The sequence below is a fragment of the Schistocerca nitens genome, chromosome 3, assembly GCF_023898315.1.
Source record: "Schistocerca nitens isolate TAMUIC-IGC-003100 chromosome 3, iqSchNite1.1, whole genome shotgun sequence".
NCBI lineage: Eukaryota > Metazoa > Arthropoda > Insecta > Orthoptera > Acrididae > Schistocerca > Schistocerca nitens.
Genome location: NC_064616.1, coordinates 872,224,874 through 872,296,962, shown reverse-complemented (window position 1 = coordinate 872,296,962; position 72,089 = coordinate 872,224,874).

Below are 72,089 nucleotides of genomic sequence, written 5' to 3'. Positions count from 1 at the left end.
AATCAAATTTTTGCAGGTGATAAATGATGGATATATTAATTATTTATTCCTGGTACTTACAAGCAACGTGCGCTTCCGTAGGTGAAGGGTCAGCGCGGCTGACTGCCGTTTTGGGAACCCGGGTTCGATTCCTGGAAACGCCGGAGATTTTTCGTTGGTGGGAGGACTGTTACGGGGTGCACTGAGCCTCGTGAGGCCAACTGAGGAGTTTCTCGACCGGCTAGTAGCGGTTCGCAAGTCAGGGAACCCGACAACTAGTAGGAGAGCGCTGTGCTGACCATATACCCCTCCATTCCGCATCCGATGACGCCATTGGCACAGGATGACACGGTGGTCGGTCGGCCTCGATTGGCCCGTCTAGGAAAATAACGCGGCATTTTACCTTTACCTTACTTATGAGCATTACGGAAAAGAAATTGGTATACAAGAAGTGTGTAGATGAGAGAAGTGGAAGGGGTCGACCACAGCGAACGTGTATTAGTCAAATTGACGACGTTTTTGCCAAGGGCTAGCTTAGGAGCATCCCAGTTAAGTTAATAACAATGAACCTACACATATAGTTTATATTTTAAAAAATTGGCTCTCAAAAGAAATTTCTGTCATTATACTATTAATATTAGGCTCTTTTGTCTGAAGAGTTTACCGACCACTGATCTAACCAACCACTCAAGATAATTTTCGGTAAATGTGTACAGTACAATGTTACAAGAACGTCGTCCGTGTCTCTAGTTCTAAACGCGCACGTGTCCTCGTAAATTAAATCGTTCCTTACTATTTTTCATCCACCTTTGACGCTTATTTACATATACCAAAATATCTCGCATCCTGCCTCTGTACTTATGCCATTAAGGAAATTGCAATACTCAGTGAGACAGTTACGTTTTTCATATCTATCACTATGTTTACATGCGACACCTGTTTCGAAAGAAGAAAACCGAATTTCGGAAACCGTTTTCTGTTGTCGTGTTTACATTTGAATGTCAGAAGCGGATTTGCTAGCCCAGTTAAATATGGCGTCTAGAAAACAGCTGATGCAGTTCCTGATTCATTCAACATAACGGTTATTTCTCTTCAGTTAAATGTCACTGGTAGACATCTTCATGCTCAGTCTAATATTTCTGCTTCTCCTTCACTGCACAAAAGTCCATATTCACCGAATATTCTGAATACAAGACGTAACTTGACAGCCCAAGCACGTTTCAAAACTGGTTGCGTTTACATGGGAGCGAAAATCGATTGCTGATTGGGAAACAGGTAACTAGAAGCGGATTTCCAGAATCGATTTTGAACCGTATACGCGACCACCCATTTTGGGAGCTCCATGTAAACGGGATGTATACTGCGTCTTAATTTTTCAAAGTACGAGGCGGCTTTCAGTATGAGATACTGCGATTATAAAATATGTACTATTTTGGATTGGCTGCTAGTATTCGGCAGCATTGCATGACCACGGAATCCGTGTACCGGAGTTTCGCGCTGAGCGCTGCAGAAACATGTGTAACGCTTGTGATAAGCTGGCCAGCTGCGAGCTGACGTGTGTAAGCTGCGGCTGCTGACGGGGCCGCACTATGTCACGCGGGCTGCAAGCAGGAAGGCAAGCGTCGTGTCACGCGCTTCCAGCCGTGTATCATTCTTCCGCGAGCTGACTTTCTGGAGGGAATGTCTCAACGCTGAGGTGTCTAATAAGCCTCGTACTGACGATGTCAATGTCTCGAAGTGTTGAGTACTTTAGACAAGGGATTTCAAATTGATTCTGTATTTCTGGATTTCCGATAGGCTTTTGACACTACCACACAAGCAGCTTGTAGTGAAATTGCGTGCTTATCGAATATCGTCTCAGTTATATGACTGGATTCGTGATTTCCTGTCAGAGAGGTCACAGTTCGTAGCAACTGACGGAAAGTCATCGAGTAAAACAGAAGCGATTTCTGGCGTTCCCCAAGGTAGTGTTATAGGCCCTTTGCTGTTCCTTATACAGGGTGAGTCACCTAACGTTACCGCTGGGTGTATTTCGTAAACCACATCAAATACTGACGAATCGATTCCACAGACCGAACGTGAGGAGAGGGGCTAGTGTAATTGGTTAATACAAACCATAAAAAAATGCACGGAAGTATGTTTTTTAACACAAACCTACGTTTTTTTAAAGGAACCCCGTTAGTTTTGTTAGCACATCTGAACATATAAACAAATAAGTAATCAGTGCCGTTTGTTGCATTGTAAAATGTTAATTACATCCGGAGATATTGTAACCTAAAGTTGACGCTTGAGTACCACTCCTTCGCTGTTCGATCGTGTGTATCGGAGAGCACCGAATTACGTAGGGATCCAAAGGGAACGGTGATGGACCTTAGGTACAGAAGAGACTGGAACAGCACATTACGTCCACATGCTAACACGTTTTTATTGATCATTTTACTGACGCACATGTACATTACCATGAGGGGTGAGGTACACGTTCGACGGGCGTTTCATAGGACGTGGAGGACGCATAAATTGGCCAGCCCGTTCTCCTGATCTTACACCTCTGGACTTCTTTCTGTGGGGTACGTTAAAGAAGAATGTGTACCGTGATGTGCCTACAACCCCAGAGGATATGAAACAAAGTATTGTGGCAGCCTGCGGCGACATTACACCAGATGTACTGCGGTGTGTACGACATTCATTACGCCAGAGATTACAATTGTGTGCAGCAAATGATGGCGACCACATTGAACATCTATTGGCCTGACATGTCGGGACACACTCTATTCCACTCCGTAATTGAAAACTGAAACCACGTGTGTACGTGTACCTCACCACTCATGGTAATGCACATGTGCGTCAGTAAAAAGACCAATAAAAACGTGTTAGCATGTGGACGTAATGTGCTGTTCCAGTCTCTTCTGTACCTAAGGTCCATCACCGTTCCCTTTGGATCCCTACGTAATTCGGTGCTCTCCGATACACGATCGAACAGCGGAGGAGTGGTACTCAAGCGTCAACTTTAGGTTACAATATCTCCGGATGTAATTAACATTTTACAATGCAACAAACGGCACTGATTACGTATTTGTTTATATGCTCAGATGTGCTAACAAAACTAACGGGGTTCCTTTAAAAAAACGTAGGTTTGTGTTAAAAAACATACTTCCGTGCATTTTTTTATGGTTTGTATTAACCAATTACGCTAGCCCCTCTCCTCACGTTCGGTCTGTGGAATCGATTCGTCAGTATTTGATGTGGTTTACGAAATACATCCAGCGGTAACGTTAGGTGACTCACCCTGTATATGTAAACGTCCGTCCCTTTAGCTGAGTGGTCAGCGCGACGTAATGCCATGCTAAGGGGCTCGGGTTCGATTCCAAGCAGGGTTGGAGATTTTCTCTGCTCGGGGACTGGGTGTTGTGTTGTCTTCATCGCCATCATCTCATTCCCATGGACGCGCAAGTCGCCAAAGTGGTGTCAACGAAAAACACTTGACCAAGCGACCGGTCCACCAGACGGGAGGCCCTAGCTACACGACATTTCATTTCATCTATATAAACGATTTGGAAGACAATCTGAGTAGCCATCTTAGGTTGTTTGCAGATGATGCTGTCGTTTATCAACTAGTGAAATCATCAGAAGATCAAAACAAATTATAAAACGATTTAGAAAAGATATCTGTACGGTGGGAAAACTGGCAATTGTCCCTAAATAACGAAAAGTGTGAGGTCATCCACATGAGTGCTAAAAGGAATCCGTTAAACTTCGGTTACACGATAAATCAGTCTAATCTAAAAGCCGTAAATTCAACTAAATACCTAGGTATTACAATTACGAACAACTTAAATTGGAAGAAACACATAGAAAATGTTGTGGGGGAGGCTAGCCAAAGACTGCGTTTTATTGGCAGGAGACTTAGAAAATGTAACAGACACACTAAGGAGACTGCCTACACTAAGCTTATCCGTCCTCTTTTAGAATACTGCTGCGCTGTGTGGGATCCTTGCCAAATAGGATTGACGGAGTACATCGAAATATTTCAATGAAGGGCAGCACGTTTTGTGTTGCCGCGAAATAGGGGAGAGAGTGTCACTGAAATGATACAGGATTTGGGGTGAACATTGTTAAAAAAAAGGCATTTTTAGTTGTGGCCTAATCTTCTCATGAAATTTGAGTCACCAACTTTCTCCTCCGAACGCGAAATTATTTTGATGACGCCGACCTACATAGAGAGAAACGATCACCTTGATAAAATAAGGGAAATCAGAGCTCGCATGGAAAGATGTTCGTTTTTTCCGCGTGCTGTACGAGACTGGAATAATTGAGAATTGTGAAGGTGGTTCGATGAACCCTCTGCCAGGCACAGAAAAGGGATTAGCAGAGTATCCATACAGGTGTAGATGTAGATGAAACAGGTAGAGGGTAACACATTCACGGCAGTGAATTATGCTCCACTGCATTTTATTTGGCCAAAAAAAATGGTTCAAATGGCTCTGAGCACTATGGGACTTAACAGCTGAGGTCATTAGTCCCCTAGAACCTAACTAACCTAAGGACATCACACGCAGCCATGCCCGAGGCAGGATTCGAACCTGCGACCGTAGCGGTCGCGCGGTTCCAGACTGAAGCGCCTAGAACCGCTCGGCCACTCTGGCCTGCGTCAAAACAAAGGTGCACGTACTAGGACAGTACTAGGTAATATACAAGATAACGATGAAATAACAATCAAGAGTTAATTTTCAGAAGTTAAAATCGGAAAACAAATCATCCCTAATTATATGGGATGAAGTCCGCAGCTCGTGGTCGTGCGGTAGCGTTCTCGCTTCCCACGCCCGGGTTCCCGGGTTCGATTCCCGGCGGGGTCAGGGATTTTCTCTGCCTCGTGATGACTGGGTGTTGTGTGATGTCCTTAGGTTAGTTAGGTTTAAGTAGTTCTAAGTTCTAGGGGACTGATGACCATAGATGTTAAGTCCCATAGTGCTCAGAACCATTATATGGGATGAATATTTATTATGCTTCATCTATCAACAGTATACGCAATGCACACTGACGGAGAAAAAATCGCAGCACCAAAAAATAATTAAGGTAGAGTAATGAAATTTCGGGAATACATTTGTCTAGGTAACATATTTAAGCGTCTAAATTTGCAAGATCATAGGTTAGTGTAAGCACGAGATAAGCCGTTGCAAATGTGAAATTCTGGTACAGTAACAACCGGTGAAACCGCCAGAATGTGTGAAAACCTGTACACATCATGTTGTTCAAGTGCCGGGCGACAGTTTGTGGAATGCAGATCCATGCCCGTTGCACTTACTCGGTCGATACAGGAACGGTTAATGCGATCTGTGGATGACGCAGGAGTTGTTGTCTGTTGATGTCCCATATGTACTCGACTGGAGACAGATCTGGTGATCGAGCAGGCCAATGCAACATGTCGATACTCTGTAGAGCATGTTGGTTTACAACAGCGATATGTAAGTGAGCGTTATCCTGTTGGAAAACACTCTCTGGAATACTGATCATGAATGGCAGCACAACAGGTCGAATAACCAGATTGACGTACAATTTCGCAGTCAGGGTGCATGCGATAACCACGAGAATACTCCCGCTGTCATACGAAACCGCACCCCAGACCATAACTCCAGGTGTAGATCCAGTGCGTGTAGGACGCAGACAGGTTGGTTGCTGGCCCACAACTGGCCTCCTTCTAACCAACACATGTCCATCACTGGCGCCGAGGTGGAACCAGATTTCATCAGAAAACACAACAAACCTCCATCCTACCCTCCAGCGAGCTCTCGCCTGACACCTCTAAAGTCGCAAATGGTGGTGGTTTGCCGTCTGAGGAATGCAAGCTACAGGGCGTCTGGCTCGGAGATGTCCTTGAAGCAACCGATATGTAACAGTTTATTGTGTCACTTTCGTGCCAGATACTGATTAAATTGCTGCTGCAGATTTAGTACGATGCGCCAGAGCCAAATGCCGAACACGATGGTCTCCCCTCTCGATAGTGCCATGTGACCATCAGTAGCGACGGTACATTTTCATGACCACCGCCACCATGAATCATGAACAGTGGGTACATTCCTGCCAACTCTTCATATCCAGCTTTTTGTATCGCTTTTACACGACCTCGTTCAAACTCTGTGAGACGTTGATAATAACATCTTTGTTGCCCTAAAGACATTCTTGACTAACAGCAACTCACCTCGTCGAATCTCAAAGGCAGATACCGCTCACGACCGTTACAGCGTGTATTTAAAGCCAACCTGATTTACATCTTCATAGTGGCGCCACTAGCTCCACTCTTATGCTACTGGCGCGAAATTCGATAGACATCATCTTTCCAACTGACGTTCATGTCCCACAACTCCTTCTTGGTGTTGCGATTTTCTTTTCCGTCAGCGTATATACAAATACTGTAGCCACAGAGGATGCATGAAATGATCATTTAAAAAAGAATGAAACAATAAAAAAAACCGAACACCAAGTAATGTGATGTTCACAGGGATGGTTGGTTTGTGAGGGTTGAAGGGACCAGACTACAAAGGCCATCGGTCCCGTTCGCAGGGGGAATATATGGTCTGCATAAGTAATTTTTCCATCGTTCGTCATGTGTTATACCCGTTTTGCACAATAAGGCTATTTCCAACACACACAAAAATACTGAACTGCGCAGGAGATATGCGTAATCCAGAATTTCATGAAGATGACACAGTGAGATACACAACCAGCCACAAATACTATTAAAACGCTTTGTTTTAATATCATTACCGGTTTCGGGCTATCAAGCCCATACCTCCGTCGTGTGTTAAAAGCCCTCAGACAATGGAGAGAAGTTTGCAATTTAACACACGGAAGTGACTCATAGAGTGCTGACCAGCCTCTTGAGAGATCTAGCGAAGAAGCCTGTCTAAGCTCGAGTGGACCGAAGTGTCCCTGCTGCTTTAAACAGGTAACATATCCCACGCCACACATTTCATCTTCAACATTAAAAGGGGCTTGGTCATCGATTGGCAGGCACGTTTTCGCCAAATTATTTGAATTCAAAGCCTTAAATTTTTTATGCATTTAACTGCACCGACGGAAATGCAAAGTGTTATTTCATGAACACCTTAATCAAAGGCTGCCAAACGGATGTTGCAGAATTTTCATAACAGTGTAATGTGTTGGTTTAAATTTCATCCTTATGTGAGATTATTTTCAGCATTTTCAGTGCAGTAAAAAACCATTACTATATTCTCTTAAGGAAGGCTGATTCTAATAGTTCGAATGGTCGCATCAGAAGGTGGATTGAATCATACACTGATGAGCCAAAACGTTATGACCACCTGCTTAATAGATTGTTGATCCGTCTTTGAAACGAAATACACCACTGATTCCGCGTACCAGGGAACCGACAGTTTATTGGTAGGTTTTTGGAGGTATGTGGCATTAGATATTTACGCACAGGTCGTGTATTCGCGTAAATAACTGGCCGCTGATTTGCGTACGCTCCATAGCGATCGAGATGGATTCCATAGGATATGCTTCAGGCGAGTTTGGTCGCCGAGACACACCGTGAGTTCACTATAACGCTCCTCAAACCACTGTAGCACGGTTCTGGCTCCGAGACACGGACAATTATAGTGCCGAAAGAGACATCGCCGTCGGGGAAGACATTAAGCATGAAGGGAAGCAGGTGGTTGCAGCTGTCGCCGTGTCTTCAATTACTACTACAGGTCCCATGCAAGCGCAGGAGAATGCCTCCCATAGCATAATACTGCTCCCACCAGCCTGCTTCCGCGGTGCGCTGCACGTATTGAGTCGCAGTTCGCTACGATGACGACGTTTGTGCAGACAACCATCGACCTAGTGTAGCAAAAATGAGATTCATCCGAAAAGCCAACACATTTCCATTGATCGACGGTCGAATCCAGATGGTCCTATGCCCACTGCAATTGTAATTGAGGATGTCGCTGTTTAACATGTGAACACGTAGTGGTAGTCTGCTGTGGAGCTCCATGTTCAACAATGTACGATAAACAGTGTGCTCTGAAACACTTGTGCGTGCACCAGAATTGTGCTCCCTTGGCAGAGATGCCACAGATCGCCCGCCATCTATGCTACTTTATAGAGCAGACAAGCCTCCGAACCGCTCCCGCGTCCGGGCATCCTGATTTAGGTTTTCCGTGATTTCCCTAAATCGCTCCAGGCAAATGCCGGGATAGTTCCTTTGAAAGGGCACGACCGTCTTCCTTCCCCGTCCTTCCCTAATCCGATGAGACCGATGACCTCGCTGTCTGGTCTACTCCCCCATAACAACCCAACCTCCGAACCGCACGTTTTCTGAAGAGTCGCGGAAGTCCGAACATTTAGAGCCTTGTGGTAGTTCCAGTGTCCTTCTACCTCTTTCCGTAGATGCTCACGACAGTAGCACGTGAATTCGAACAGCATTCGAACAGCTTCGCCGTTTTCGAAATACTCGTTCACAGGTTCTGCGTAATAACACTCTGCCCTTTGTCGTAGTCGCTTATCTCAATGAATTTCCTCATTTGCAGCCCATATCTTCGCTACGGTGATCCCCCGTCCGAGTCTGCTCTGCTTACACACTTTTGTTACGCGCCACGTGCCCGCAAAGCAACCAGGCGGCATCCATTGTCGCGGTGGGCATAATGTTTTGATTCATCAGTGTACCTGCACAAGAGTAAGCGCAAGGTAATGTTCAATAGTATCCAGGGCATTCCTCGTTCACCTGACTGGGGCACATTATAGTGTGAAGCGCCACAAGGATCCATTGATCCATTTCGGGGCCTTTACTGTTTCTTACTGTCATCAATGATCTCCTATTTTACACAAACACTGGGAGCAGATTTACCATTTTTGCTGATGACACTAATATTCTGCTTGAGATTCGAACTATCAGCAGTTCAAATGGTTCAAATGGCTCTGAGCACTATGGGACTCAACTGCTGAGGTCATTAGTCCCCTAGAACTTAGAACTAGTTAAACCTAACTAACCTAAGGACATCACAAACATCCATGCCCGAGGCAGGATTCGAACCTGCGACCGTAGCGGTCTTGCGGTTCCAGACTGCAGCGCCTTTAACCTACGGCCACTTCGGCCGGCAACTATCAGTGAACTAGAAAATAAATGCAATACTGTACTTGTAGACATCTTACACTGATTTAAGTCTAACGATTAACTCAAAATATTGAAGAATCTCAAAACATGCAATCTTGGATGTCTGAGCAAGAAAATTAAATAGTCCACTTGAACTGTGATAAACCAACTACATTACATCGTGAATTTTCTAAGTTCCTGGGCATTCTAACTGATCATGATCTGGGCGTATTCTAGACTTTCATAAAAGACTTGGAAACAAACGTTCTGTGTGTAGTTCCTCCTGTGGGTGTTATGGATAGAGTGAAAGCCGCTTATTTTGGCTATTTCCTGTCTATCACGTCATATGCTATACTTCGTTGGGATAATTAATATTTGATAATTAAATCGAAACCCTTAGCTGCAGACAGGTTTTGTTGATATACGTCAATGGGGACAGCTGAAAATGTGTGCCCCGACCGGGACTCAAACACGGGATCTCCTGCTTACATGGCAGACGCTCTATCCATATTTTTTTCTGATGTCATTTTGTTCGTAATTGTTCGTTGGATATGATCGGGGCGGACGTCCCGTAACACCCCTCAAAGTTCATCGTTGATCTGGTCACTCAGTTTCTTTTATTATTATTATTACAGAGGGCAGCTAACCCTCTGACCGAACACGCTGAGCTAGCGTGCTGGCTTTTTTTTTTTTTTTTCTTTAAATGTAAATGTCGTGTGACAAGGGCCCCTGTTAGGTCGACCGTTCGCCGGGTACAAATCTTTCGATTTGACCCCACTTCGGCGACTTGCTTGTCGATGGGGATGAAATGATGATGATGATGACAGCATAATACCCAGTCCCTGAACGGAGATAATCTCCGACCCAGTCGGGGATTTTTAAAAATGGTTCAAATGGCTCTGAGCACTATGGGACATTACATCTGAGGTCATCAGTTCCCTAGACTTAGAACTACTTAAACCTAACTAACCTAAGGACATCACACACATCCATGCCAGAGGCAGGATTCGAACCTGCAGCGCGGTTCCGGACTGAAGCGCCTAGAACCACTCGGCAACAACGACCGGCTTCTGAGCCACCGAGGGCACAGAGGATAATGCGACTGCAGGGACTTATCCCTTGCACGCTTCCCGTGAAATCCACATTCCCAACTGTCCACAACCTACATTCGTAGTGTTCCTAATAGACATTTGTCCATTCACTCATTACTCGCGCCAAACTAAGCTGACTAGTCCCGTAAGAGCTTCTCTAGAATGAAATGATAATTAAATCGAAACCCTTAGCTGTCGACAGGTGTTGTTGATATACATTAATGGGGACAGCTGAAGATGTGCGCCCTGACCGGGACTCGAACCCGGGATCTCCTGCTTACATGGCAGACGCTCTATGCATCTGAGCCACCGGGGGCACAGAGGATAGTGCGACTGCAGAGACTTATCCCTTGCACGCTTCCCATGAGACCCACATTCCCAACTGTCCACAACCTACATTCGTGGGCCTCACGGGAAGCGTGCAAGGGATAAGTCCCTGCTGTTGCACTATCCTCTGCGCCCTCAGTGGCTCAGATGGATAGAGCAGCTGCCCTGTAAGGAGGAGATCCCGGGTTCGAGTCCCGGTCGGGGCACACATTTTCAGCTCTTCCCATTGAGTAATATCAACAACACCTGTCGGTAGCTAAGGATTTCGGTTTAATTATCATTCCATTCTAGAGAAGCTGCACTGTCATCAATGGTATATGTTCTTTCGAGAACAGATATCATCTTCATATAATTAATATTTAGCCAAAAAATCTTTATTGCATAAAACAAAGGAGTTAGAACCATGAGTTGCGTTCATCCAAGACATTCTTGCAGGAACCTGTTCTGTAAGTTCCAAATATTAACCATCACATCTCAATTCTTATTTCCTTTGAAGATTTTTGTCTCTAATAAACATTCTCTTTTTACATTTAATAGTAAATGGTGTAACACTTTCCATTTCCATCAATGTAGGTGCGACTCTGTGTAAAAAGTTCAGTTCACGGAAAGGTAGAGAGGACGAGCAACGAATATACACGTCGGTTAGGTAGAAACCTTGAAACACAAGACTTAAATACAGGTTATGCGTCCGAGGGCAGAAGGCAGAACTGGAGTGAGACCTTGAGGACGGTAGTAAGGTATTACAGTATTTGTAAGCTCGCCCTATGTTCTAATATGTGGGATAGAGGGAAATAACAGTTTCAGTCGTAAGTTACCTGTACCGAAAGTACAGATGACGGCATAGCCGAAGCTGACAGGAAAGCAAGAGTATACGGTAATCAAAAATGATATGCAGCTGTAGCAGCAATGGCATTCTCTCAGCGAATGATTGCGGAAAACAAAGCAAAGAAGGAAGAGTTACGGTGGTAGTTAAATAAAGATTAGATTATAGAAGCTGATGGTATCTTGGAAGATGAGCTGTGAAAGTCGTTCGACAGTGTTCCATATTGCCGGCTGATAGCCAAGAAACTGAGATTTCTTCATGAATATGTAACTAGTTAGAAGAATATTTGACTAATAGAAACCAATTCGCTATACTGGATGAATGGATTAATGTTTAACAAAAGTGAAATTATCAGCGGATGTGTCCCAAGAAAGCATATAGGACTAAAGTTCTAGTTACACATAAACGATTTATCAGAGAGTATCAGCAGCGCTATAACACTATTCGCTGGCGATTCTGTTGTCTATTGGAAAATATAGTCGTTGTACGATTGTAAGGAAATACAAAAACGAGTTGGACAAAATTTCCTCTTTGTTTAATGAATGTAACTTCTCATTAAATGTGGACAAATGCAAGAGCATGTACACAAGAAAGAAAAATAACTTTATAGTTTCCGATTACAATATTAGACTTACGGTGTCCACCACATAGTTTAAATATTTAGCGGTATAAATAAGCTGCGATATGAAATGGGACAAACACGTCAAATCAGTTGTAGGAAAGGCAAATACACTACAAAACGTATTAAAGAGCCACTTTTGCGATAGCCCGCACTTGTCTTCCATTGCAACGCAGAAATTTGAAATTTGACTCAAAGGTGCCTACAACCTTGCTCTGTAATATGAAGATGGTATATGTTCGTTCGGACATACCCGAAAGAACAGATACTATCGGTGACCATGCAGCTCTTTTAGAATGAAATAATAATTAAATCAAGACCCTTAGTTGTCGACAGGCGTTGATATACATCAACGGGGACAGTTGAAAATGTGTGCCTCAACCATGACTCGAACCCGGGATCTCCTGCTTACAGTGGCAGACACTCTATCCATCTGAGCCACCGAGCAGGCACCCGGGGGGAGGGGTTTATTAGTTAGGCGGGTTATGGAGCCCCTTAGGGAAATAGCGGAAAGGTCGGGGAAGAAAGCCAGTGTTCACTCTGTCTGCTTGCCGGGGGGTCTCATCCGAGATGTGGAGGAGTCCCTGCCGGCGGCGATAGAGAGCACTGGGTGCACCCGACTGCAAATTGTTGCTCATGTCGGCACCAATGACTCCTGCCGTCTGGGTTCAGAGGTCATCCTCAGTTCGTACAGGCGGTTGGCGGAATTGGTGAAGGCGGAAAGCCTCGCTCGCGGGGTAGAATCAGAGCTATTTGTAGTATCGTTCCCAGAACCGATCGCGGTCCTCTGGTTTGGAGCCGAGTGGAAGGCTTAAACCAGAGGCTCAGACGATTCTGCGGAGATCTGGGGTGCAAATTTCTCGACCTCCGCTATCGGGTGGAGAAATGTATGGTCCCCCTGAATAGGTCAAGCGTGCACTACACGCCGGAAGCGGCTACAAGGGTAGCGGAGTACGTGTGGAGTGCACATGTGGGTTTTTTAGGTTAGAGAATTCCCTCCCTAGGCCCGACAAGACGCCTCCTGAGACGCAGCAAGGTAGGAGTAGGCAAAATGCAACAGGGAATAACAATATTAATATGCTAATAGTAAACTGCAGGAGCGTCTATAGAAAGGTCCGAGAACTGCTCTCATTAATAAACGGTCACAACGCCCATATAGGGACAGAAAGTTGGCTGAAACCAGACGTAAACAGTAATGAAATCCTAAACTCAGATTGGAATGTATACCGCAGAGACACGCTGGACAGTGAAGGGGGAGGCGTGTTTATAGCGATAAGAAGTGCAATAGTATCGAAGGAAATTGACGGAGATCCGATATGTGAAATAATTTGGGTGAAGGTCACGGTTAAAGCAGGCCCAGACATGGTAATTGGATGTCTCTATAGGCCCCCTGGCTCAGCAGCTGTTGTGGCTGAGCACCTGAAGGATGATTTGGATAATATTTCGAGTAGATTTCCCCACCATGTTATAGTTCTGGGTGGAGATTTTAATTTTCCAGATATAGACTGGGAGACTCAAACGTTCATAACGGGTGGCAGGGACAAAGAATCCAGTGAAATTTTTTTAAGTGCTTTATCTGAAAACTACCTTGAGCAGTTAAACAGAGAACCGACTCGATGCGATAACATATTCGACCTTCTGGTGACAAACAGACCCGAACTATTTGAAACTGTTAACGCAGAACAGGGAATCAGCGATCATAAAGCGGTTACTGCATCGATGATTTCAGCCGTAAATAGAAATATTAAAAAAGGTAGGAAGATTTTTCTGTTTAGCAAAAGTGACAAAAGGCAGATTACAGAGTACCTGACGGCTCAACACAAACGTTTTGTCTCAAGTACAGATAGTGTTGAGGATCAGTGGACAAAGTTCAAAACCATCGTACAATATGCGTTAGATGAGTATGTGCCAAGCAAGATCGTAAGAGATGGAAAAGAGCCACCGTGGTACAACAACGGAGTTAGGAAACAGCTGCGGAAGCAAAGGGAACTTCACAGCAAACATAAACATAGCCAAAGCCGTGCAGACAAACAAAAATTACGCGAAGCGAAATGTAGCGTGAGGAGGGCTATGCGAGAGGCGTTCAATGAATTCGAAAGTAAAGTTCTATGTACTGACTTGGCAGAAAATCCTAAGAAATTTTGGTCTTATGTCAAAGCGGTAGGTGGCTCAAAACAAAATGTCCAGACACTCTGTGACCAAAATGGTACTGAAACAGAGGATGACAGACTAAAGGCCGAAATACTAAATGTCTTTTTCCAAAGCTGTTTCACAGAGGAAGACTGCACTGTAGTTCCTTCTCTAGATTGTCGCACAGATGACAAAATGGTAGATATCGAAATAGAGACAGAGGGATAGAGAAACAATTAAAATTGCTCAAAAGAGGAAAGGCCGCTGGACCTGATGGGATACCAGTTCGATTTTACACAGAGTACGCGAAGGAACTTGCCCCTCTTCTTGCATCGGTGTACCGTAGGTCTCTAGAAGAGCGTAGCGTTCCAAAGGATTGGAAAAGGGCACAGGTCATCCCCGTTTTCAAGAAGGTACGTCGAACAGATGTGCAGAACTATAGACCTATATCTCTAACGTCGATCAGTTGTAGAATTTTGGAACACGTATTATGTTCGAGTATAATGACTTTTCTGGAGACTAGAAATCTACTCTGTAGGAATCAGCATGGGTTTCGAAAAAGACGGTCGTGTGAAACCCAGCTCGCGCTATTCGTCCACGAGACTCAGAGAGCCATAGACACGGGTTCACAGGTAGATGCCGTGTTTCTTGACTTCCGCAAGGCGTTCGATACAGTTCCCCACAATCGTTTAATGAACAAAGTGAGAGCATATGGACTATCAGACCAATTGTGTGATTGGATTGAGGAGTTCCTAGATAACAGAACGCAGCATGTCATTCTCAATGGCCCGCATCTCGTGGTCGTGCGGTAGCGTTCTCGCTTCCCACGCCCGGGTTCCCGGGTTCGATTCCCGGCGGGGTCAGGGATTTTCTCTGCCTCGTGATGGCTGGGTGTTGTGTGCTGTCCTTAGGTTAGTTAGGTTTAAGTAGTTCTAAGTTCTAGGGGACTGGTGACCATAGATGTTAAGTCCCATAGTGCTCAGAGCCATTTGAACCATTCTCAATGGAGCGAAGTCTTCCGAAGTAAGAGTGATTTCAGGTGTGCCGCAGGGGAGTGTCATAGGACCGTTGTTATTCACAATATACATAAATGACCTTGTGGATGACATCGGAAGTTCACTGAGGCTTTTTGCAGATGATGCTGTGGTGTATCGAGAGGTTGTAACAATGGAAAATTGTACTGAAATGCAGGAGGATCTGCAGCGAATAGACGCATGGTGCAGGGAGTGGCAATTGAGTCTCAATGTAGACAAGTGTAATGTGCTTCGAATACATAGAAAGATAGTTCCTTTATCATTTAACTACAAAATAGCAGGTTAGCAACTGGAAGCAGTTAATTCCATAAATTATCTGGGAGTATGCATTAGGAGTGATTTAAAATGGAATGATCATATAAAGTTGACCGTCGGTAAAGCGGATGCCAGACTGAGATTCATTGGAAGAATCCTAAGGAAATACAATCCGAAAACAAAGGAAGTAGGTTACATTACGCTTGTTCGCCCACTGCTTGAATACTGCTCAACAGTGTGGGATCCGTACCAGATACGATTGATAGAAGAGATATAGAAGATCCAACGGAGAGCACCGCGCTACGTTACAGGATCATTTAGTAATCGCGAAAGCGTTACGGAGATGATAGATAAACTCCATTATAAGACTCTGCAGGAGAGACGGTCAGTAGCTCGGTACGGGCTTTTGTTAAAGTTTCGAGAACATACCTTCACCGAAGAGTCAAGCAGGATATTGCTCCCTCCTACGTACATCTCGCGAAGGGACCATGAGGATAAAATCAGAGAGATTAGAGCCCACACAGAAGCATACCGACAATCCTTCTTTCCACGAACAATACGAGACTGGAATAGGAGGGAGAACCGATAGAGGTACTCAGGGTACCCTCCGCCACACACCGTCAGGTGGCTTGCGGAGTATGGATGTAGATGTAGAGTAGAAGTAGACAGTGCGACTGCAGGGATTTATCTACATCTACATCTACATTTATACTCCGCAAGCCACCCAACGGTGTGTGGCGGAGGGCACTTTACGTGCCACTGTCATTACCTCCCTTTCCTGTTCCAGTCGCGTATGGTTCGCGGGAAGAACGACTGTCTGAAAGCCTCCGTGCGCGCTCTAATCTCTCTAATTTTACATTCGTGATCTCCTCGGGAGGTATAAGTAGGGGGAAGCAATATATTCGATACCTCATCCAGAAACGCACCCTCTCGAAACCTGGCGAGCAAGCTACACCGCGATGCAGAGCGCCTCTCTTGCAGAGTCTGCCACTTGAGTTTATTAAACATCTCCGTAACGCTATCACGGTTACCAAATAACCCTGTGATGAAACGCGCCGCTCTTCTTTGGATCTTCTCTATCTCCTCCGTCAACCCGATCTGGTACGGATCCCACACTGATGAGCAATACGCAAGTATAGGTCGAACGAGTGTTTTGTAAGCCACCTCCTTTGTTGATGGACTACATTTTCTAAGCACTCTCCCAATGAATCTCAACCTGGTACCCGCCTTACCAACAATTAATTTTATATGATCATTCCACTTCAAATCGTTCCGCAAGCATACTCCCAGATATTTTACAGAAGTAACTGCTACCAGTGTTTGTTCCGCTATCATATAATCATACAATAAAGGCTCCTTCTTTCTATGTATTCGCAATACATTACATTTGTCTATGTTAAGGGACAGTTGCCACTCCCTGCACCAAGTGCCTATCCACTGCAGATCTTCCTGCATTTCGCTACAATTTTGTAATGCTGCAACTTCTCTGTATACTACAGCATCATCCGCGAAAATCCGCATGGAACTTCCGACACTATCTACTAGGTCATTTATATATATTGTGAAAAGCAATGGTCCCATAACACTCCCCTGTGGCACGCCAGAGGTTACTTTAACGTCTGTAGACTTCTCTCCATTGATAACAACATGCTGTGTTCTGTTTGCTAAAAATTCTTCAATCCAGCCACACAGCTGGTCTGATATTCCGTAGGCTCTTACTTTGTTTATCAGGCGACAGTGCGGAACTGTATCGAACGCCTTCCGGAAGTCAAGAAAAATAGCATCTACCTGGGAGCCTGTATCTAATATTTTCTGGGTCTCATGAACAAATAACGCGAGTTGGGTCTCACATGATCGCTGTTTCCGGAATCCATGTTGATTCCTACATAGTAGATTCTGGGTTTTCAAAAACGACATGATACTCGAGCAAAAAACATGTTCTAAAATTCTACAACAGATCGACGTCAGAGATATAGGTCTATAGTTTTGCGCATCTGCTCGACGACCCTTCTTGAAGACTGGGACTACCTGTGCTCTTTTCCAATCATTTGGAACCCTCCGTTCCTCTAGAGACTTGCGGTACACGGCTGTTAGAAGGGGGGCAAGTTCTTTCGCGTACTCTGTGTAGAATCGAATTGGTATCCCGTCAGGTCCAGTTGACTTTCCTCTGTTGAGTGATTCCAGTTGCTTTTCTATTCCTTGGACACTTATTTCGATGTCTGCCATTTTTTCGTTTGTGCGAGGATTTAGAGAAGGAACTGCAGTGCGGTCTTCCTCTGTGAAACAGCTTGGAAAAAGGTGTTTAGTATTTCAGCTTTACGCGTGTCATCCTCTGTTTCAATGCCATCATCATCCCGGAGTGTCTGGATATGCTGTTTCGAGCCACTTACTGATTTAACGTAAGACCATAACTTCCTAGGATTTTCTGTCAAGTCGGTACATAGAATTTTACTTTCGAATTCACTGAACGCTTCTCGCATAGCCCTCCTTACGCTAACTTTGACATCGCTTAGCTTCTGTTTGTCTGAGAGGTTTTGGCTGCGTTTAAGCTTGGAGTGAAGCTCTCTTTGCTTTCGCAGTAGTTTCCTAACTTCGTTGTTGTACCACGGTGGGTTTTTCCCGTCCCTCACAGTTTTACTCGGCACGTACCTGTCTAAAACGCATTTTACGATTGCCTTGAACTTTTTCCATAAACACTCAACATTGTCAGTGTCGGAACAGAAATTTTCGTTTTGATCTGCGTTTTAGACAGGTACGTGCCGAGTAAAACTGTGAGGGACGGGAAAAACCCACCGTGGTAGAACAACGAAGTTAGGAAACTACTGCGAAAGCAAAGAGAGCTTCACTCCAAATTTAAACGCAGCCAAAACCTCTCAGACAAACAGAAGCTAAGCGATGTCAAAGTTAGCGTAAGGAGGGCTATGCGAGAAGCGTTCAGTGAATTCGAAAGTAAAATTCTATGTACCGACTTGACAGAAAATCCTAGGAAGTTCTGGTCTTACGTTAAATCAGTAAGTGGCTCGAAACAGCATATCCAGACACTCCGGGATTTATCCCTTGCACGCTCCCCGTGAGACCCACATTCCCAACTTAATGTCCACACACTACATTCGTAGTGCCGCTGCCCATTACACTCATTACTCGCGGCAGACAATCTTATCGAGTCCCGTAAGAGTTCAGGAAATGCAGCCGGCCGAAGTGGCCGTGCGGTTAAAGGCGCTGCAGTCTGGAACCGCAAGACCGCTACGGTCGCAGGTTCGAATCCTGCCTCGGGCATGGTTGTTTGTGATGTCCTTAGGTTAGTTAGGTTTAACTAGTTCTAAGTTCTAGGGGACTAATGACCTCAGCAGTTGAGTCCCATAGTGCTCAGAGCCATTTGAACTTTTTCAGGAAATGCGTGTGCATCAAGCACAGAAGACGACAAGTCCGAACGAACAGATACCCTCTTCATATAGTTAAGGCTAACCGGCCATTGACCTTCTTCTTCTGTGCTGGATGTACACGCATTGCCCGAACTCTTACGGGACTCGGTACGATTTTCTGCCGCGAGTAATGAGTGTAATGGGCAGGGGCACTACGAATGTAGAGTGTGGACATTAAGTTGGGAATGTGGATCTCACGGGGAGCGTGCAAGGGATAAATCCCTGCAGTCGCACTGTCCTCTGTGCCCTCGGTGGCTCAGATGGATAGAGTGTCTGCAATTGTAAACAGGAGATCCCGGGTATCAACGCCTATTGGCAGCTTAGGATCTTGATTTAATTATCATTTCATTGCTCTGTAATGGTGCAAAAGCGTGGCACCCTGTGACGTCACTCTCGAGCTTGAGTACGCTTCTAACAGCAAGGAGTCGACACATGCGAAGAAAAGGCCAGAGCTCAGAAGTTCACGTGTCGTGTAAGATGGGTTAGTGATACCACACTGGCACCAAATTTCACCGCAATTCTGTCAAAGGCCACCGTCGACGTGCTGCACGACAGGAAGGCCATCCACACCCTTTTATCCACATTTCTCCCCTTGTCTTAACGCATTTGCTATGGAGGTCAGAACCGTGACGCGTAGCGTTGAAATCACACGGTTTTCTTACGCATGTCTGAGGAAAACATTTCAGACATATTGCCTCGCAGAATCGCCACGAAAAGGGCCTCAGGGGGTGACATGAAGGACGTCAATTAAACCGATCCTTCCCTCGGACCGTTGATTCCCACACATTTCGCGGTCGAAAACGACAGACCGCAGTGCGCTGAGCGACAGTACGACGTTCTTGATAAACTTTGACACTGATTATACCCCGAGGAATATTCAGCCCTTCTCTAAGAAAATCGTGGGCCTCAAACCCCACGGAATGTGATCGCAGCCCTTTTGAGTGTAGCGCGACCAAAATTTTTGCTCTGGTATAAAGGGCGGTATCACTACAGGCCGTTCAAAACCATTCGAAGACATCTGATGGGGATCCAAAGCAGCAAAGAATGTTTATACTAATTTCAGTCCTCCTGTTCCGTGCCCTCCTGTGGCATGAACACGTCAGGCGGGCACTGAAACAAGTGTGAATAAAATGACAGTGGATCACCCTAAGACCCTCCAGTTCTGCAGCATCCTCAGTGCCACCCGCACACGTTTGTTGCACACTTTAAAACTGTCGCTGTACAGAGACAGCTATTCATTGATTCCTAGATGCCATTGTGACGGGCAACTACAGGGTGTTTCAAAAATGACCGGTATATTTGAAACGGCAATAAAAACTAAACGAGCAGCGATAGAAATACACCGTTTGTTGCAATATGCTTGGGACAACAGTACATTTTCAGGCAGACAAACTTTCGAAATTACAGTAGTTACAATTTTCAACAACAGATGGCGCTGCAAGTGATGTGAAAGATATAGAAGACAACGCAGTCTGTGGGTGCGCCATTCTGTACGTCGTCGTATTTCTGCTGTAAGCGTGTGCTGTTCACAACGTGCAAGTGTGCTGTAGACAACATGGTTTATTCCTTAGAACAGAGGATTTTTCTGGTGTTGGAATTCCACCGCCTAGAACACAGTGTTGTTGCAACAAGACGAAGTTTTCAACGGAGGTTTAATGTAACCAAAGGACCGAAAAGCGATACAATAAAGGATCTGTTTGAAAAATTTCAACGGACTGGGAACGTGACGGATGAACGTGCTGGAAAGGTAGGGCGACCGCGTACGGCAACCACAGAGGGCAACGCGCAGCTAGTGCAGCAGGTGATCCAACAGCGGCCTCGGGTTTCCGTTCGCCATGTTGCAGCTGCGGTCCAAATGACGCCAACGTCCACGTATCGTCTCATGCGCCAGAGTTTACACCTCTATCCGTACAAAATTCAAACGCGGCAACCCCTCAGCGCCGCTACCATTGCTGCACGAGAGACATTCGCTAACGATATAGTGCACAGGATTGATGACGGCGATATGCATGTGGGCAGCATTTGGTTTACTGACGAAGCTTATTTTTACCTGGACGGCTTCGTCAACAAACAGAACTGGCCATATGGGGAACCGAAAAGCCCCATGTTGCAGTCCCATCGTCCCTGCATCCTCAAAAAGTACTGGTCTGGGCCGCCATTTCTTCCAAAGGAATCATTGGCCCATTTTTCAGATCCGAAACGATTACTGCATCACGCTATCTGGACATACTTCGTGAATTTGTGGCGGTACAAACTGCCTTAGACGACACTGCGAACACCTCGTGGTTTATGCAAGATGGTGCCCGGCCACATCGCACGGCCGACGTCTTTAATTTCCTGAATGAATATTTCGATGATCGTGTGATTGCTTTGGGCTATCCGAAACATACAGGAGGCGGCGTGGATTGGCCTCCCTATTCGCCAGACATGAACCCCTGTGACTTCTTTCTGTGGGGACACTTGAAAGACCAGGTGTACCGCCAGAATCCAGAAACAATTGAACAGCTGAAGCAGTACATCTCATCTGCATGTGAAGCCATTCCGCCAGACACGTTGTCAAAGGTTTCGGGTAATTTCATTCAGAGACTACGCCATATTATTGCTACACATGGTGGATATGTGGAAAATATCGTACTATAGAGTTTCCCAGACCGCAGCGCCATCTGTTGTTGAAAATTGTAACTACTGTAATTTCGAAAGTTTGTCTGCCTGAAAATGTACTGTTGTCCCAAGCATATTGCAACAAACGGTGTATTTCTATCGCTGCTCGTTTAGTTTTTATTGCCGTTTCAAATATGACGGTCATTTTTGAAACACCCTGTATTTCGCCACACCTCAGCTGAGTGGCGCTACGAGGTCTGTTCAAAAAATTCCGGAACATTCGTAGTTTCGCGCCACTGTTATGTTGGAGCGAAATGCGGCGACCACCCCTGCGCACACTGTCTTTGATGTGTGACTGTTGAAAGCTTCATTCATGTATGTCTATTAGCTATTGTTCGGCGCATTGTTGTGTCTCACAATTTGCAAGTTTCGAGATGGCAGAGTTAAAGGACAAGCGTGTCTGCTAAATTTTGCGTGAAACTGAAGAAAACCTCTACAGAGACACACCGAATGATGCTTAAGCCGTACTCGGTGTTACGAATGGTTCACACGGTTTAAAAAGATGATCCCCGTTTAGGACGTCTACCGACGGCGCTCAGGTCAGGAACGTAAACGAAACTGTGCATGCCAGTCGAAACCTGACTGTCCCGGAGATTGCAGGAGAATGTAACATTTCAGCTGGATCACGTCACGAAATCCTGACACAGCATCTTGGCACGCATCGTGTTGCCGCCAGGTTGGTCCCGCGGTTCATGAGCCAAGACCAGAACGACCTTCACCTCATAACCTGTGAAACTTTTGGATTGCGCAAGTGAGAAAGAGATTTTCATTAAGAGAATCGAAACTGGCGATGAGACGTATATCTACACTTATGATATTGAGGCATTAAAAGAACGAAGATTTGCAACGATAAACGGCGTAAAAGAAAATTCACTGACGGCGCTTCGCGCGATCTAGCATAAGGCGTACCGAGACTGCTTCCGGAAGTGGAAACGGCGGAGGGAGCGGTGTATCAATTGTGGAGGACACTACTTCGAAGCAGACTATGCACAATAAGTAAAAGGTAAGCGTAGAAAAATTTTGTGGACAAAGTTCCAGAATTTTTTGAACAGACGTCGTACATGCTCGACAAGGTCAAGGCCGAGCTGCAGCGTTGGCAGAACCTTGGCGTCTTTTCTCCTCTATTTCACTGAGTCAGTGGCGGTGATTCAGAAACCAGACGGCGCCGTGCGCCTTTGCCGGTGATTTTAAAGAGACAGTCAATGCGCAATGGGTCGAATTTTCATATCTGCTTTGTCCCACAGCCAGTGCTGCAAAAGGAAGAATTGAAATGAACACGACGCAATAAGAACTGCTTGTTTATTTACCATGAACTAAACTCAGCACAGCTTCTGAGGACGAATATCCATACAACTATATTACAACTAAAATGTCGATCCTTGAAGATGCCTAACAGGTGCTCGCTATGGTAAAGTCCATGAATGTCAGTATGGAGACGAGCAGAGACGTGCCGTGATAGAGTAGCGACCTGGTTCTATGAGGCTATGAGGTCATTGACAGTTGATCGACGAGCAGCCAGGTGCCGCAGCGACACGGTCCCACGAGGCGGTAGCTCGAGTGCGGTTCAGACGTCGTTGAAAAAACGACAGCGTCATCCAGATAGCAAAGATATGTCATCCATTTAAGGCGTCAAAGCAGGTTGGACATCATACGATTGAAGATGGGAGGAGCAATACATAGTCAAAAATGGCATAACTTTGAAGTCATAGGGGCCATCAGGAGATATTAAGGCAGTCTTCCTTCCCGACCAGCCTCGTCAAATCCAGTTTGCCTGGAATCTGTCTGTGTGCCCATAGTTTAGAAATTCTTTGCTGTTTACAAGCAGTCCAGGGTGTCATCAGTGTGCGGCAACGGGTAGACATCTTTTTTCGTGATTTTGTTCAGTCATTGGTAGTCGATACAAAAACGGCCTGTGCCATCATTCTTCGCCACAACAGTCGCTGGAGAGGACCAAGGACACTCTGAATGTTCATCGATGTCAGCTTGCAACGTTTCTCCACTTCCTCCTCAGTTATTCGTCGTTCAGATGGCTACACTTTGTATGAGTACTGTTTAATTGGTGGATGATCCCCAGTGTTGATAGAGTATTTCATCATGGGCCACTTGGACTGTCTTTTATCCACTCCAGATGTGAAAGCATCCGAAAATTGACTCTGAATGGTGTGAGAACCTGCGAGCTTCTCTTTCGTTAACTATCGTCTGTTAGGGTTATGTATCAGATCCTTCATCAGGAACCAGTGCTGAGTGATGAAGTTGCACAACAGAGTTTAAGGAACACGAAAGGTTATGTGATGCCCTACGCACTCTATCCTGAGTAGGTTTCATCTAACTTTCTGTTCATTATGCCTAAGGATGGGGGGTTGGTTCACTAACTGTGAAGGGGAACTCAAGTAGTATAATAGACTCATGATTTACTTTATAAACAGTGTAGCAAAAATTAAAGCAATGTAGCATTCACTACAAAGAGTTCACTGAAATCAAGTACTGCATAGGGGATTAAAATTGTTAATTATACCTAATAGTTAACAAAGTTATGCGGGGGATGAGAGTTGCAAACTGGCCATACAGGTTTTCGATCATCGTTATCCTATCCCTGAGTTAAACAGTGAGTACTCAGTCACTGCATGGCGAAAGGATGACAGCCAATGACGTTAACTGTTCAAGGGTTCCATAATTCCACAAATTTGCCGAGATACGACGCCTCTCTTTCCCTACGATGCTACTGTTGCAATGTGTTTTTTCCATAGTCAGAAGGCACCCTCCGGCTCACCTCAGAGTCTGGATCCCAGGTGTAGTAACCTCTCTAGAGTATGCAGCTCAAGACTTCAACTCCGTCTGGTGCACGAAGCCAATGTGCGAGGTGCCGGGGCTAGCAGTGTATTTAACACTAAATTCATCTAGAATCTTCATATATAAAGTATGCCCTAAGCCCTCCCTATTCAAACTCCGACTTTTGCTGTTGCACATGTATTAAAAAAGAAACGCGAACTGACTATAATCGACTCTGCAAGTGGAGTAGAAAAGAGTTTGGCACCTGCAATAATTTAATTTGATAAATAAGTTAAATAAACGAAAGTTTCATTAACGTAGTGAGAAATGAAAGGGTTGCTCTACCGATTAACAGAATGAAAGTTCTGTCCAAAATAACAACATGATTTATTATGACTAAAATCAAAATAATAAACAAAACACATGAAACATTTTACAATACATCAAATTGGCTCAAATTGGATACTCAAATAAATGCTGTGAAGGTGAAGTTGTCCCTAAACTAGATTGTGACATTTATGACGAAGTGGTATGTGGAGCCAATTCCTTGCAACTCAAATCTTAAGAGAAACACACAGCCAACCCAACATTAATTGCTGCTACAGTAGTGAGAATTCAGACAATGAACACCCAAGACAGAACAAAGTTAGAAAAAGACGAACAGGCGCGCTCTGCTTAGCTCTGATTATCACCTAGGAAAATCCCTATCTGCCAGTGCTGCGGACATACATTACCAAACTGTCTTCTTAACTGCAAGAACACGATCTGGCGTACCGGAGGCGATGGCTGGTTGCTTCGACGTCCCGTCGTGGTGAAGATAATGTCGCGAGTATAGCCCGAAACTAATTATCTTGGTCTGGTTGTTCCAGACTACAGAATTCCTAGCAATAGAAATGCGCCTCTGAGGGAGACGAAGAAGGCTCGCCACACAATCACTGACGATACAGTGATTGATTTTAACAAGTGAAGTCTCACTGTAACTCTGATACAGTCAACTTTAGCCAAAACTGCTCAAGACAGACAACATAGGCCGCTTGTACGCAGAACGCTCAATTGCCAACTGTACTCGGAAAGTTACGTTGAAGTCGAAACTTCAGCAACTTCGTCAAACAGTTACAATTAAATAAAAGTATATTAGACAGTCAACGGAAGGCAGGCTGTCCAGAGCAGCGAGAGCTCAGTCTTGTAACCTACCCCGACCGAAAGGCGAGAGCCGACTCGTCTAGAGCACCCGTACAGGCCGAACGCAGAACATTCCCGCCCCCACGACAGTGGCTGTGGTTAAACGTTCCAATCAGCAACTCGAAAACCGACGGAAAATTCCACTCTATTGCTGGAGCACTACCATTCCACCAATGGAGATTCTTGGCGCCAATTTCTGCGCTGATTTTGCTACGTCACGGAGCTATGCCCTGAGCAAGCCAATCACAGTTACTATTTTGCAGAAAGCGCGGGAATTTTCCCGCCACAACTGCCTGGGTACACAAGTCATTCCCACGCCTCGCTGGTAGCCCGCCAGAAAGTGTTTTCGCTAAGTTTCTGTGAAGTAACGGAACCTCTAGCCCAGCCGCTACTTCAGGCCCCTGCGGGCGTGTCTTTTGACAATGTCGGCATCTGGAAAGCATTCACTCGACTCCCTCACACCCGTCGGCTTAACCCTTTCAAGATCAGCAGAGCCCGCCTGTCACTGGACCACCCGGGTGACGAGAGACGCTGCGTGGGAAGTCCGCGTGTGAAGGAATAGCGACTTTTCACTGCATGCAATTAGAGAGGAAAATCGTAAGATCGAAATATGAGAGGGGGCTCATGCCACCTCTCAAATGGGTTTCTCTTACTCCAGAATACCCAGCCTAACTGTCCGAAAACACAACTCTTCTGGTGGCTGTTTTCCATATGTCTCAATTTTTTGACCAATCACACTGATCAATGGTATATTTTTGTAATGGTTTAAATCCTCCCTCCAGATGGTCCATAATATTATTCCTCCAATCGATTGACTTATCACCCTTTCAATCTAAAAAGTGGGACTCAGAACCTATGTCATAGAACATCCAATAATAAGTGCTCGTGTCTTGTCTGCTGGTCTGTTTTCGCCATTGCGGAAAATCAAAAAGAAATAAATCATTCTCCTTCTCTTGGCTTTCGCGTGGCGAGCCACCAGCCATGTGATAATACTTCAAGCTAGGTGGTTCTTTTGATACACTTTCTAAAAGTGTTATCTGCGACCAGAGCCTATGCTTGCGCAAACTCAAAGACACCGACAGCATGTCTACAAAGTCGCTCAACCCACTGGGAAAGTCGTTTATCGTCACCCTGTGGGCGACCGCGAATAAGTTAAGGCGAGGGAACAGTGGGGAAGGGGGCTGCATTTTAAGTCAGTGGCGGAGTCTAGGCATGTTCTCCCGTGGCCCTGGAGATCGTGTCATCTGGTGCCTTGCTGGTGGCAGCACGGCTGTTCACAACTCGGTGTACAGTAGCTCCTACTGCTCCCTACTGGACACAAGTGCACTGTTCGGTCTGAAAAGGAGCCGCCTCCCACACCCAAAGGACCACTCCGCGTTGCGGTCGGCGTTCTCCCTCGAGTGCTCGCTCCCTCCCAACAGCCTCTGGTCCATCTCAATACACAGTTTCTACTGACGGTAGGAAATCGCTCAGAATCTAAAAAGCATAGAGAGTTAGTAGTGCTATTGAAATCACTGTCATATCCTAAATTTGAATGCCAATTGCGATTCTGAACTCTGATTGTCAACATCACGCTAATTTGTCCCATAATCTCATACACGAATGAGATGTGACTAGCCGGAATGACTAGCCAGTTCTCAAAGGCTCTTACTCGCCGACGTTGTTGCTTGGTCAGGCCAGAACCTACTGGCAGTTTGATAGAACACTGGTGTCCAAAATTAAAGCAACAAACCGTTATTTCCCTGTTCTATGCCTAGTTCACGATATAATCATACAGACTCTCAACAGATGTCCGTACGATCGTCTTCTGCCCGGAAGACGGCATTCTGGTCAACAGACAACCACGTAAACGAAGACGTCAGGGCACATATCTAATGGGTTAGTGTTTGCAGGTAGTCCCACATACACAACCACTTTGTACAAAGCCACAAACGGTGCAGTATGCGCAGTGAAGACGCCTACCAGACTCTGTGGTGAAGGGCCATAGGAAGAACGGAAGCAGGCCAGTCGCAAACTGATGTGGCCAGATGGATTAATGTCAATCGTTCTGTTGTTTCTCGGATGTAGCGATAGTTCATAGAGAAGGAAACCTTATCCCAAAGACCAGCACATGGCCGACCACGTGTGGCATCAGAAAGATGATGATGATGTTTGGTTTGTGGGGCGCTCAACTGCACGGTTATCAGCGCCCGCACAAAAATGGTTCAAATGGCTCTAAGCACTATGGGGCTTAACATCTGAGGTCATCAGTCCCCTAGAACTTAGAACTACTTAAACCTAACTAACCTAAGGACATCACACACATCCATGCCCGAGGCAGGATTCGAACTGCGGCGGTAGCGGTCGCGCGGTTCCAGACTGAAGCGCCTAGAACCGCTCGGCCACAGCGCCCGTACAAATTCCCAATCTTTGGTCAGTACAATCTCGCCACTTTCATGACTGATGATGAAATGATGAGGACAACACAAACACCCAGTCATCTCGAGGCAGGTAAAAATCCCTGACCCCGCCAAGAATCGAAACCGGGACATCAGAAAGGACCGTTATTTGGCTGTAAAGGCTCAGCAGGTACCTCCTTAGTACATCACGGCAGCTGGCATCTGACCTCGCAGCATTCACCGGACGTGTTGTATCGAGGCAAACGGTAAACAGGAGGCTTCGGCAGAGTGTTCTTTATTGTCAGAGACCTGCTGTATGTGTACCTCTGAAGCGTCTTCACAGAAGGGAACGTCTAGAGCGGAGTCGTCAACATGCCACCTGAATGGTCGAAGAGTGGGCAAATGTTCTTTTCACAGGTTAGTCCCTATTTGGACTGAAGAGTCATTTTTGGGGGATTCGCATCTGGACTGAAGGTGGAACAGATTTTGGGATCCAAAGATTGTGGAAAGAGAGGAGGATCCCTAATGGTGTGTGCAGGGTTATGTTGATCACCCAGACACCTCTTCATGAAATTGTACAGGAGAATCGACAAGGTTTAACTACTGTCAGATATCGTTACAAGATCTTGGAACCTCATGTGCGATTGTTGCGAGGCGCTGAGGGCCCAGTCTTAATATTGATGGACGATAACGCTCGATCCCATAGACCACAGGCGGTTGATGTTTTCTTGGAAACGGAAGATATTGCACGCATGGCATGAGCTGCTCGCATTTCCGATATGAAAATGGAAATGAGTATTAGCGGTAGCCCAAACTCTTTTAAGTCTAAACTGAAGAGTTTCCTCATGGCTCACTCCTTCTATTCTGTCGAGGAGCTCCTGGAAGAGCTAAAAAATTAAGCAAATTCCAGTGTTACAGTGTTGATTTTCTTTATTTAAACTTACGACTTGTCACCTGAATATTTTTTTTTATATTTCATTTTATCTGTTTCTAATATCGTGTTATAATTTCATGTATTGACTCGTTCCATGACCATGGAGACTTCTCCTTAATTTGGTCCCACGGAACAATAATAAAATAAAAAAATAATAAAATATGAGCGTTTGGCGTCATTGGCCGGGAGGCCCCTTGCGGTGCAGGTCCGGCCGCCTTGGTGCAGGTCTTATTTCATTCGACGCCACATTGGGCGCCCTGCGCGCCAGATGGGGATGAAATGATGATGAAGACAGCACAACACCCAGTCCCTGAGCGGAGAAAATCCCCGACCCAGCCGGGAATCGAACCCGGAACAGTAGGACGACAATCGGTCACGCTGACCACTCAAATATCGGGGCGAACACTTCCGATATGAAACCAGTTGAACATGTCTAGGATGCACTAGAGACGGGGCGAACACTTCCGATTTGAAACCAGTTGAACATGTCTAGGATGCACTAGAGAGACGGGTTACGTGACGTTAGCATCAGCCAGCCACTCTCCAAGACTGCTAGCAGCTCCTCAGGAAGAATGGGCGTTATTGCCTCAACCTGAGATTGATGACAACATTCACAGAATTTTCTGTCGTTTTCAGTCCTGCTTTGCTGCCAGAGGCGGTCACACCTCATACTGAGCACAGTAACCAGTTGTCGGAATTTGTGAGCTAATCCGTTAAGTTGGAAGAAACGAAGAACATTTTTGTCTACCAAATGTAAAAATGTATGTGAATTTCTGATGGACCAAACTGCTGAGGTAATTGGTCCCTAAACTTACAGCCGGCCGTTGTGGCCGAGCGGTTCTAGGTGCTTCAGTCTGGAACTGCGCGACCGCTACGGTCGCAGGTTCGAATCCCCCCTCGGGCATGGATGTGTGTGATGTCCTTAAGTTAGTTAGGTTTAAGTAGTTCTAAGTTCTAGGGGACTGATGACCTCAGATGTTAAGGCCCATAGTGCTCAGAGCCATTTGAACCATTTTGAACCTAAACTTACACACTAGGCCTGCTTAAACTAACTTAAACTGACTTATGCTAAGAACAATACACACACACCCGTGCCCGAGGGAGGACTCGAACCCCCGACGAAAGGGGCTGCGCAATCTGTGACATGGCGCCTCAAACCGCGGGCCACTCCGCGCGGCTTTCGTCTACCGTTATGCGTGTCGCAGTTGTTTACGTTATGTGTTCTTTACATTGTTTCTACTTTACTGTTACCCGTTTATATTGTTTTGTGGCAAAATAAACGCAACCTTGCAAAATTTCCTTCTGTTGCTTTAGTTTTGGACACCAATGTAGCTTCCTTCCCTGTCTTATCTGTAGTCATAGTGAAGCACTATTCTTCGTCGAGGACACTGATCTGCCCTTCCCTGACTGGTTTAGCTGTCCCTACGCTTACACCTTTAGCGATAAACTGTGGCTGCTCATGACAGTTAATAATCCAACGTTCTCCTTGACTGCCCACAATGTTTATGATCATCACTGGCCCATAGATTTCATTCGCGACCATGAGTAGCTTTTTGCAAATGGACAAAAGCTTCACAGTTTAACTGTTCACCTTGACCTACAATGAGAACTCGATTTGATGATGACGGTAGAATAACAACCCCTTTAATGGCAAACAACTGCCCAGAGCAATCTTTGTTATGTGTGCTTATTGTAATAGCTTCGTCAGTCTGAAGCTCTGATATTTCACAGTCTACAATTGCTTGTGATGCCTACAAGAAGTCCGATCTGAGAATAACATCATGACTACATTCTGATAGAACGACAAATGGAATAGGTGGTCTTCTGTTATTGATAGTTATTCTTGCAATACATGTTCCTGTTTGCTGGACGTATTTCTCATTTGCGACCTTCAGCACAATGTCTGTTATATCGTTCATCATAGTCTTCATGAGCTTGTGACTATAAGCATTTGACATTAGAGAAAGGGAAGCCCCTGAGTCGACTAGCGTAACGACTGATTGGCTGTCGATTTGACGTCTATGAGATTTCCTGTCATCTTAGTAACTGCTGTCTGTGAAGGAATGTCATCTGTAGCGCCCTCAGCTCAGTGGATGGCCGCCTTCCTTAGTCTTCCTGAATTCGGTGGCTCGGCGAGCGGCTGGAATCTCTGCACGGCGATGGGAGTGGCTACAGCTTGTTGTATAACAACCTCCTCCAGAGTATGGTGATGAGCTTCGGCCAAACGTCGACTATAGTCGTCTGAAGTTAACTGGGGCGAATACATGTGTTATGATGGTTGCCATCTTGCGGCGTAATAGTCGTTGAAAACTCGCCTTCTTTCTCTGCAGTAGCGCCCAACGTGTTCAGGGCGTCCAGATTGGAAACAGACTGGCATGTTATTTTCCATCCTCCAAATACCTGTTCTTCTGTGAGACGTTTTATTTGGCAGAGGAGTTGCTTGTACCTGTGTTGGTCCGATGTTGGGATGACTTCTCTTACAGCCTGGTGTATGAGACAAGCGAATTCATGGTGGTTTTCGACAACTGCCATAGGCGTCACATTCGGGAGATGATCATACCTCTTTCGTCCGACTCTTTTTTTTCTGTTCGATTCGTTGATTGTTAAATGTTCAAATGTGTGTGAAATCTTATGGGACTTAACTGCTAAGGTCATCTGTCCCTAAGCTTACACATTACTTAACCTAAATTATCCCAAGGACAAACACACACACCCATGCCCGAGGGAGGACTCGAACCTCCGCCGGGACCATCTGCACAGTCCATGACTACAGCGCCTTAAACCGCTCGGCTAATCCCGCGCGGCTGTTTCGTTGGTACCATCTGATTAATTCTTCAGTTGTTGTAACATCCTCTACTAGAAGAGCTTAGTATATTTCTTCTGCGACTCCTTTCATCAAATGTGAGAGTTTGTCGTCTTCTGTCACACTCGGCTTCACTATGCGCAAAGGGCCAGAACGTTCTGTATGTGTGACTCTGTCGTTATGCCACGACATTGGGTCCTGTTCTTCAGTTGTACTTCTGCTATGCGGACCTCCTGTTGATTGTCACTTGGTTTGGCCTGGAATTCTTCCCAGTTATTGAGCTTCTCTTCATTGTTCTCAAAACATTGCTGGCCTGTGCTGTCCAAGTCAAATTACACATTTGTCAATTGACAAATTGGTCGAATCCTTTGAACTGTTTCCGTGGGTCCTGTCCAGCGGCTCCAGGAGCCACAGAAGAATGCCTAAGGTGCAGCTGACTTACTACTGTTTTGGTATCCGTAAGTCTCTTGAATGTATGGGTCTTAGAAAGGATGCGGCGGGGTCAGGGATTTTCCCCTGCCTCGATATGACTGGGTGTTTGTGTTGTCCTCATCATTTCATCATCATTCATGAAAGTGGCGAAATTGGGCTGAGCAATGGTTGGGAATTTGTACGGGAGCTGATGACCGCGCAGTTGAGCGCCCCACATGCCAAACATCATCATCATCTTAGGAAGGATGTACTGCTCTGTTACAGTTCCTGTCCATGTAGGTGACGGCTTTTGTGTTGTCTAATAGGAGCCACAGTGATGTATATGTATTAAACTATTCGGTGTCTCCACGAAATAATGTCACGTCTAGACCACAATGAAGTCCAGATTCGAAGGGAAGGTCATCGGTGAAACGTAATACTTAGTTCTGGACGCACGTTTATTACTGACACTAATGTTCAGCCAGAACATAACTGATCTCCTTTACAGAGTGTGCAGCTACTTACACAAACATCCAGTATTCTGGAATGCTGGTATTTATACAAATATCGAGCAGTTCAGAATATACAAACATTAGATATTTCAACATTTTAGAAATTACGAATACTAGATAACAAATAGATACTGGTGATAAGGTTTGAACTGGTGACCCGTAGCACACCAGGTAGCAAAGATAACCATTGCACTACACTGCATGTAATACAACTCTCGTCAGTATCCATAAAATATTGTTAGGCAGAAATTTATGCGATACTGTGTAGAATACAACGGAATACATACACTAACTATGCGAAAACTTCGTAGTTTATATCACATAGAACTGAACTTTGAGGTAAGCCAAGAAACTCTTGGAAGATTGTTATATCTAAGGGATCTGATAGGAAAGCTTACCAAATTTCACGAATGGCGATATGTGGACGGCAAATCTTGTGAAGAAGACGTATTACAGGAAAGAATGTATTATTACAATTTAAACGCCCAGCGGTTTAATCAGACTAGACGTTGATTCACACATATTACACTATGAATAAATGTTAGCAAAGAGACAGTGTGTGAGTGGTGTTGTCGATCGAGGGTGCAAACTGAGTTTAAATTGCTGCTAGGCATTTAATGCATGGTAGCGCTCCTCTTGTAAGAAATCCGAAGTGCACGCTGTTGCTTGCACTCTTCCTTAAAGCGCTGAAAATCGATGACAGAGCTCGACTTGTAAGAAATCCAAAGCGTACGCTGTTGCTTGCACTCTTCTTTATAAATGACAGTGCTGCCAACGCATGACAGAGCTCCACTTGTACGAAAAAAAAAATGGTAATGATCTATGGCATTGTTGGCCCGGAGGCCCCATTCGGGGAAGTTCGGCCGTCGTATGCAAGTCCTTTTTAGTTGACGCCACTTCGGCGGCTTGCGAGTCAATTATGGTGAAAATGATGATGAAGGACACACAACACCGGGAGTTAAAACTGGGAGAACGCAATACTAACCCCACTCTTCCCTCATTCTTCGCTGCTTACGTGACACATACGAGCTACTGCATGGGTATGTCGCCACACTTTTGCACAGCAGCCTACTAAAAATATAGATAATTAAAAAATCATTTCATTTTGTTAGTAAGCTGATTCAGAAACATGTAAACGTAATTAACCTTGAGTTAGGGCCTCCTCAGTTCAATAGTTTCCACACAAAAAATAATGTTTTCAACAACTTTCACGTCCTCTGGAATCTGAAGTTACAGAGTTGAAATTGTAACAGCATTTCTATCTCTGTATAAGACCACTGACTAGAAGTTTCTGTACAGTTATGTTAAAAGTTTCAGGTTATCGATAGTTTACCAAAATTTCGCATCCGCTGATATTAGAAGGCTACAGAGATGAAACTGTAATTGTAAAATGTCTTGGTTAAAAAAAGCATCGTATGGATGCTTCTATAGCATTATTTCCAATATTTCCAAAGCTATTCCAAAAAAAATGTGGAGTTTGGATGAGAGTGTCGTAAAGTATAAGATGGTTGGCTCTGAGCACTATGGGACTTAACATCTATGGTCATCAGTCCCCTAGAACTTAGAACTACTTAAACCTAACTAACCTAAGGACATCACACAACACCCAGCCATCACGAGGCAGAGAAAATCCCTGACCCCGCCGGGAATCGAACCCGGGAACCCGGGCGTGGGAAGCGAGAACGCTACCGCACGACCACGAGATGCGGGCAAAGTATAAGATATTATCTCCTCTTTAGAATTAAGTTTTCAAATGGATCCAATGGCTCTGAGCACTATGGACTTAACATCTGAGGTCATCAGTCCCCTAGAACTTAGAACTACTTAAACCTAACTAACCTAAGTACATCACACACATCCATGCCCGAGGCAGGATTCGAACCTGCGACCGTAGCAGTCACGTGGTTCCAAACTGAAACGCCTAGAACCGCTCGGCACCGCGGCCGCAAGTTTTCATTCAGATGTTTCAGCACCAGAGTGTTTCATCTGATGTCCGCGCTGGGTGCATATATAAGCAGCTACAGCAGAGCATTTAGGAAGCAGTGTGTTCGGGAACAGCGGCGATGGAGCATCGTGAGTACCTCGGAATAGTGCTGCTCGATGTCTCCAAAGCCTTCCACAGCACGTTGACGGCCTCCTGAACAAGCTGTTTATGCGTTGGGTACCTGTTCAAATGGCTCTGAGCACTATGGGACGCAACTGCTGAGGTCATTAGTCCCCTAGAACTTAGAACTAGTTAAACCTAACTAACCTAAGGACATCACAAACAACCATGCCCGAGGCAGGATTCGAACCTGCGACCGTAGTGGTCTTGCGGTTCCAGACTGCAGCGCCTTTAACCGCACGGCCACTTCGGCCGGCGTTGGGTACCTGTGTCTCACGTCCGCCTGCTGCAATCTTGCTTGAGCGGACACACCTTCCATGTTTGTACCGATGGCAGCACACCAACAACAGGTCACATCAGAAAAGGAGTGCCACAGGATCTGCGCTCGGTCTCCTCCTGTACTCCCTGTTCACCATCAGTCTGCAAGAAGATTCTATGCAGTAGCTCTGGAAACTGTCAACTAACTCTTCAGTGTTCTAGGGAGTCAGGATCTGCTGCGTGCTTTACCCCACTCAGCGAGAGATGAAGAAATCACCAGTTGACAAGGAGAGGGGAAAACCACATAGAGAAGCTACACAGTTGATCCGCAGGAAGAAGGTGGAATGGTAGCAACTGCTTAACCTGTGACTAAACGGGGCACGAAGCATCGTGGAACTCATAAGTGAGTGAGCATTCGGAAATGTTGTGTCGCAGTCGATCAGGGAGTGAATGTCAGCCCAACCCGCATTGTATTCATTTGAGACGGTGAAAGGTCTCTGTTGGATTTCTTTCATGTTAATTTCTTAAATCTGTTGTCATTTACAGCATACATTCCACTTTTAAATTTACTGTGGTGTTTCTGACTATCTGGGAGGAGACTGAGCAGTGAAACGTGTTACTTTTACACATAAACGAGAGCGATCTGTCACACTACTACACTTTAAAACACAGTTTATATGTAATTCATGTCACACAGCCTCATACGGAACCTACATCCAGTTTCTTTTATATACTGTATATGATAAGATACTGTCATCCCCCTTCCCTTCTGTGTGAAAGAATGAATGAGCAAATGTATTTCTAGTTGCATGATTGATGGCAGCAGACAAGCCTGTCTGCTAGAGAACAGTAGGACCAACGTCGGAACAGGTAGCTACGCTTTCTAGAAGCAAAGAGGTTTCTATTCTTAGTATGGTCCTGTCCGTCCCTTGTCATGTTGATAGAGGAAGCTGCCAGTGAGGCACCCCTCAGGAGGGACCCACGGCAGTCTGTCCGCGGCGAGCGTCTGAAGTGGTAAGATCTCCTGCTAAGCGCGTGTCTGCTAAGTCTGTGGGACAATGGATTTCTTAAGTTCAGCCTAACTGAAAATTTAATCACCTTTATTTCAGGTTTAGCTCTAAAATATCTAATGTTATCTTAAATTGCAACGCAGTGTAATTCGAGTGTGAAATTCAGAGTATCTTCCGGTAGTTGCTTTGTCACTACTTTGTGAGTAAAGTGGAACCACGTGTTGATCAGTAACTCTAACTAAGATCATCAATCTTAAATGCGAATGTGCGTGAGATTATAAGTCTCGTCTTGACAATATTTTTCAATATAGAAACTTTTCTCTATGTTCAACCCACGTGGGGTGTACTTTGTGAGACCAGTACCACGTGCTTATACAATTGTTTGACCCATCAGGTTAATAGTAAGACGATAGTAACCAGTTCGAGGTTTTTGTTTTGTAAATTGCGTTTCGATGTAATTTATTTTAATTATCAAAATTATTGTGGAGTTACACTCTTTGTGTAAACCAAGTTGACCACGTGAAGCATGTGGTGTAAGCATCAAAGTAGCCCTCAGCTATTCTTTTCGGGAAGATTTCACAGAGAGTTAGTATGAATTTAGTATACCAGTGTGTGGTAATTTCATGACGGACAAGATTGCGTTACGAACGTAACTTCTTTGGGTGAAAATTGGTTGTGGTTAATTTCCTCTTGGATATGTTTCAACGTTCTTCATGTGTTATTTTATGAATGCAGTGTTGTATGTAGATTCCCAATCTTGGCTCCCTATTTGATGCGTTCCGTAAAATTACAAACTCACATTTTCACAATCCTAAATAAGGCACCAGTTTAGCCATGAATCAAGTTTAATATGCTGAAATTTCAATGATCAATGTTAAAATAAATTTACAAATATAAACTGATTTACTTCTTTTTATTTAAATTCTCTTATATATATATATATATATATATATATATATATATATATATATATATATACGAGGCCTGTTCAGAAAGTAAGCTCCAATTGATTGCCAAATTGAAACCACAGTGAACATCAGAAATGTTTTACTTGTAACAATTAGCTACACCTTTCAGCTACTTCTCTACGTAGTCGCCGTTCTGACTTAGACTTTTGTCATAGCATTGTACCAACTTTTCAATAGCCTCATCATAGAAGGCAGCCGCCAGTGCTTTCCGCCAATTCTCCACGCTGGCCTACACCTCGTTGTCTGTGTCAAAATGTTGTCTTCAAAGACAGCGGTTCATGTGACCAGAGATGAAACTCAGGGGGAGACAATTGCGGACTGTATTGTGGGTAATCTCACATTTCCATTTGAAAACGATGCAGGAGCATCTTCATTGCCCCTGCAGAATGAGGCTGAGAATTGTCTTGAAGAAGAAACAGCACGACAGTTATGTAATGTTAGCTGCATAGCTTCAGGCGAAATTTCTCACCAGGCCCTCGTACTTGGCGGCAGACACTATTTTCTAGACATCTTTACGCACTCACTGCGAGCTCAGAAATGAGAAGAGCGACGTGATGCTAACTGGGGTTATACTAGAGACACTACCCAACACATCTGTGCAAAGCTTTATCGGATTTTCATAGTCGTTTCCATTTCGCGACCGATCGGAGCTTACTTTCTGAACGCCCCTCCCATCACAATATATGACAACTAGATCAAAGGGGTGTCAAAGTTATAGGGTAAAAAGATGATGTTTTTCTAGTTAAATGCTTCAGGAAATAATTATCGTTCAATGAGAAATTGAGATAGAGACAGCTGATGACTGAGGCAACTCATAATGTAGATTCCACAAGACAATGAGGACACCAATTCAACAATGTTTAACAGTTGCTCACAACTCCACTGAGATCATTCAGTTTCTATGGTGTGCACATCCCTCAGTGCTAAACCCAGAAGTGCTAGGCAGGACTAAGGTGAAGGACATGGCGGGCTCTCAAGTCCATGATCATCTAGTTTTCATTGAACCCCTCTAAGACTATGGGATATGAATTGTCTAGTTGGACGTATATTCTCATAGCAGGGTGCAGATGATCCTCCAGTGCCAGTGCGATGTTCACCTCTGACAGACACATCAAGGGTCCCATTTCATGACACATAGACATTACTTTCACGATACATAGGCATTATCATTTAGAGGACAGGAATATTGCTCTGTCACTGCCCATTTTGCTAGAGATCTGCTTTCCGGCGCACTCGCACCGCGATATTGTTCCTGCAACCACACTAACCATTGTTGTTTGTAACATGCAGAGAACGGAGGTGGCCACGCGACTTCTGCTCAAAGAATGAGGTGTGGATACAGATGGTATCAGTGCTCATACCTTTTTGTCCTCCTGCTTTGAAATAGTGACTGAAATGCTGTGCTGTGGACCAGCTACCCACTACTTAGAGTCCCAAGTACCCGACACGAGCCTGGTTAGATTGCTGACTGTGGTGCTTGGCGCTGGTGGTGGCGGTTTTGGCCAAACTGAGATACTCGTCGGAGAAGTTTGTCGCTGTCGTTGAGACTTGTGCTACAGGACATAAAAGGGCTGTAAATAAAGTGGTGGCACGAGATCGGGCATGCACAAATAGAATATAGGAGCGGTCAGGTGGAGCTGTTAGTGATGTGGAGTGTGCACCTGTGGGGCATCCAGTTGGGAAGGTTGTTGCAGCAAGGAGTTGAAGTGAAGAGTGTCGATTTCACCACACTAAAACATTTTTTCAAAAGGTGATCAACGCTCGTCGTTTAAAATCGAGCTTTTCCCTGCCACAAATGCATTAGAATGTTATCGAAGACAACGTGAAGCCTGTGGCGAGAACGCATTAGCGTACAGGGCGTTGCACTATGGATCAAGGCATTTTATGCAGGTTGGAATGAGACTATGGATTAGCACCGTACAGGTTGGCCGTCCATTCCTCAAGATCACATTGAAATTGTGAGTGATCTCGTTTCTTTATACCATTGATATACTGCCCAGGATTTATCTGTAGAGGTTGGTCTCAGTCATCAACCAGTGTGACACATACTGACGAAATGTCTTGACACGAGGAAAAATGCGTCCTGTTGGGTTCCACGTCGACTCACCGACGTACAGAAATGGCGCTGGTATACACTAGCTGGACTCCACCTTGACAGATACCGCAACGAAAGGGACGCATTTCTGCAGCGTGTTGTCGTCACTGATGGGACGTGGCCACGAGCCTATGAGCCTGAACTAAAGCGCCAATCGATTCAATAAAACGAACGGCGTCTCCAAGGTTCGCCACGTCCACAGCAATTGCGACAGGAACTCACTTGGGTGAAGCTTATGCTGGTTGTGACGTATGACTGCGAGGATGTTCTCCTTACCGATGCTCTGTCCGAGGGACAACCCGTTGACAGTGACTACTATTGCTGACTTCTGGAGCGGCACAGACGTTCACGTGTATTGGGAGATGGCCGCCGCTTCGTGTTGCATGACAATGCACGTACTCATGTCTCAAACAGTATGAAGCTCTTATTGCAACGGTGGCATTGGAAGATCTTGAAACACCCTCTGTACTCACCAGACGTGAGTCCTTTTGACATCGACCTTTTCCCGAAGGTGAAGGGACCCCTCCGAGATCCCCGATTTTCTGACATGGCGTGTGTATTCCGTACAATAGGGCGTTCCGTCGCTGTCAACACAGAACGTTCTTGCCAATGGCCCCTCGACGGTATCCTCGACATTTCTCAAGATTTTGCGGGTGACTACATCGAAGGCATGCAATGCAACTGCACTTGTCGGTCCATTAAATATTGCGTTCTGTCAATGTAGCCACTACTTTTTGTAGGAAACGTGGCAACGATCAGACGCGTTCATATCTCATGTTCTGGCTGTGCAAATGTCCTTCAAACACTCAGTATGTTATGGCAGCATCACGGCAACGTGTTCCGCCTGTCGCGCCGACAGAGATGATGTCTCTTCAACATGACAGCTATACCTATTTCAGTGTTACAGTGGGTGGCAGAAATTAATAGAAAAACGTTTGGTCACAAAAAACATACTCCCAATACCTACAAAAATTCGAGATTATTATATGATGACGGATTCCAATAGTTGTAGCCAGATGGTTATGTGGTGTCACAGCCAGACACCACACGTGCTGGGTGGTGGCTTGAATCGGCCGCGGTCCCGTGGTGCATGTCGGACCCGCGTGTCGCCGCTGTGTGATCGCAGGCCTAGCGCCGCCACGGGGCGGGTCTCGAGAGACTGACTCGAGCTCGGCCCAGTTGTACGGACGACAGAGCTAGCGACTAGACGTACGAAGCCTTTCTCTCTCATTAGCCGAGGGACAGAATAGCCTTCAGCTAAGTTAATGGCCACGAACTAGCAAGGCGCCATTAGCCTTACAGTGATTGTAATTAGAGTCTCACTTGTGTTCACCATAGAGATGTACAAGAAGACATTAAAGATAAGTATATGAGAAGCTCCGTTCTTTTCTTCATAGCATTAATTACGTATCCTGTTCCAGTACTTCACGCCCGTCTGCGTTAGTATCGCGTGCCCTTTAAGCCACCTCTATCTACAAGGTGTTGGCCCAGCTGCCGACACATCAGGTTATTTCAAGGAAGCGTTTTTAGAAGTGTTCTGTTAACAGTGCTTTGATATAGACTAACAGTTCAGAAAACTGAATTTTTAAAGTAGTTTCAGTGTTTGCAGCATCAGTAATCTTCTACAGAGGAACTGTACTGTCTGATTTGCTCGAACGTATGACTTACGTAAATACTGTGTAATGGTTTCTTATAAAACGCCATACACTCGTTAACTCTCATTCACTGAAATTATTCCTCATAGCCAGAGCCATTTCGAAAAGAAAATAAATTTTCGTGTCTTTGAGAACTTAAAATTAAGAGTCGCATATCATCTGATTTAAACAGTATTTAACCTACGTCTTGCTTAGTAGCTTCTAACATTAAAACATTTTGTTCGACGATAGGTGTGTTTTACTTTCGCAGCTAAACTTTACACTCGCTAGGAAAAGCTAATTTGAAGGTATTGCTGTTGTACCAGTATTATTCAATTTCATACGCCTACTATCATCGACAGCATTGTTCGTAAAGTGCGTAATACCTGAAGAGCCAAGTCATCCGAGTATATGATGTAAAGTGAAATATTTGCAGACAGTAAGAGAGAAAGTGGGACGAGGTTATGTAATACATATACGAGGGGGGTTTGAAAAGTGTGATGGCACCACCGGCGCGTATCGAGGTCATGTTTAGTTAGTAGCATCTTTGGAAAGAACGCACACCACGTTTCAGCCGTATTGGTCTATTTCTTTGTGTTTGGCATTTGTGTGAATCAAGGAAGTCGAGTGATTGTTAAAAAATGGACGAAAAAGAATTTCGTCTAGTGATTAAACATTACTTTATGAAAGGAAATACGCCGCAGAAGACTAAAAAGAAGCTCGATAAACGTTATGGTGACTCTGCACCTTCGATTAGAACAGTTTATAAGTGGTTTCAAAATTTTCGGAGTGGCCATATGGCCACAAGTGATGCTGAACGTTCTGGACGCCCTGTGGAGGTTACGACTCCAGAAATCATCGATAAAATCCATGATATGGTGATGGATGACAGAAGAGTTAAGGTGCGTGAGATTGCTAGTGCTGTGGGCATCTCGAATGAACGGGTACATAATATTTTGCATAAACATTTAGACATGAGAAAGCTATCCGCAAGATGGGTTCCGCGATTGCTCACGCTTGACCAAAAACGGAATCGTGTGAAGTGTTGCAAGGATAGTTTGCAGCTGTCCAGGAAGAATCCACAGAATTCTAAGCATCGTTTCGTCACTGTGGATGAAACATGGATACATTTCTATTCTTCTGAGACCAAAGAACAATCTAAACAATGGGTTACCAAGGGAGAATCTGCACCAAAAAAGGCGAAGACCATTTCTTCGGCCAGAGAGGTTACAGCGACTGTCTTTCGGGATTCGCAAGAAATAATCCAAATGGTTCAAATGGCTCTGAGCACTATGGGACTTAACATCTATGGTCATCAGTCCCCTAGAACTTAGAACTACTTAAACCTAATTAACCTAAGGACGTCACACAACACCCAGTCATCACGAGGCAGAGAAAATCCCTGACCCCGCCGGGACTCGAACGCGGGAACCCGGGCGTGGGAAGCGAGAACGCTACCGCACGACCACGAGCTGCGGACAGATAATCCTCATTGACTATCTGGAAAAGGGTAAAACTATTACAGGTGCATATTGTTCATCGTTATTAGACCGTTTGAAAACCGAGCTACAAAAATAACGCCGGTGATTGGACAGCAAAAAAGTCCTTTTCCATCACGACAATGCACCAGCACACACCTCAGCAGTTGTAGTCGCAAAAGTAATTGAAGTAGGATTCCAGCTCGTTTCACATCCCCCCTATTCTCCACGCTTGGCTCCCTCGGACTACTATTTGTTCCCAAATTTGAAGAACTGGCTGGCGGGACAAAGATTTTATTCAAATGAGGAGGTGATTGCAGCAAATAATAGCTATTTTGCAGACTTGGACAATTCCTATTATTCGGAGGGGATCAACCAATTAGAACAGCGTTCGACGAAGTGTGTAAGTCTAAAAGGAGATTCTGTCGAAAAATAAAAAAGGTTTACCCCAAAGACGTAAGTAGTTTTTATTTTTTCTCGGACTTTTCAAACGCCCCTCGTACGTTTGAAACTGTAAGACTGTGGAAATCAGATATCCTCTGCAGGTTCTGTTCTTAACGCATGTTCTTGGATTATTCTAATAGCGTTATCAAAGAGTTCCATCACTGCTGATAAACATGTTATTCAAACCGTCCGTTATCTTAATGTTGTCATCCGCAGTAAAGAAGGCTGCGTTACAGCAACATGAAATATCGTAAATTAACTACTCTGTGGGCACAAAACATATACCCATCACAATGGTGTAACGAACACTGATATACTGGCGCTACATGGTGCTGCGCAGCCACAGAGCGAAGTACAACACTAGTGAGAGGTCAGTATGCTGGGGTAAACCGTTCAGTTCCTGACCCGTAGAGAAGTACGAGCTTACATATTTTACTTCTGAGTAGCATCACACTTATAATGGTCTCTGCAGGCGGAGATCATTGATAAGACGCATGATGGGCGTCCTCTTCAACAAAGATCTTTCAGGGATTCTCACTCGATTCCTCCACGTCACAGTTCATGTCGACGGTTATCAACAGAGACGAGAATTGGACCTTATTTATAGATTTGATCTTATGTCCAAACGAAATTCTCCACATTGTAAGAGTCGAAAAAAAGGGAACCATCTCCTCGACATCTAAGAAATTAGTCCAAAACAGTATGTCAATTGGACAATGATGGCTGACGAAATGGACTCGTTGAAGAAACAGCACTGGCATTCGCTTCAGGCTACAGAATTAGTATGGGTGAGGTGAGCTGAACCCCTTTCCTCTCGAATTCGAGTTGTGAATCAGCCAGTGTGCAACAGACGTCGGCAAGGTAAGGTACAGCATGACGAGATTCTGCGAAGTATTCACTTTCATTTACGTCACACAAATCACATTCTATAGTTCTCACGGAGAGGGATCACTGAGCTGTGGAAGGAAGTCTGGTATCTGCATTTTCTTTGGGTTTATTACAATGTAACTGCGTTACTTTATTAACTACTATAGTTTATAATGCTACTGTTAATTCTTCCATAATCTAATAAATTAATTTCGACTGTTTCCATGAAGATGATCTTCTGTGGAACAGGAACTACACAACAGGAAGTTCTTTGATTCAATCTTAAACTTCCCTGCATTAACCAACGAAGTGATGGAGTGTTCGTGACGTGCTTCAGGAGGTGAAAGCAATTCAGTATGTGAGAGCAGAACAGAAATATTTTTGACAGCAATGATTCAGTCAACCTAACCATTTGCGGCGCCTGAAACTGGGTAAAAGGCTAGTTCTCAAACGAAGAACAAAAATAATAGGCTAGTTTTCAAACGAAGTACAAACTGTGTCATGAGATCACGGCAGATGTGTAGAGCAGGCTGGTTTGCCGTGTGGATGGATTTCATTCAATGCCAGCATCGCTTCTGTCGTGGTTGCTCAAGGTTGAAACGAATCCAGAACGTATTGTGACAAGTGTTGCTGATGTTCCTGTGTGGTTGACATATCACGTAAGCCCCCTCCTGGCTCCCTTACACCCCCCCCCCCCAACAAACACACACAAAATATGATCTGACAAGTTTATAGATTTGTTCTGAGTGGCTCTGACAGTGAAGGAAAGTAAATTACATGAATGCATATTTACAGAGAGATGCTTGATAGTTTTAGCTACATAAAAAAAATAAGCTTCCACAAAAAAACGTATCTTGCAGCCTACCACTATTTTATGCTGAGGTAGGATATTGAGGACGAGACACAGATAATATCGTGCTCAACAACCTTCTCTATTCACAACCCTCCAAAAGAAGCACCGGCAGACGTTATAGCGCAGTATAATCTGGTTTTACGCGGTCGGTTTCCAAGCAGTTCAGAAATAGGTCGTGCGGTGTGATCATAGCGGATTAAAATGTGAATTGCTAATATCGGTAACTCAAACGATAAAAAAGAATATCCACCACTCTGTAACTGCTCCATTACCAATATAGTTCTGGGGCTGACGTTTCTGGTGTACTAAGCTGTGTCATACTTGGAGCTGAATGTGGATCACTACGTTTTCTACGAGGTGCGTTCGCTGAGTAATGCAACACATTATTTTCTCAGCCAGTTTCGGTTAAAAATGCGGAATTTGTTGTGGGACATTTTGGAATATTCCCGCTTCATCCCATGGGAAAATGAAAATGAGCGTTTGGCGTCATTGGCCGGGAGGCCCCTTGCGGGGCAGGTCCGGCCGCCTTGGTGCAGGTCTTATTACATTCGACGCCCCTCTGGGCGACCTGCGCGCCGGATGGGGATGAAATGGTGATGAAGACAACACAACACCCAGTCCCTCAGCGAAGAAAATTCCGCAACCCAGCCGGGAATCGAACCCGGGACCGTAGGACGCCAATTAGTCACGCTGACCACTCAGCTATTTTTTTTGTTTTTGTTTTAAGGAAGACACAGAAACTTCCAGAAAACAAAAATGAAAAAAGGAAAAAAGATTTTGTAAGGGTTGATTTTAATTTTTTATTTTTTAATTATTTTATTTTTTTGATACAAATGGATAAAGGAAAGCCGTTCCTCTTCGGCTACATAACCAGAATAATAGAAAGTCGTCCGTTACGACATAAGGATGCTCCATACTATAGCCCACTGCGAATTTTTCGATGACTGTCGTCTCGTTGCTGTGTTATATCCGTTGTTTGTTCAATTTCATAAAAAAAGAAACTGGAAAGAGGTGATATGGTTATCTTTTCATGTCATCGATAATCCAGCTGCGAGGCGGATTATGGAATGCGCTCCAAAGAAAATTAGAAAAATATTGCCTGCATTTAGGGTTCTTGACGATCGCACAATGTCTTTCGTTGAGGTAATACCAAAAATCGGGTACTGTCTTTTCGCCATTAGCGAATAGGTAGTGAGCAGCGTGGCCGCTAATCCACGTCGCAGAGTTAGGTTTTGCTCTTGGGAAATACATCTCATTGGGGAAAAGAAGTGCTCGGTTAATTATCCTGTCGGGAGTCTTGCGTGTGAGAAAAGCCAATATCTGACGCACCATATACCAAACGTCCTTTGCCGACCCGCATTCGAAACGATGTTCATCCGTGTCAATCACTTGGCATGTGGCACACAAGGGTGAGTCGGCGAGGCGGATGTGATATAGGCGGGATTGGCACAACTGTTTTCCATTAACAGTGACGTACCATGCAGATTGCACGTCAGTATCAAGGGTGGTGGAATTCACTGCCTGCCACACAGCACGCCACATTGTATTGGGGTGTTTGATTTCAATCACATTCGGCTTCCTGTTCAGTTGCATGGCAGCATATATCGCCCTCATCATCATCAAGCGTGTGGGTAGTAGTGCGGTGTGGATGTAGCTTAATTCAAGGAAGAATTGGCTAAGGTGCTGGGATGTCCGATATCCCCACGGGGGGTGCGAGTGAGGTTGGTCGTATGGCCTCCAGTATAGACTTGTGAGGCACGTCGGGCTTCGTCGCCACAGTTGCAGGTGACAGCTGACGAACAGGGCCTTCGCTCTGTTCTGAACATGACAAAGGCCTGGATCCCCTTTGCTCCTCGGGAGGGTTAGGGACTCGTAACGAATCTTAAATAACATGCCCGTACTAACAAAGGATCCCAAAACCGCCAACATGCGGTGAGCCAGAGTAGGTGGTATCGGGAGTATCTGTGCAAAATGGGAGATGCCTGACGCCAAATAGACGTTAGCATATCGCGTGCGTTGCAGGAGGTCTAGGTGTCTAAGACGGTGATCACTTATTCCTGTTCTCATCTGATTCAATAAACGCCTGTAGTTAAGGGCTGTTGAACGCTTCATGTCAGATGTGAAATCAGTGCCAAGAGAGGGGATTGTGTCACTGATTCGTAGCGGTGCGACGCTCTCGTCGGATAGACCTCTGCCTGTAGACAGGGCGTGCGATTTGTGGAGATTCAGATTGCTCCCCGATGCCACGCCGTAGGTCGCCACCCACGCCAGTGCTGCACGAACATCGTCATTACTGCGAAGAAGGAGTACCAGGTCATCAGCATAAGCAGTGCAGCAAAATGTGTGTCCACCAAGGGACATCCGAGTCAGGCGTTGTCGGAGGCCGCAGAGGAGTGGTTCCAGGACGAGGGCGTACAATATCGCCGAAAGAGGGCAACTTGTCGCACCGATCGCTGGATCTGTATCGGCGGCGTGAGACGGCCGTTGTATAACACCTTAGACGTTGCGACACGTAGGAGACGCATCAGTACCTCAACTATGATGTCCGGATATCCCATGTGTCACAGTACCTCCATCAAAAATGTGTGGTCGACTCTGTCAAAGGCCTGGCTAAAGTCGAGTTAGGCCAAAACTTCTGGCAGTTGATGAGTTTTGGCTAGCGCGATCATATCTCGATAGCGGCACAGTGTAGTGCGAATATTAAGGTTACCACCTAACGATGCCTGGTCCTGCGACACAACACATTGTATCGATCGCCTTAGGCGTGCCGCCAGAAACCGGGTGAAAATCTTCAAGTCACTGTTGAGTAAGGTCAAGGGGCGATAATCACTGATCCTGGATCCGCCTCGTGGTTTGTGTATGGGCACAATCAGTCCTTCTAGGAACGCCCCAGGGAGCTGCATCGTAGGAGACATAAGATAGCGGCAAATATCAGTCCCCGCTGGTGCCAGCAATTGTTGATATGTCCGATAAAATTCCAGAGGAAGGCCATCACTTCCCGGGGACTTATGAGCAGCCCCTGCCTGTATTTCTTCAATGATTTCCTCTTCCGTTACATCTGCAGTCAAATCCGCTACCGCTGTCGGAGAGATCGTGCCATAAGTGAGTTGAGAGACTTCGGCGATCACCTCTGGGGGATGTCGGTGTTCCGAGTACAGCCTAGTGTAGTGAACATGAAGGGCGTTTCCTATATCGCGCTGGGTATCAAGGCGTTGCCCGGCTTTCTTCGTGATAGCTTGGATCAGTATCCTGCGTCGGCGCCGTCGTTCTGCAATGACGTGGTACATGGACGGTTCCTCCTGGGGCACTCTGTCTTGAGTGCGCGCTCTGGTGGCAACGTGTAAATCTGATGATCTGTGCCTTGGCATGGTTCACCGTCACCTGCCTTGCAGGTGAGTACGGCAATGTTGTACATTTCCTTAAGATGCTGTAGTAAAAGTCCAGAGTATGTCTCTTCCATGTTTCTGTATCTTGTCCATAGCCTTTCAAGGTCTTCCGGAGGGCTGGTTTGGCGCAGAATAACCACCACGACGGAGTAGACCGGTAGGTGCCACGCCGGCGGCTGCAGGAATCCCACGTGTTATGTATAAAGCGTCGACATTCCTGAGGGGCTAGCTGGGCGACGTTCAACTTCCAAGGACCACGGCTGTGTCATATCTTCTGCCGGCCGAGGGTAATGGCGCAAATGTAGGACTCGTGGTCAGAAAACGCTGTGAGCCAAACTTCGGCAGCTCTCGTCCCCACAGCTATGGAGCGCGAGATACAAATCCGGTCGACGCGGATGGAGGAATGGCTGGTGCAGTGCGTAAATCCGGGCCCATCGCCACAAACATGTTCCCACGAGTCCACCAATTGAAGATTATTTATAATTGTCGCAAGCTCTGTGCAGGGAGTATGATGTGGTAACTGATCCTTAGATTCTTGGCTACAGTTGAAGTCCCCTCCGAATATTAAGGCGTCCTGACGGCCCACAAAGAGTGGCGTGATTTTATGAGCGAAAAAGGTGGATCGTTCGCGACGCCGACTAGATCCTGACGGCGCATAGATGTTAATAAGTTTGACTCCCTGGATAGCCTCTGGCGTCAGGGAGATACTCGACGTCCTCTGCGGGTATACCTTCGCGGAGGAGGATCGCCACACCACTGCCATTGGCCGACGTATGTGAGACCCAAGTCTGGTAGCCACAGGGTTCCTTGAAGTCTGCGACATACACCTCTTGAAGGAGCGCAATGTCGATGTCTGCTGCATTGAGGAGATCCTGTAGCATCGCTAGGCTATGTCGGGCACGTATGTTGTTGATGTTAATCGTTGCTAGACGGTATGTTTGGTCAGCCAGGTCGGCAATTGGGTTGTTTAGGAGGCCAGGTGTGGGTGGCAGGGGCGGCCCCACAGAGGGTGACGATACAGCCGTAGCCACTGTGGTTGGTTGGTGCTGGGTACAGCCGAGGGGCATCTCTGCCCTCGACATCCTCCGGGCGCTGTGGCTCATCCTCGACATCATCCGCCCAAGAATCAGATGCAGCAATTGTTAACTTTTGATTAGTGCTGTCAGTAGAGCGCTCGCGCGCATGTTCAGTAGCAGGAGTGGTGTAGTCAGTCCGAGGCTCATAAACTGTATGCGCCGTAGCATCGTGAAGGGACGGGTGGGTTGTGGTGGTAGAGTCCTCAGTGTCGTCTGACGCCGGATCTTCGTCCGGGTCACACATCCGAAGCAGGCAATCATCGGATGGCGTATGGCGCCGTTTCGTGCGTTTTCGGGGGACCGTTGTTTTTGGTCATTTTGTTCTGTGTCAGAGTGCGGGCGGCAATCGCCAGATGCGGTCTCCATTGGTAGGAAGGCAGAAGTCGGGAAAATTTCTGGTTCGACGTCTATCTTTTCTTTAGGCTCGTCTCGATGGCATAATTGACCACCGTCTTGAGGTAATTCTGCCGATGACGTCGTGGTGGGGGATATGTTGTTCGCCGCACTGTCGTTGACCATTGACTGCAATATGGTGTTTCTATCATGGGCAGGAACAGCTGTGCGGCTGCAGCTGTTGCATAAGTGATGGGGAATAAAGTAGGTGTCGCCGGAGATGGAACTTCACCAACCGGTGTCTGAGTCTGTCGGCGTTGAATACAGGCAGATCGGACATGTCCTTCCTGGGCACAGCCGGGGCAAGTACGCCGTTGTCCGTCGTACATGACAATGGTTCTGCAGCCACCAATTACTAAATAGGATGGCACATGTTTCGTCAGTGCAATCTTAATTTGTCGCACTCCGTTTAAGACGGGGTATGTCTCAAATGTTTGCCATTTTTCAGCCAGGTGGCTTATCACGTTGCCGTACGGTTTGAAAGCTGTCATCACAACATCTGGCGGGACTTCGAATGGCAGCTCGAAGACCCTCAGAGTGCGAAGGCCAAATCCAGCGTGGTCGATCGTTACAGTTCCTATGTGGCCATCAGGTTGCTTAAATTAGTCCATGAGTGTGTCGGCACACAACATCAGTGCACCCCTCTTCATTGATTAGTTTTATGTATACGACACTGTTTGTTATAGAAAATTGGATCCCAGTGATGTCTTGAGGTGCAATATGAAGTTCTTTCCGGATGAAACGTTCAATGTCAAGTGCTCGAGGTCTTGCGTAGTCCGCTTGAAATGTGATCTTAATTGTGGACTTGCGGTACGAGTGCGCCATGACACTACCGAGACACGGAGGCGTGACACTCGCCGCAGCGGAAAGTAAACAGGAAAACACTCGCGCGCATGGTATGGAAACAGGCGGGACACAGGCAAGACGTCGTTGCCCCACCGCTGCTAACAGCGGAGTGCTTTCTGGGCGAACGCTTCATCCCCTGAAGTTTCATGAAGTTTCGATAAGTGACGGCGCTAAACGTAACCTCCAAAATGACGTTTATAACAGAGGTGCGTTCCAAGAAGAGAGCTGTCATTGAGTTTCTTTTGGTGAAAAACCAGAGCATCGTACACGTTCATAGGCCGTTGCAGAATGTGTACGGAGACCTGACGGTGGCCGGCCGGAGTGGCCGAGCGGTTCTAGGCGCTACAGTCTGGAACCGCGAGACCGCTACGGTCGCAGGTTCGAATCCTGCCTCGGGCATGGATGTGTGTGATGTCCTTAGGTTAGTTAGGTTTAACTAGTTCTAAGTTATAGGGGACTGATGACCTCAGAAGTTAAGTCCCATAGTGCTCTGAGCCATTTGAACCATCTGAACCTGACGGAGAACAAAAGCACAGTGAGTCACTGGGACAGACGTCTGTCATCATCGCAAGTTCGCGCCAACGTGTCCGATCTCCCGCGTGTCGGCCGACTGCACACAGCTGTGATTCCTGCAGTGTTGGAGAGTGCGGATACTTTTATTGGAGGTGATCGATGGATCACAATCAAACACCTCACTGCTCAGCTGGACGTCCCTGTTGGTAGTGCTGACACACTCGTCCACCAGTTGGAGTACCCAAAAGTACAGGGTGTTTCAAAAATGACCGGTATATTTGAAACGGCAATAAAAACTAAACGAGCAGCGATAGAAATACACCGTTTGTTGCAATATGCTTGGGACAACAGTACATTTTCAGGCGGACAAACTTTCGAAATTACAGTAGTTACAATTTTCAACAACAGATGGCGCTGCAAGTGATGTGAAAGATATAGAAGACAACGCAGTCTGTGGGTGCGACATTCTGTACGTCGTCTTTCTGCTGTAAGCGTGTGCTGTTCACAACGTGCAAGTGTGCTGTAGACAACATGGTTTATTCCTTAGAACAGAGGATTTTTCTGGTGTTGGAATTACACCGCCTAGAACACAGTGTTGTTGCAACAAGACGAAGTTTTCAACGGAGGTTTAATGTTACCAAAGGACCGAAAAGCGATACAATAAAGGATCTGTTTGAAAAATTTCAACGGACTGGGAACGTGACGGATGAACGTGCTGGAAAGGTAGGGTGACCGCGTACGGCAACCACAGAGGGCAACGCGCAGCTAGTGCAGCAGGTGATCCAACAGCGGCCTCGGGTTTCCGTTCGCCGTGTTGCAGCTGCGGTCCAAATGACGCCAACGTCCACGTATCGTCTCATGCGCCAGAGTTTACACCTCTATCCATACAAAATTCAAACGCGGCAACCCCTCAGCGCCGCTACCATTGCTGCACGAGAGACATTCGCTAACGATATAGTGCACAGGATTGATGACGGCGATATGCATGTGGGCAGCATTTGGTTTACTGACGAAGCTTATTTTTACCTGGACGGCTTCGTCAATAAACAGAACTGGCGCATATGGGGAACCGAAAAGCCCCATGTTGCAGTCCCATCGTCCCTGCATCCTCAAAAAGTATTGGTCTGGGCCGCCATGTCTTCCAAAGGAATCATTGGCCCATTTTTCAGATCCGAAACGATTACTGCATCACGCTATCTGGACATTCTTCGTGAATTTGTGGCGGTACAAACTGCCTTAGACGACACTGCGAACACCTCGTGGTTTATGCAAGATGGTGCCCGGCCACATCGCACGGCCGACGTCTTTAATTTCCTGAATGAATATTTCGATGATCGTGTGATTGCTTTGGGCTATCCGAAACATACAGGAGGCGGCGTGGATTGGCTTCCCTATTCGCCAGACATGAACCCCTGTGACTTCTTTCTGTGGGGACACTTGAAAGACCAGGTGTACCGCCAGAACCCAGAAACAATTGAACAGCTGAAGCAGTACATCTCATCTGCATGTGAAGCCATTCCGCCAGACACGTTGTCAAAGGTTTCGGGTAATTTCATTCAGAGACTACGCCATATTATTGCTATGCATGGTGGATATGTGGAAAATATCGTACTATAGAGTTTCCCAGACCGCAGCGCCATCTGTTGTTGAAAATTGTAACTACTGTAATTTCGAAAGTTTGTCTGCCTGAAAATGTACTGTTGTCCCAAGCATATTGCAACAAACGGTGTATTTCTATCGCTGCTCGTTTAGTTTTTATTGCCGTTTCAAATATACCGGTCATTTTTGAAACACCCTGTATGTGCCCGTTGGGTTGCTCGCCGCCTAACAGAACACCATACGCAACGAAGGACCATCTGTGCGTTATTGCTTGTGCGTTATGTAGTGTTGGCAGAAGGGCCAACGCCATGTTACTAGAGGAGGCCGAAATGCACACCTTTTAGCTCACGCAGGCTGACGTGAGGAGGGAAGGACTATACTGACGTGAGGTCTGGAAGATGACAAGGAATTAGAATTCAAAAAGCGGACGTGATTAGCGTGATACTTAACTTTAATCCATTAATGATGAACGTCGCTCTTGACGGTACATGATTCACAGTATTATCTGTTCAGAATACATTCATAGTAACCGAATACGGCGCCTTGCTAGGACGTAGCAAATGACGTAGCTGAAGGCTATGCTAAACTGTCGTCTCTGCAAATGAGAGCGTATGTAGACAGTGAACCATCGCTAGCAAAGTCGGCTGTACAACTGGGGCGAGTCCTAGGGAGTCTCTAGACTAGACCTGCCATGTGGCGGCGCTCGGTCTGCAATCACTGATAGTGGCGACACGCGGGTCTGACGTATACTAATGGACCGCGGCCGATTTAAAGGCTACCACCCAGCAAGTGTGGTGTCTGGCGGTGACACCACACGTTATAAGGCTGATTGTGACAATTATTTGTAGAACACCGTCACAGGTGATGAAACATGGGTTCATCACTACGAACCGGAAACAAAACTGCAATCTATGTAGTGGCGCCACACCACCTCTCCTCCGAAGAAAAAGTTCAAAGCCACACCCTCAGCCGGTAAAGTCATGAAGACGGTCTTCTGGGACTCTGAAGAGGTTATTCTGTTTGGTATCTTTCCTCATTGTGCAACGATCAAAACTAAAGTGTTTTGTGTTACCCTCAAGAAATAAGCCGGCCGGTGTGGCCGTGCGGTCTAGACGCTTCAGTCTGGAACCGCGTGACCGCTCCGGTCGCAGGTTCGAATCCTGCCTCGGGCATGGATGTGTGTGATGTCCTTCGGTTAGTTAGATTTAAGTAGTTCTAAGTTCTAGGGGACTGATGACCACAGATGTTAAGTCCCATAGTGCTCAGAGCCAGAGCCTCAAGAAATTGAAGAAACGACTTCAGTGTATTCATCAGTACAAAAATACAAACGAACTTCTCCTTCTCCGTAACATCACGCTGTTTCAAGTGCTTGCAGTAGGTAAAAAAGACCGAGAAAAGGTATATAGTATGCTCGATGTGTAAGATTAACACAGTACAGTGTGGACTTCAATGTAATTTGCGTAGCTGAATTATCATTATGAAATCGTTTGAAGTCCATATTTTACTGATTAATCATCAACATCGAGCGTACTATGTACCATTCTTCAGTCTTTCTCCGCCCTTACTGTTGCTAATTATTTTGAAGCCGACAGGGAACTGTACCGTTGAAAAATAATTACGATGAAGTTTGTTATACACTGTAGAATATTTTGTATCCCGTCTGGAAGGCGGCGCGTGGGTCTGCTCCTGAAAACTGAAGGGTAGGCCGAATGTAGGAAGCTAGGAGGAGCGGGTGAAGGTGGGGGTTGGGTTGTTTGGAGAAGGAGACCAGACAGCGAGGTCATCGGTCTCATCGGATTATGGAAGGACGGGGAAGGAAGTCGGCCGTGCTCTTTCAGAGGAACCATCCCGGCATTTACCTGGAACGGCAGGTGAAGGTGAAGTACCATACTTCGGCACTGCGTGTAAATTTAAATCACCTTTACTATAGGAAGAACAGGAATACATGACTTTGCACTGACGAGCACATAGGTGCGAAGCCGGACGTATCAAAGCTCACAGAAGTTACACAGGCAAAAATCTGTAGTGGCTCGCCCACTATTAAGTAGAAACAATGTTGCTCGGTCGTCTACTCGGGTTCAAATGGGTAGAATCTGGAGCGTTAAGTGTACCTTGTTCTATGATTTGAAGGTCACTGACCTTCAAATCTTAGAACAAGGTACACTTACCGGTCAACATTATTATGACATTGCACAACTTCCCATGCGCACCTTTTGAGGGGTGCATTCGGCCCAGTCATTTTGTTGGTGACATTGCGCGACCATATCGAACTGTGCGGGTGGAGAAGCTCTTGGAACGAGAGGATATTCGGCAAACAGACTGGCCTACCCATTTCTCCTACTTAAATCCCATCAAAAACCTGTGGAATGCGTTGAGGCGAAGTATTTCAGCATGTTTACAAGCACGCATGACTATCCAGCATTTGTCAACGGCGCATGTGGTGCAATGGCACGCCATACCATAAGAACTCCTTACCAAACTTGTCGCCAGCTTGGCAGCATTTTGCAGATCAAGCATTGCTGCCCGTGGTGATTACACATCCTATTAAGAATCACGTCCCGCCTTTTTTAATGTCCAGGAAACCATCGTAACTCGTGAGTTTGTTCAATGTAATTATTTCCTTTGAATAAAAGTCATTTCCTGTCATCTCATTGCTTATTTCTTTCAGTTATCTTTTGTACTATGCCGCAGCAGTTCTCCTTTATACACGGTCCAAGTTTCATTGAGCTTTGTTACTTGGCACTGACGAATCATGCGAAAATTACTTTCGTTCACATACAGGGTGTTCGGAAATTCCCGTTGCAAACTTCTAGTACTCATAGAGGCGGGTGAGTACATAATATTTTGAATAGGAACCCATTTCCAGAAACGTAGCGTTTCCGTTCTATGTCGGTTTCAGTACAGATGCTTAACTCATCCATTTCTGCTTGAGGAATCGAATCCCGCGTTGCATAGTGCAATTATCAGCTGACAATTCAAAGGGAACATAACGAAACATCAATTTGTCGCTTAAGCAATTTTGTTTGTATTATCACTTAAACATTACGTGTTTACATTATTCCAAAACAAAAAAGAACCCAGCATACTGTATGCACAGTACATGCATTACAACAGCGCCTCGATATGGCGACTACCAGCGTTGTTACAGTTATTGTACCTAAGAAGCATATTCTGGTACACACTCTCCATCCCACCTGGTGTCTCTTCAATTTCTAGTGCAGCGGCCAGAACTCGTGGTTGCAGATCTTCCTCTATTTCTACAGGAGTTTCGTAAATCAAACCTAGCACACTACCGCACAAGAAGTAATCCATAGGAGTTAAATCCGAATCCGTCGATCACGGCGGCCACGCAACTGGACCACCTCGGCCTATCCATGTTTCCCCAACTTGTCTGCTGAGATGTCTCCGAACCACCCGTGAGAAGTTAGGTGTGCAGCATCATGCTGAAACCACATTTTCTGACTGACATTCAGTGGCACAGCTTCCAAGAACGGATCCAATACGTTTTGTACGAAGATCAAGTATGCAGGACCAGTTAGCTTGAGTGGAAGGAGGCTTGGCCCAATCATATGATCGTAAAAAAAAAGAAAAAAAAAAAGGTTAACGAAAAGTTGATCAACAGATGGCGCTGTAAGTGTCAGAATATGCACACCGACAGATCTGCGGCACACGACTGTTCTTCAATTTGTGTCCGAGATGCGCAACATGACTGCCTCCACGAAGGACTGCGCGCTGCTGGTCAAGCTCTTTTACAAGAACGGTGAGTGTGCACCAGTAGCCCTGCCGAAGTTCGGGACACTCAAGGATACGAAGAAAGGCACTGGTCCGATATCCGCTAAGGATCTGTAGGAAATGATAAAAAATTCGAAAAGACACATTCTTTTTGATTGCAGTGTGGCAGAGGGAGGAAAGCAGTTGATTCAACACCTGTCGAAGACGTGGCCACAGCTTTGCAGCAGGGGTTGAGCAGTTGTGTGCAAATATGCAGTCCACGGAGAATTGCTTAAAACGTTGGACATTCCTGCTAGCATGATGTTTAAAATTCTACGAAACGTCCTGCATTGCTATCCCCACAAAATCACTCATGTTCAGGAGGTGCTTCCCACTTATCTGCTAGTACGGCAAACGTTCACCTGGAATTTCTCGCTCGCGCGGAAGTGGACAATGAATGTCCATGGAACATTATGTGGACAGTCGAAGCTCATTTCCATCTCCAAGGACACGTCAGTACGTAGAATTGCAGAATATGGGCAAAGGAAAATCCGCATCCACATAAAACGGTACCACTTCATTCTGCAAAGCTGACTGTGTGGTGCGATTTGACGGCATCGTTTATCATAGGACCTATTTTTTCGAGGAGATGAGTCCTGTGGGTCTTGTTACCTGTACAGACACTGGTAATCAGTGTGGGAGGTTTTTGCGCACCAACGTCATTACAACCCTACCCACGCGTGGATGCATGGGTAGGGTTATTTTTCTGCAAGGTGGCGCTCTTCCGTACATTACAGAAGAATATCGGAAATGCTAGACTTATCAATCGTCATTGCCCTACAGACTGGCCATCCAGATCACCTGATCTTAATCCGCGTAACTTCTGGCTGTGGCGTTGTTTGAAAGATGTTGTGTTCAGTGCTCCAATTACAAACGTAGCTGAACTGAAGGCACGCAAGGTGCAATGCATTCTAGCATTCTAAACGTAGTCCCGATGCACAGCGATTTGTTGTGGAACATGCTGTCTCTCGATTTCAGCTTTTGGCAGGAAACGGTGGACAGCATATTGAACGTATCTTACACCAGTCTCACGACAATTAGAAACCGATGTCTTTTTGCTGACCCCAGGGCAATTAATAACCGATATCATTTTGTTTTTCTACGGTTTTTGGCCTCAGAACAATTAATAACCGATTTTCTCATACGATGTCGTACGACCTTGCCGTGACGGATGGGCTTACTTATCTAACAGTGCCACAACTGCTGATTGCCGTACTTGTGCAGTCAAGCACATTGAATAGTACGGATGGTGTGATGTGTAGCTCAAGCCATAGCCGTAGTATAGTGATTCATTTGTCATTTGTACCCGACCCAAATTACGTTAAGACGTTTACAGCGCAATCTATTGATAATTTTTTTTATGACGTTCCCCCCTGCCTCGGTAGTATGCTACTCAAAAAATGGTTCAAATGGCTCTGAGCACTATGGGACTCAACTTCTGAGGTCATTAGTCCCCTAGAACTTAGAACTAGTTAAACCTAACTAACCTAAGGACATCACAAACATCCATGCCCGAGGCAGGATTCGAACCTGCGACCGTAGCGGTCTTGCGGTTCCAGACTGCAGCGCCTTTAACCGCACGGCCACTTCGGCCGGCTATGCTACTCAAATTTAACGTCATTCTGAGCAGTGGTTCTCTTTCTATAACGTTTCTAAACTCTAATTATGGACACCCTATACTCGGTGAATATTCACAAAACCTACAAACTGCAGGGGCGGATTCCTGACTAGAAATGGAGGAATAATAGACCTATGTACATGTGTCCGGAAATGCATCGTTACCACGGTAGATGGCGCTGACGAATGACAGTTTCTCTGACCACGTGCCGTGTGTTCCTTGTATGTTGCAGGCTGTGCGATTGACGTAGTGTACTGTAAACAGCAGAATGGTCCGTTATTTATGTCGGGAACATGCCGACATGTTATTTTTGCTCGGCCAAGCGGATGGAAAATGCCGAGAGACAACACGGCTATACAAAACAAGTACCGTCACAGACACCAACCACATCACACAACATTTCAAGCTTTCCTTTGGGCGTTTGTGTGATTGTGGGTCCTTTTAGACAGACTAACATGCAGGAAGGACGTGGACTGTATGTACACAAGATTTTGAGGACCGAGTTTCAGAGGATCTTGAAACGAACCCTAGAACAAGCACCAAGTAAGTGGTCCGCCAACATGATGTAACCAAAAGTACGATTATATGTGAAACTTCCTGGCAGATTAAAGCTGTGTGCCGGACCGAGACTGGAACTCGGGACCTTTGCCTTTCGCGGGCAAGTGCTCTACCAACTGAGCTACCCAAGCACGACTCACGCCCCGTCCTCACAGCTTTACTTCCGCCAGTACCTCGCCTACTACCTTCCAAACTTTACAGAAGCTCTCCTGCGAACCTTGCAGAACTAGCACTCCTGAAAGAAAGGATATTGCGGAGACATGGCTTAGCCACAGCCTGAGGAATGTTTCCAGAGTGAGATTTTCACTCTGCAGCGGAGTGTGCGCTGATATGAAACTTCCTGGCAGATTAAAACTGTGTGCCGGATGGGGCGTGAGTCATACTTGGGTAGCTCAGTTGGTAGAGCACTTGCCCGCGAAAGGCAAAGGTCCCGAGTTCGAGTCTCGGTCCGGCACACAGTTTTAATCTGCCAGGATGTTTCATATCAGCGCACACTCCGCTGCAGAGTGAAAATCTCATTCTGGAGACGATTATATGTATCCTTCACGACAACCGCTACTATCGCTATCGTCTGCAACACACAAGCCACGCACATGGTACATGGTTAGAGGAAATGTCATTAGTCAGCGCCATCTACCGTGACAACGATGCATTTCCGGCGCATGTTCATAAGACCTTTCTTCCACCATTTCGTCAGGAATCCGTCCCTGCAGTTCGTCGGTTATATTGATGTCCACCCTGTATAACCGGCGTATCTCGTGAGAGTCTTTAGGCGCACTTTCTCTGGTGTTTCGACAGATATTTGCAATTCCGTTTATGCATTTTGTAACTGGAGTTAGCCTCTGGAGTACTGGTTATTCTTCGAGTATTACAGTCCCTGTTAATACATATCGATAAAACAAATATCGCACTAGACTGATCTGGCAGCTCTCTATCGAACGGGCACGTAAAATACCGCTTTAAAAATAATTTTGTTTGAAACGGGATATAAGCCGACGCTTTCTATCGACATTGGGCGTCGCGTGAAAGACGTGATGAGCACTATTTGTTTGGGCTCAATCCAGCTATTCAACGAAAAAATGAAATTTCAAATATCTGCTGCAACACCAGAGAAAATGCGTCTGACAGCTCTTAAGAGAGACACCATATATATCCCTATTACATGCTTCCAGCGGTTGTAGAGGGTACTTACTAGATAAAGTGTTGATAAGGAACACATGTCGAGAAATACCCCGTTTGGATACGAAATAAGTTTGGATATTAGTTCACTTTGAAGTCTCCCGTTTCATAGTACGCACACAAATAAGAAGAGGGTGCTGTCGTCAGTGCGTATTATAAAGATACATACTCTACATAAAGAGGTCGGGACACAAGTGTTCGCCGGCCGAACTGGCCGAGCGGTTCTAGGCGCTACAAGCTGGAACCGCGCTACCGCTACGGTCGCAGGTTTGAATCCTGCCTCGGGCATGGATGTGTGTGATGTCCTTAGGTTAGTTAGATTTAAGTAGTTCTAAGTTCTAGGGAACTGATGACCTCAGCAGTTAAATCCCATAGTTCAAAATGGTTCAAATGGCTCTGAGCACTATGGGACTCAACTGCTGTGGTCATCAGTCCCCTAGAACTTAGAACTACTTAAACCTAACTAACCTAAGGACATCACACACATCCATGCCCGAGGCAGGATTCGAACCTGCGACCGTAGCAGTCGCACGGTTCCGGACTGCGCGCCTAGAACCGCGAGACCCCCGCGGCCGGCTAAATCCCATAGTGCTCAGAGCCATTTGAACCAACACAAGTGTTCACTACAGAGCCGTACATATTGGCGCTGAATCAGATGGTTCAAATGGCTCTGAGCACTATGCGACTTAACTTCTGAGGTCATCAGTCGCCTAGAACTTAGAACTAATTAAACCTAACTAACCTAAGGACATCACACACATCCATGCCCGAGGCAGGATTCGAACCTGCGACCGTAGCGGTCGCTCGGCTCCAGACTGTACCGCCTAGAACCGCACGGCAACTCCGGCCGGCCGCTGAATCAGACGACGCAGTGCAGGGCCTTACATCGTTGACAGAGAATATACTTACTTTCGGCAGTACGCATTGCTTTGTTCACGGTGTGAAATGAATTATGGACATTAAAGTAAGCCAGTTGGTTGGTTTTTGGGGAAGGAGACCAGACAGCGTGGTCATCGGTCTCATCGGATTAGGGAAGGAAGTCGGCTGTGCCCTTTCAGAGGAACCATCCCGGCATTTGCCTGGAGTGATTTAGGGAAATCACGGAAAACCTAAATCAGGATGGCCGGACGCGGGATTGAACCGTCGTCCTCCCGAATGCGAGTCCAGTGTCTTACCACTGCGCCACCTCGCTCGGTAAAGTAAGCCAGTATTGGTTATTTAGTTGGAGAAAAGAAAACCTACACTTAAAATTTCGTCAGCAATATCTACACCATCGAGCTGTGGCTGTCACATTTGCTAGTACAGCACTGGGATAAACAGCTGTAAATGTGGTACGCATTATTAGTGCAACTTTAAAGTCGAAAAATTTGTGTTTGTGTTTATAAAAGGGGAACGCTTGCACGAGATTAGTTCCCGAGATATTAATAAATAAGTAACTTCGAATGTAACGTAGAAGTTTTATGTTATTAATATCTTTACAATCCTCTTAGTGAACAAAAGTACATTTCACAGACGTAAGAGATCTGTATCGCGTAAAAATTTAGAAAATAATTTATAATGCAGCATTTCATTTGTACCGATCCCTTTTTACAAGCATGTGCGCATTTAATGCAAAGAATGGAAACATACTCGCTAGAATAGCTCCATTACTACTGCAGCTGAATTACTGGAAGACAAGGAAGGATAACAGAAAAATTAAAGCCCAACATACAGACTTACAGCGAAAATACAGGAAACATTATTGTCAGTGCAATGATCAAAGCACTGCCTTCTGCCTGAGGGACAGAATTCACAGTTTATGGCTCTAGCCAATATCTGGCAACAGTCTCCTCTGCCCTGTAATTAGTATACTCCATTCAGTTCTGATTTTGCTTTAAACTATTTTAGTTCAAACAAGAGTTTTCAGTGATGTGGGATAAGAAAAAGTTCATACTGGAATTTTCCAAAACTGGTACAAATTTTCATTTGAATGCCTATTGGTTATTGCAAACTGTACGTTACAGCTTTTCAGATCTAATTTACAAAAGTAATGTAAACACTGTTTACAAAACTATTTAATAGACTACCCATTCATGAATGGCGCTAAACTGCATGTTTAACAGAATACAAGCCACCAATTCCTCGCCTAGTAATGATGACTTAATATTAAAACCTGCAGGCAGATGGCCCTTAACAACAATATTTTGTGACATTTCCATAAGAACTGCAGAAATATACACTCATGCTCATAAATTAAGGATAACGCTGAAAGATGATGAAACGACGCTCTGGTGGGCGGTTTGCGGGTTTAAATCACCTCGGGGTATGATCATGCGGTGCATCTGACCTGCAGTCATCGCACGGTGGCGCTGGCAGCAGTCCACATACGCAGAGGTGTGTTGGTGCATGTCAGAGTACGGTGCAGCGAGTAAGTGTGCAGACGTTTTCAGACGTGCTAATGGTGACTGTGTGTTGAAAATGGCTCAAAAAACACATATTGATGACGTTAGGAGGGGTAGAATACTAGGGCGACTGGAGGCTAGTTAAACACAGCAGGTCGTAGCACGGGCCGTCCGTGTGCCACAAAGTGTGATCTCAAGATTATGCCAACGATTCCAGCAGCCAGGAAACGTGTCCAGGCGCCACAGTACGGAACGTTCACAGTGTACAACAGCACAAGAAGACTGATATCTCACCATCAGTGCACGCAGACGGCCACGGAGTACTGCAGGTAGCCTTGCTCGCGACCTTACCGCAGCCACTGGAACAGTTGTCTCCCGACACCTAGTCTACAGACGATTGAACAGACATGGTTTATTCGCCTGGAGACCTGCAAGGTGCATTCCGCTGACCCCTGGTCAGGAGAGCCCGTAAAGCCTGGTGTCATGAACACAGTACATGGTCATTGGAACAGTGGTCCCAGGTTATGTTCGCGGACGAGTCCAGACTTGAACAGTGATTCTCGCCAGGTTTTGATCTGGCGTGAACCAGGAACCAGATACCAACCCCTTAATGTTCTTGAAAGGGGCCTGTATGGAGGTCGTGGTTTGACGGTGTGGGGTGGGATTATGAGTGGTGCACGTACACCCCTGCATGGCTTTGACAGAGGAACTGTAACAGGTCAGGTGTATCGGGACGTCATTTTGCACCAGTATGTCCGCCTTTTCAGGGGTGCAGTGGGTCCCACCTTCCTCCTGATGGATGATAACGCACGGCACCAGCGAGCTACCATCGTGGAGGAGTACCTTGAAACAGAAGATATCAGGCGAATGGAGCGGCCTGCCTGTTCTCCAGACCTAAACCCCACCGAGCACGTCTAGGATGCTCTCGGTCGACGTATCGCTGCACGTCTTCAAACCCCTAGGACACTTCAGGAGCTCCGACAGGCACTTGTGCAAGAATGGGAGGCTATACCCCAGCAGCTGCTCGATCACCTGATCCAGAGTATGCCAACCCGTTGTGCGGGCTGTGTACGTGTGCATGGTGTTCATATCCCATATTGATGTCGGGTTACATGCACAGGTAACAGTGGCGTTTGGTAGCATGTTTTTCGGGACGGTTTTCTCAACTTATCACCAATACTGTGGACTTACAGATGTGTGTCGTGTGTGTTGCCTATGTGCCTATGCTATTAGCGCCACGTTTGTGTAGTGCCACGTTGCGTGGCACCACATTCTGCAATTATCCTTAATTTATGAGCATGAGTGTATTATCATCGCAATAACTAGTACCAACAACAAGAAAGATACACAGGGCATCATGCAACGTCCTAAAGTAAAGTATCACAGATGAAGAAAATATGTAGTTACAAAATACAAAAATGTGAGCATATGTTGAAAAATTACACTGTGACAACAGGAAACAAAAAGAAAAACGCAAACAGCAAATGAATCAAGTTAACTCTGAATGAAATGTTACAAACATAGAAAATCTTATATACAGAACATGATTTGCGGTACAGATAAAAAATGGTTCAAATGGCTCTGAGCACAATGGGACTTAACTTCTGAAGTCATCAGTCCCCTTGAACTTAGAACTACTTAAACCTAACTAACCTAAGGACATCACACACATCCATGCCCGGTCAGGATTCGAACCTGCGACGGTAGCGGTCGCGCGGTTCCAGACTGTAGCGCCTAGAACCGCTCGGCCATCCCGGCCGGCTTTCACGCCCAACCACTTGATAATCTCATATTGAATGCCTGGTGCACACTTACAGGTTTCAGTCCTCCTCCTCAGTGTTCTTGCAGATGGCAGCGGGTAATTTGTACGTCACAAGACTTCTTAGCTCTTAGTACCAACAGCACATTTCACTTTTAAGGCAAACCTTACAGTTTCATTTTACCATCTGTGGGGATCTGATGCAGAGATTTTTTCTGAATATTGTTTTTGTTCTGTATGGAGAAACATTTTCATCTTACTCTCAATAGCAGTTTTCTCGTCTGTCTTCCTTTTTAACTATGAAGAGGAAAGAGTGCTTTAGGCTATACACCATTCAATAGCATGTAAATCGTGATATTTTTACTGGAACACAGATCTGACTTGTGAATTTTCTAAATAACAAAACTGCCATTCATTCAAACCTTCACCTCTGCTTTCAGCTTCTTGTTTTGCAACTGCAAATAGTAATCACTCCAGTGACTGAAACTATTTAGTTAAGGAACCATATTATATAATAAATCAGAATGATCAAATGGAAGTTAAATCTGAAGTAGCTTTTCAGTATCCATTTTAATAACATTATCTAGCCAGTATCACATTTGTGTATCAGTTAATCTCACAATTTTAAGTAATATGACAATTTAGCCACTGACTTGGACGTAGTTGGCATCATTCCACAACACAACATTACGCTTACAGCTTGAATAATTACATCACAGTAATATCCATAGTAGCTGAAGTGATTGTGCCTAATGTCTTTTCAGTATAAAACATACTGTATATAAAGTACTGCTGTCAACATTACACCGTAACAAGCTCCACTATCCATACTGCTGACAGAACGCACGCAACGACAGCAATCATAATCAGGGTATTGAGACTGAAACAACCTTTCAGCACGAGGAATGTATACAAATTACTGAATGCCTAAAATTTTAATCAGTGCTCTCTTCGCTACTCGTTAATTTGTTACAACCACAAACTAACGATGCCTTATGCTACTGAACTGACTAACAATAGATTGCAGTTGTTAGTAGTTGACACATATCACAATACAACTGAATAAGCATATCTTCCCTATTGCAAACATAGATGTATAAAACTCTAAAATGAAGATGAATAGCTCACCTCATTAATGTCTGCTTTGGTCACTGTCCTTGCTTTTGGATATTTCCGATTAGAAGAGCACGGTTTGTTGGAGTTGGAACGTTTAATTCTGGAGGAATTTTATCCCAGTCTAGCAGCTTCCTTCCGTTAGCATTAGTCACCTAGTGAGTCCTCAAAATCGAGCATAAACAAACTAGAAAAATACGATATCATAGCTGTAATTGCTTTACTAGATTAATTACTTAGATCACACAACTTAGAATGTACATTTGGTTTCCATTTCTCTCCACTTCAGTTTTGTACCATTTTGCTCTCCGACTCTTTTCTGTAGGAAACCTAAATAGCCTTATCCCTTTTGCAGTTCAGTGCAGCACAGCGTCCCATTTCGAAGATTTCGAAACCAGAAATTTACTCTCACTGACGAAAACTATAAACAAACACTGCCTGCTATAGTCATATAAAGTTCTAACATGGTTATCAGTGCAAAGCATCATGGGAGCATGACCTGAACTTTCCTATATAGATCTTGCCTGTTGTAACTGAGGCGCTGAGAATCAAAGTGATCTGAGTCAAAAAGTTTTAGTTGTTGAGTTATCCCCTCCCGCCGGAGGTTCCAGTCCTCCCTCGAACATGGGTGTGTGTGTTGTTCTTAGCATAAGTTAGTTTAAGTAGTGTTTAAGTCTAGGGACCGATGACCTCAGCAGTGTGGTCCCTTAGGAATTCACACATTTTTTTGAGTTATACCTCTCAGTTTACTCACAATGCACGGAAATTTGTTGTGGAGAAGTGCTATAATGATAATTCCCCACTGAAGCTATTTGAGAGCTCCAAATGCATTCTTCCTCTCACACCAGAGTGAGGTGCATTCGCGGGAGCAGTATAAGTCAAGCGGCAAGGCTACGTTGTCTTGCTGTTCTGTGTTGTTTTGTGTGTTTATTAGCGCTCTAAAATTGTAACAGTGCTAGTAAGTGTTAGCATTATTTTCTTTCTTCACACTTGTAATATCTAGATGTTATTAGAGTAGAAATTGTCTTTATAAGGAAAGTTTGCACTCCGTGTAGAAGTCTAGGTTAAAGCCTACACGAATCAAGCAGTGATGCTAACATTAAATACATACACCATAAAACTCATTCCTCTTTACAATGCTGGGAGACCTGTCACCGAGGCAAAACAAAAAGGAAAGATATGATGACACTTCTCCCACACACCCCTCTGGTGCACCACGGTTCGCTACGGTCGCAGGTTCGAATCCTGCCTCGGGCATGGATGTGTGTGATGTCCTTAGGTTAGTTAGGTTTAAGTAGTTCTTAGTTCTAGAGGACTGATGACCTCAGAAGTTAAGTCCCATAGAACTCAGAGCCACTTGAACTTTTTTTTTTTTTTCACCACGGTTTCTTCAATCAAATAACGACTGGAAGTTCGGCTCAGGAATCTGGACCTAGACATGTTGACCTTTTGACAGAGGAAGATTATGTGGGCGGTGAAATGCAGTAAATAGAAATGCTCGATTTTAAGACCTCTTGAAATATCAGCGTGACAAGAACTTTCGACATTTAGAAACAACAATTTATTTATAATCCGCAGATGAACGCACTGATGAACTATTACACAGACAATAACGCAATTATTTTAACTCAGTGTTTGAGAGAAAAGTGCATAATGGGAACAGTAAGTGCAGACTGACATTTACTGTACCACATTTTGTTTATGTTTCATAAATAAATTGCAATTATAGAGATTAAAAGACTGCGTATTCCTTCTCAGGTATTGAACTTCACCAAAACGCGTATAAGAAGAGTGGTACAACTCTTGATTTATACCACTATACCTTTCACTATGAGTAAGTTTCTGAGAGGAAAGTTCGTACTCCAACCTTTAGTGACTACAAAAAGGAATTTCAGGAACAAATAACAAAAATGTCTGTAGTAAACGTAAGTATAATATTTCATTTGTACATTTCATCAAATGGATCACGAATTATTGTAACACATGAATTTACATGAAAGGAAACGCAAAACCTTTCATTCCTCAGAAGTAGGAAAAAAATGAGTTACACCACTTTGGCTGTCAGTGACTCAACTACAGCACCACATACCATTTTCATCCGACTACAACAACGGCTGCGAGAGACTGGTACGTTCGGAAGTAGGGGGGTTGACTGTGATGCTCCGCGGCATGCCGTACTCAGAACGTCCTTCGTCACGTAGAAGAGAAGCCGACGCCGATTTCTCGAAACGTTGCCCTTGCCACAAGAACACACAGGCCAGAGCTCATTGTTTGCCTATGCGCATAACGTGATGCGGGAGATTTGAAAGTGATCCTACCTTCAAACTCATTTTTCACCCAAACAGTGCATTTCCGGACACGCGTTCCTTGTTAAGACTTTATCCAATAAGTCCGCTCTGCAATCTCTAGAAGCTTTTGATAGGAATTATGAAACAACATGCATATATTCTATATCGTATAACAAATTTCATCGTGATTATTTTTCAACGGTACAGTTCCTTGTGGGCTTCAAAATAATTGGCAACAGTAAGGGCGGAGAAAGACTGAAGAATGGTAAATAGTACGGTCGATGTTGATGATTAATCAATGAAGTATGGACTTCAACGATTTCATAATGATAGTTCAGTTACGCAAATTACATTGAAGTTCACACTGTACTGTGTTAATCTTACACATCTAGCATACTACATACCTTTCCCCAGTCTTTCTTACCTACTGCATGCACTCGAAACAGCGTGTAAACTCATTCATCACCACTGTTCGACCTTATGATCTCATCTACTTTGCGTTTCTTTCTACGGTGTTGTGTCGTAAGTAAACAATTTCCTCTGAATGTCGGTGTTACTGGTGCCGAAAACAGCACATGGGAATATTTTCCGGAATGAGTACTGTTTTTACTGAATTGTTTTTCAGGGAGTGCTCCCTGTATTAGGAGACACATTCCTGCCTCATACAGAAAAACAAAGTCACAGTTTCCTTCCTTGCACAACACAACGAGCAAATACAAAATCTCGAAATACAAGCGAAAACACCAAAACCGCGCCGTGAGACTAATGGCACTACAGTGATGATGCTGAATCTGTTCACAAGCAATGTTTCTTGTGAACCGTACCGACACGGCCGCGAGTAAACGGTTTTGTGTTTACAGCATATTGTTAACATGTTGTGAACATCGGCAGACCGACAGTGGCTGCAAATCAGTGTTTGAGACTTAGTCTAGGCATTGCAGGATCGCTATTCTCTTGCTTCGCAGGCATTTTAACAAGCGAACTGAAGCCGCCCCAAAGACTGACTCCACCTCCGTGCTCCAAATCGATAAAACACGAGCTGGTACAAACCGGAGATAGCTGGTTCGAGTGCTGTTGGTGGAAGAAATTTTCATTGCCACAGTTTGGCAAACACGAGAAGAGGTGGCGACAGCGGCCAGTTCTTTATCACCAGACCGTGCAACTCTATCCTGGGCTACACATATATTGATTGAGAGAATTATTTGCTGGAAACTTTTAAGTCTGTGTCCACTACGGTATTACTACATACAATACCGAGTGGGAGTCAAACCCTCCTGTCGCCACCCTGTTTTGAATTTCCGTGGTTTTGCAAACCACTTGAGGCGAACAAGGTGTACTCTATAAAAATGAAAAGGTGACAGCGTATGTAGAAGAGAACAAACAGATACCGAAGGAGTGAATTGAGCAATTATATGAAGCACAGGAAGATCGTACATGAATAAGATTGGAGCTTGAAATGGAATGTAACGAAACAGAACAAAGATATTGAGATGCGAAGTAAAGAGGGCAATTCGGGATCTCAGAAACAGGAAAATAATGGGCTGTGAAAAATACCGGCTAAAACACTGAAAGCCTTATGTAACTGAGCAATATTCAGACTGACATGTCATAAAAGTAGGATACATAACGAGGGAATTTGGTCGGAAGAGTTAGTGAAAACCTTTTTAATCCCTTTACCGAAGAAACACAGCGCCAAAGAATGTAAATAACACACTACGATGGACGTCTGTAAGGGATATACACAGTAGTGGAATTATTTATTGCATCATCTTCTATAATTCAATACTTTTGTTAGAACTGTTGAATATCTTAGGTAAATTGAATTGATTTCCCTCTGTTTCTACCGGAAGCAAATATACACAATAATTTGTAACAATTTTACCTTATAACACTGATAGTTTTTAGTAATTTTACACGACAGTTACTTTATCTGAAACCATTACTGCCGTTTAATACTTGGTTGGTCCTTCGCGTGCCGCAATCACCGCTTTGCACCGTGTAGTCATCCAGAGAATTGAATTTTTAGTGTATTCCTCACTCAGTTCATGAAACCAGACATGTGCAAGTGTCACTAACAGTTCCTGTCTATTCTGTGGCTTCTTTTTTGCAACAGCATGTTGCATGATCTCCCAACAGTTCTCAGTAGTACTGAGATCGGGGCTATTTCTAGGCCATTCTAATGTCCATTTTGCCTAAGGAAGGTTTTTACCCCAATTGTAGAAATGCTTAACAATTAAGTTATATCATCTGCTTCATAGCTGTTACGAATATTAAGCACAGGATTTACCTTCAAAGCTCTGTGGCAAGAAGCAGAATCATTCTGGAAAATGCAACTGAAAACATCTCCAAACTGGTATCTCATTGTGATCATAAGCTTTTTTCAGGGATGCTGATGTATATATTTGCATTGACTGTGCCATTTATGAAGTCCAGACGACCTATTTCATGGCTAGAAATACATCCCCACACCATCTGTCCTGCTGGATGTTTGACTGTTTGTGTTATACGCGAAGACAAAAATTCTTCATCTATGCTGCGATGCACGAACACTTTGCCATTAGAACTCAGCAGATGAATTTTAGGCTTATCTGAAAATATTTCTCCGTTTCACTTCTCCGGCGTCCAAGGGCGCCTATATACGTGGGCAATGGTGACCCCCCCCCCCCCCAGTTCTCAGGGAAATGCAAAAATATAGTGTAGTTAAGTGTTCATCTTTCAAGTAAATGATTTAACCGTCGGTATCACGCAAATTTTTAACGGGTTTGGAACTGGAACTTTTTGTAGCTATCTCGGCGTCTTCGAAAATATTAAAAATATTACATATCCCCAGGCGCAGCCCCCGCCCCCCACCATCCACCCCCCTACTAAAAACTATTATATTGCTACTGAAGCGTCATATTCCTGTTGCACAAGCCATAAAATAATTAAAAATGTAAGGGAAATCAGAAATACTATAAAATTGTTCAGGGAATCGACTGCCTGTGAACTAGGTGGTCCGAAAAATCTAATAGCATTCGACTATGCTCACAAAATTTTTCCAAACGTGCGAAAGCACGAAAAACTATCTGTTGAGGGAAATTGTGCATCGAGAAAATCAGAATACCAGCTGCATCCCCTGATAAGCAAATCTTCCTTCGTTGTGCTGATTGGGAGTGGTGGCATAGTGGTTAGCACCCTGGACTCCGATTTGGGAGGACAACAGTCAAATCCGCGTCAGGCCTTCCAGATTTATGTTCTCCTTGATTTCCCTAAATCGCTCAAGACAAATGCCGATACTGTTTCTTTGAAAGGGCACGGCCGATTTATTTCCCCATCCTTCGAAACATTCCAAGTATGTGCTCCGTCGCTAATGACCTCGATATCGATGGGCGTTAAGGAATCTTCCATCCTTTTGGGATGCTGAAGTATTCGACACTATCGCAACCAGTGGCTAACGCACTGAAAATAAAGATCAAGACAGGAGAGCATATTAACAGTATCCTAATACTCAGGGAAGGCTGTAAGTCGCAAACCGATTCACTGAGGAATTGCTTCAAGAGGCACGACTCAGTGCATTGAAACCAGAAATGTTTGCGCATAGCAACAGCACAGAAGCAATCCACCATTAGATTATGATAATACTACAGGTGTTTGCTGGTTACGCCGTACTTTGACTCGCTTTTCACGTTATTAACTTTTCAATTCTCTGAAGACTATATCACCATCTTTAACTTCGTCACCATCTTTAACTTCGACCAAGTTACGTTCAATACACAAGTCAAATAACTATGACTTTCTTAAAGAAAATTCAAAATCATTTTCCGAATTTTATAAGTTGGAAGGTATCCTGGAGGAGCTGGATTTGTGGTATTTGTTAGAGGAAATGTAAGATTTTGAAGCCAGTGATGTGTTAAATGAAATCCACTTGTTTTCTGTGTCGAGTGGTTTCAGTTAGGTAAATATTAATTTATTGATACTTTATGCAATGAACACATATAAGTGAATAGTCGAAATATAGAACGAAATACAGAACTGAGCGTTACAACACTTTCAACTCGACAAACGTAGGCATACAGTCATCCACATATTCTAACTTCCAGCACTCCCACAAAAAGCAGTGCCAGTTAGAACTTGTAGTCCAAAGCCGTCGATCTGTTGATAATGACGCATCGGTGCCTTTGTCATCATGTCATACGTTTTGTTGAGCTATGTTTCACAGTTATTTCGCCTGTATCAATCTTCTTGCGAACAAAAATGATACTTTGTATCAATATGCTTCATGCTACCCTCGTATCCATTTGTTTTCGACAAATCGCATGCTTTCGTTCACACAAATTTCAAAGAGCTTATTCGATATTTCTCTTAACCCGAGAAGTAGAATGCTGGAAAGGTAGTCTGGTCTGCTTATTACACAGGGACTGTTGAAGGGTCCCATATTTGCAATACTTTTGACCAAACTTTTACATAGTGCTTCCATTAAATCAGAATATGAACATCCCCGCTTCTTGTGCCATAGATTAGCATCATTTGATGACAATGCCATCTTTGCTTCAGCTGGTCGATATAACTGAACATCCCGTTGATAAGAGGTGCTGTGCCAAATTAGTATCTCCGCTGCCTCATAAATACGACAGCCTCTTTTGTCAAAGGCCTGTTTATTATTTTGCTTAGTGTAAACTGAAGTTTTAGTTAATCTTCGAATATAGAATACATCCTTCTTTAATTCTTCTCTTAGTACCGCAAGGACATGTATGTGCAGCTGACTTCTTCTACAGGTACGTTTCCGTTGTTGGCTACAATAACTTGTGACCTCACCACTGCCTTGGACAAATTTAATTCACACAGACGTGTGAATGCCTCGGAGTCTTATGTACCAGCCTTATTTATTGGCTTACCGGATGCTGGTGCCATGAAGAACGTCACATCTACTGTTGCTTACACCGATACCTTAAGTATTGATTTTGCTCCAACAGTTCTCTGACGAATTGCCGTATTTATTACATTTGTAACATCTTCGTACTTTAGAAATGTGACGTACATAATTCTAGAAATCTTTCCTTTTAGACTTAGGAGTTACCAGAATGTCACCAGACGATTATTTTCAGCAAACCTTGTCGTTTTCTCCTTGCAGTCATTTTGCCTTAATCGAGTCTTCTGTGACCGGAATAATCGAATTTTTCAAACTCCTAGTTATCGACTTCTACTTGTGGGTAGTCCAGCGAGTGGAATGAAACCGACACATTCGTCTCTTGATTTGAAACACGATTCAGCTTGCTAGAAGTACAAATAATCTTCCACAGAACAGCAATTTTCTGATCGTGTAGTTAGAAGTGTTAGTAACAGGCTTATCCTTCTTGAAAATTCAGAATTTTTCTAGACTTTTATCAGTACCTCGTGTTTTCCTTGTGTCTGCAGTATTCAGGACACGTACTTAAAAATTGACAGATGAACCGATAAAATTATGTTTACTCCTATGGTATGTACAAGAGTTCACAAAA